This window comes from Manis pentadactyla, chromosome 10 (assembly GCF_030020395.1).
Source record: "Manis pentadactyla isolate mManPen7 chromosome 10, mManPen7.hap1, whole genome shotgun sequence".
Lineage (NCBI taxonomy): Eukaryota > Metazoa > Chordata > Mammalia > Pholidota > Manidae > Manis > Manis pentadactyla.
The window spans coordinates 109,442,945-109,514,386 of NC_080028.1; the positions used below are offsets into that span (position 1 = coordinate 109,442,945).

Here is a 71,442-nt window from a genome sequence, read left to right on the forward strand (position 1 = left end):
TTTATGATGCTAATGATTCGTAACCATGTGTAAGATTCACTCTCACATGCTAAAAGGCCCAGGCCTATGTGCTGTCTTTCCTCCTTCAGATCTGACAGGTGATTTTGCAAACTGAGCAACTAACTTAGCATGCAGACCCAGCTGTAGACGACATGGTTAAGGGCAGGAAGAATTCCATCTTAAAGATAAGATTACATTTTAACACCCAGGAAGTTCAAGAGGCAAGATTCTTTAGCAAATAGACAATACCTCAGCCCACCTTGGGGCTGGGCAGGCAGACTTTTGATGTGCTCCCAGACCAAGGTGCCGGTGTACCAGAGAAAACAAGGCAGGAAATTCCTTATGTTAATTTTTAATATTCAGGAACCACTTAACAAGTCCACACCCTAAACTCTTTCACGTTCCCAAATATCCCCCTAGATGATGCACCACTACAGACTCTCTTGTCCCTTCCTGGCATGAGCCGGGAGCTCCATTCTTTCACTTTATCTCTAAATAAAAGCCTGTACCTTGCTCTCCTACCTTGAGTGTGAAGCTCATTCTTCGGCTTCATGAACAAGAACCCCAGCATCAGTAGGATGGCTGGTCCAGGAGCTGCCAGGAAAGGTGTTCTGGCCCAGCCTGAGTGTGAGTATGAGTGTGTGTGTACATGTGTGTGCACTGGACAGGAACGGGAGGCTGGGACTTTCCATTAAAAACTTAATTTCTGTGAGTCTAGTTGGAATTTTTAGTATGAATGTGACATTTTTCTCCTTGCTTATGTCATTAATAAAAAAACTGTGACCTATTGTAGACCATGTCGTGCCTTTTATTTTTGTGGGCAGCAGAATTCTCTCATCATTATGAATATGACCCATGGAAGGGACCCAAAGGACAAAGAAATCCACACCTTTCCAGCTGGAGAAACAGGGTGGAAGTCTAGGGAAAGGAAATCCTGGGGCAAAATACCTCTAAAAACCGAAATCAGTCCAAGGGAGAAATAAAGTTTCAAATCCATTTATTGCTTACAAAACTGCAGTTCAGCCCATCTGTCTCCTGCTCAAGCAGCAGCAAAAACCCGCCCTCCCCTTCACCTCTCAGGTACAGATAAGCCCTCCCTTGCCCAGGTAATTACCCATTGATACCGAGATGAACTTCTCTCCACCCAGGAGGAATAACGCAAATGCACTAAAGCCATACTTCTTTCCACCTCTGAACACCTATTGATATGCAGATGTACCAAAGCCTGGTGGGATATTCTGGAAATATTACAATTTTACCCACATCGTCAATGCAACTCTATGAAGCGTGTATGTGAAAACTGAGCAATGGTTACAGAGGGCGGCAGACCTAAACTAGAGTTTCCTTCGGCTGGGAGATTCAGACACATCAGTCTTTAATTACAATAACAAAGTAACAATTGTAAAATATAATCCTGAAAATGGGAAAAAGCACCCCATCAACCAAACACACAAGTACTTTCATTTTGACATTGTCTCAACCCTAACACATGGCCACGTTTTGGGGCAATTGTAATCATGGTGCACACACTATTTTGCATGGGGCTTCCTTAATGTACTATCATTGGCCTTCCCTGTGTTTCCAACATCTTTATAATTAGGATTTTCAAACTACTACAAGAAATCCCTTCCTTGTGAACAGGGCCATGATTTGCTTAGCTAATTCTCTGTAGTGGAGTTTCGGTGCTTTCCATTTTTTCACTATTATAAACGACACGGCAGAGCATCTTTCTCCAAAGAGCTCTTGACTTCTGCTGAGTTCAATAGACAAATTCCTAGGGACCAGAGATTTCATGCTGACAGGCAATGTGGTAGAAAACTATGAAGCTATGGGTTACACTGAACTGGGCTGGAATTCTGGCTCCATTCCCCCGTGGGGGGTGCTCCTCCATTCTGTGTTCAACTGTGGATCAAGACTCAGTGGATCAATCATTTTAGTTAGCATTAAAAAGAAAGAAAAGTAGGAGAGAGTATATTACCTACAGAAGTGTTTTGTTAAAGGTCTCCTAAAATGTGTGTACTGGTTGTAATTTTTTTTTTCTTTCTTGGAGTTGCAGGCGAACAGACTGGGAGAATGTTCCTTTTATCTTTTCTGGGTCCCATTTTTCCCAATCTGTAAAATGAGGCAGTACCCTGGACTTCCCGAAGATTAGTGTGAACACGTATTCTCAGGCGATCCATCCACCCCATCTCCATGCCACCACCAGCCTGGCTTCAGGCACTGTTACTTTCCGCTGGTCAGCAGAGAGCAATGGCCCCTTCACTCTGTGCCACTACAATTCATTCTCAACCCAGGAAGAGTAATGGTCTTTAAAACCTAATTTAGATTGTGTCACTTTGCTTAAATTGCTGCAACAGCTTTCCATTTCCTTACCTACTGAGAGTTGGTAGAACAGTCCAAATATGGTAAGGGGTTACCATGGCCTGCAAGGCCCTTCACCACCTCTTCAAGCCCCTCTCGCCACCCTTTACTCGCTCACGCTCTCTCCAGTCACCCCCTCCTGGCAGGGTCTTTGCACCTGCTGCTCCTTCTGGAACCCCTTTCCTGCGGATCTTCCGGGGCCGTCTCCTTCTCATCCAGATCTCAGCTCAAAAGTCGTCTCCTTCGAGTCGCCCTCCGGGGCTGCCCGCCTCCTTGTCCCGACGTTCTGGCCCACGACTCGATTTCCCTTCTCGGCATCCGGCGTTCTGGAGCGATGTGGTCCCATTCCTCGAGGCCTGGCTCACGGTCTCCGACGGCTGTGGGAGCCCACCCGGCGGGGAGGCGTCCTGTTTGGCCGGCCGCCTCCTGACGCTCCGGGGGCTCTCCCACAGGTGGGCCCACGAGCCAGAGCCCCGCGGCTTCGCTGAACGCCAAGAACCGCAGCCCCGGGGCCTCCACGGCGTCCGCATTTACGTTCCGGGTCAGGGGGCGGAGCCGCGGCGGCGGCGCTCCACTTCCGGGACGGGGCTGCCGGCGGGGCAAGGCGTGCTGTCTCCCGGACTGTCTGGAGCTCCGCGGCGGCAGTGGCGGCAGTGGCGGCGCGCGGAGCAGGCACCGGCCCGGGGAGCGGCACCATGAGCGGTGAGTGGCGGCGGCGCCGCTGTGACCCGCCCCGGGCGCCTCGGCTCGGCCGCTCCAGCCGCGCGGTCCGGCTCCGGGGTCCCCGCGTCCCGCTCTCCGCAGACCCCCGTTGCAAAGCTCCCGGTTCCCTGATGCCAGGCACGCCCAGATCCTGGCCCCGGACACCCGCAGTTCTCAGGCGTCCACGCTCTAGTCCCTGACTCTTGTCCATCAACTTACAACCAGCTCCTAGACATCTGCCCCCCGTTTTCCTGCCTCTGCCAATGCTCCTACCTCTCTGCCCCGTTACCAGACTCCCAGTCCGCAGACCTCCAGTGTCTCAGTCCCTCTTAACTCCTAAAACTACTGAGACCCAGTTCTGGCCGCCCCCCCTGCTCCCCAGTCATTCCCACCACCAAGGCCTCTTGTACCCATTAACTCCAGTCTCCACACAGGCAGAGTGTCATCTCTGGAGACTTAGCCTGCTGATCCCTGAGCCCCGTGACCTCCTAGCTCTCAGTCCCCAGAGGTCTCTGAGTTCTCCAGCCTCTTTGTCTCCCCTGTCCCTTCTATTCTCTTGTATCCTGTCCCCCAGCACTTTACTGTTCCTGTCACCAGTTGTTCCCAGTCAGCCTGAGTTTCCCTTTCTGGTCCTTGCTTCTTACCTTTTGGTTATTTTTCATTCTCCAGCCCCTTCTAGTTCTTTTCCTAGCTTATTTGAGGTCTCCCTTGTCCATGCCTGCAAACCTTCCCTTCTTGTCCAATGCTGAGCCCATCTGGGGACCATCCTTTGGTTTTCCCAGTCCGCCCCTCTCCCTCCCATCAGTGAGGAATGAAGTTTTGGTGGGGAGGTTGGGAGGGACAGGGAAGTGCATGTGGACAGCTTGTCCTCAGTGTATTTGAAGTTTAGTTCCTGGACTTGATGGTATTCTCAGTCCTTTCCTCTGAAGAGGTCTCTTGGTGGTGTGGTGCTAAGTCATTCCTGGGTGTTGCATGTGGAGGTGGGAGTGACTCAGGGAAGCCTCTCAGCTTGCCCAACTGGGATCTGGATTTACTTAGGAGGACTCACCTACCCTCACCATCTGTTTTCCCCTCTCTGTGGAATCGCCTCTGAAGAGTCCTTGTGTCCAGCCCCCTTGGCCCTAGCCTTTAAGCCAGGAGTTTCTGGAGGTCAGAGGGATCTGTCTCTCTTCATTTTTCACTTTCTGGTTATCTCTGGATCATTTTTTACAAGTTGTGTGCCTTTTGTTTTGCTAGTCAAGAACAAGATTTGTCAAATTAATGGTCCTAATGGGGGAGCTGCCAAGGGGGTTTCCAGAGAGGTAGTCCAGCTTCTGTTGCCAGAGTGAATGATTTTTTGCCTAATTAAAGGTTTTGGTCCTTGAACATTATTGATACCACAAAAATGTGATAATTTGGTTAACCACCCGAGAGCTCATACAGCTTGGTTTAAGTGCAGGCCCTGGAGCCAGACAACCTGAGTTCACATCCTGCCTGTGACCCATAAAACTGTGGATTTAGAGCAAGTTACTTGACTTGAAAGTAACTTTCTGGAAGTCCCAGCAAAATGGGGATAAATAATAGTACCTGTCACCTAGGCTTGTTGCAGTGACTGAATAACTACAGGTAAAGTGATTGGTACTGTGCCTTTCACATGGTTTGTAGTCAGGAACTTGGAGTTGTTATTGTTTCAATAAGGACCCATGTGGGGTTCAGCTGGGGTGGTTTTCTAGCTCAGCTCTGGGACAAGGGCTGAAGCTAGGCACTCCTTGAAAATCTCTTCCTTTTAATATGACAGGGAGTCTCAAGTTCACAGTGCTAGGCCATTCTCTCTTCTGCCTTCTTATCAGGAACAAGTGAAATTGACAAGCCAAGGGAAACTGATCAATGTATTTTTCAAGGAGTAATTTTCAATCAAAGATAAAAATGTTTTAAAATTTAATGTAAAAATATCATTAGGTCTAAGGCCAAACAGATTACAAAAGGAAATCAACAAATGGCTATTTCAGGAAAGGCTTTAAGGATGAAAGCCTTCTTTTGGAAAGATTCTAATTAAGGTAGAAGAAGTGGCTGAGGATGGAAGGGGGGATGTCCTAGGTATTTTCAATCATTTTCTCTTTTTTCCTGTTTAATTGAGAAATAATTGACATACATCATAAGTTTAAGGCAAACGGCATGATAACTTGAATTAATTTGTTGTGAAATGATTACCACAATGGATTTAGCTAACATCTATCTTCTCACATACATACAATACAAAGAAATGATAGAAGAATAAAGGAAGATTTTCTCCTTGTGTTGAGAACTCAGGTTTTACTCTCTTAGCAGCTTTCTTGTATATCATACTGCAGTGTTAGCAATAGGCGTCATTTTGTTCATTATATTTCTAGTACTTATTTATCTTGAATGTGCAATTTGTACCTTTTGACCAGTTTGTACTTATAACTCCCCCTCATTTCTTGAAAATACAGTTGAAATGGGTTTTTCCTACCTGTGGGATTGATAGTTGGCACATAGTAAAGTACTGTGGCATGAAAATATCTCCTCTCTTTTGTCCTTTTTTAATAGAAAAATTTGAAAATCACCAAAGTGGAGAGAATAGTCTAGTGAACAATTACCAACTCATGACCACTTCACCTGTCTACCTGTCTACCTATTGCCCTTCTCTCCAGTTTACTTTGAAGCAAATCTCAAAACACTGTAACATTTCATCTGTAAATATTTTGATAAGTATCTAAAAAGTCTAGGGACACCATTTCAAAAATGTGACTCATTTCCAATATCATACCTATAAGAAATTAGTAATAATTCATTAATATCATCATATTGTTCACATTTCCATTGCCTTATAATTTTATAGTATATTTTTAAGTCTTAGGACCTAAATAAGGTTTAAGCAATACAGATTGGCTTGTCTTTGAAGTTTTTTAGATCTCTTTGTGTTTTTTAGTTTGTTATTGTTTTAGTGTTTAGTTTATTCAGAGTTGTGCAAACATTACCATAATCAATTTTAGAACATTTTCATCACTCCAAAAAGAAACTCGTACCCATTTGTACCCATTCCTCATTCTCCCTCCCCTCAGCCACAGGCAACCACAATTTTACTTTCTCTCAGTATGGATTTGGCTACTCTGGATATTTCATATAAGTTAATCATACAATATGCGGCCTTTTGTGTCTGGCTCTTTTACTAAGTATCATGTTTCCAGGGCTCATCATTTGGCCTGGATCTTTCTTCGGTCCTTTTTGTGGCTGAATGCTGTTTTGTTGTATGGATATTAAATATTTTGTTTATGCATTCTTCAGCTGATGAACAGTTGACTTGTTTCCACCTTTTGGCCACTGTGAATAATGCTGCTGTGAACATTCATGTGCACGTTTTCATTTTTCTTACGTAGATACCTGTGGGGTAGAATTGCTGGGTCCATTTCAGGAACTGTTAGACTGTTTTCCAAGGAGGCTGCTCCATGTTCCATTCCTCCCAGCCCTGTACGAAGGTTCTGGTTTATTCACATCCTTGTCAACAGTCATTTTGGTAATAGCTATTCTAGTGAGTGCGAAGTAGTATCTCTTTGAGGCTTTGGTTTGCATTTCTCTAATGATTAATGATGTTGAGCATCTTTCTATATGCTTGTTGGCCATCTGTATGTTTTCTTTGGAGAAATGTCTACTCAGATCCTTTGTCCCTTTTTTGAGTTGTTCTTATTGTTGAACTATAGGAATTGTGTATAATTTCTGGATACAAGTCTCTTATCAGATAAATTATTTACAAAAATTTTCTTCCATTCTGTTTTCTCACTCTCTTGATGGTGTTCTTTTTTTAAACTATATGCCTCCTTTCATCTCTTTTTTCCCTCTTGGAGTTTTTGTTGAAGGAAGCTGTTTATCCTGTAAGGTTTCTTGTGGGATTTTGCTGACTGCATCCTTTTGGGGAGGTTTGACGTGTTTCTCAGTTTCTTGTATATCCTATACATTGGAAGTTAGAGTCTGCTATATATTTAGTTGAAAATGTTTGAGCAGCGTCAAAAGTTAGATGGGTTAAAGGCCAATACATTAAGTGCAAATAACCAGGAAGTGGAACGGCTAGGTAGTTCATACACAGGACAAATGGGTATCATGAGGCCAGAAACAACTAAGATGACCGTCAAAAGAAGAGGAGTGGATAAATATATGTGGCAGGGTCACATGACAGAAAACCTCAAAGATGTTAAAGGGAATAAAAGGCATTTATAAACATCACCATGGCTATATCACAAACAGTAACATTCTCTGAAAAAATATTGGGGTGCAGAATTATACCTAAAATGTGTATATCTTGATGCACAGTAAAACATGCATATGAAACAATGTTTATAAATTCATGTAAATATGTAGATGTAAACAAATTGGCGGTCGCAAGCACACTTGCCACATGTGGTGGCTGTATTAGGGGGGTAGTGGTCAAGATTTATTTTCATTTTCTTAAAGAATTCAGTAGGTGGGAATCCTTGATTACCAGTGCTGCAAGATAAGGAATTCTGATTTTCAGATAATGATTTTGCTCTTACTGAAAAAGTAGACCTTGTAAGGCCAGAAAGTCATTGTGATTCTTAACACTGTCTTTTGTAAGGTCCTCAGTGCTCCTTCCATTAGTAATTATCCTGTCAAGAATCCTTCTTAAGTTGGAAAGACTCTGAAATCCCCATTTCAAGGATGGGGAAACCAGGCCCTGAGAAGTCAGAGAATTTGTGGAAAAGACAAGCTCTAAGGGTCTGATACACCAGAGTTTGGGGCTCTGTGGGTAATTTGCTGCTGTTTCTTGCTTGATGTTTATGTACATTTTGGCAATTTTTTTCTTATTTTTCTGGAATGTTGAAGGTCATGCTTTTCTCTTTGGCATTGACTGGGTCATCTCCAGCAGTGGTCTGTAGTTGGCATAAAGAATTGGTTGCAACGAGTGAATGGAAAAAAGAATATTTGTGGTTTTCATTCAAAGCAGGGAAAGTGATGATATCAAGTTTTTTCCCCCTAATGTAGGCACTGGGTTGATCTATTGTGACGACTGTACAAAGTAAGTGTTCCACTGTCTGCAAATATTTGACCACCTCCTGCGCAAGCAAGTGGCAATGGACTAAATCTCATTGACACTGACTCTCCTGCTTCCCTGTTGCGTGGCTCCACCTGGGTAACCAATGGGCGTCAAGTTCTTAGAGCTCTTAAAATGTACAACTAAAATCTAAAATTTTATGAACTGTCCAAATTCTGGCAATGTGAGCACAATTCCAGATAAAGCACCTTCCATTCTGATACCATCTTGTCTATACGTAGGCCGTGCATTCTCAGTGGGGGTGATACCACCCTCTTGGGGCCAAAAATTGGTTCTCAAGGGAGACAAAAATGTTACTGTTAGGCACAAAGCACAGATATGCATGTACTGCATGAACAGATGTACAATATATCTGTGGTATTAAAATTTCATGGAGGGGGTAATTTTAAGAAAAAAATGTCTTAAAAGGATCCTAAGGGGAAAGTAATGAAAGAAAGGTCAAGAAACACTGATACAGGTTTAAGTACTTTTACCATTATCATATACATTTTCATTTTACTTTAACCCTTAACATTTCAGGATAAAACTTCATATTGACCACTTTTTAAAAAATTGAAGTATCATTGATAGACAATCTTACGTTGGTCACAAATGTACAACACAGTGGTTCAACAGTTACCCATGTTATTAAATCCTTACTACCTCTAGTGTGGTTACTATCACTGTAGAAAGATGTTACAGAATCATTGACTATATTCTCCATGTGGTACAGCCATCCCTGTGACCAACTTACATTGTGATTGTGAATTATTGTGCCCCTTTATCCCTCACACCCTCTCCCCTGCACCCACCCCAACCACTCCCTCTTGGTAACCACTAGTCACTTCTCAGTGTCTATGATATTGAGCCCTTTTATGGATTTCATAATCCATCATTAGTCCATCCTTTTGCATGTAGCAGAATTTGTAAAGTGTTTGACTTTACTCATAGAAACAGCTTATTTTCCTCCCTTCTGTTCTTTTCTATTTGTTGTTCTTACTATAAATAATGATGCAGTTAACAGTTTTGTTCGAGGGAGTTTTCCTTCCTTGCAATTGATAGTGTGTAAAATAACGTCTTTAGGATGATTTCCCTGAAGGAGCATTAACATGTGTTGGTCCTTCTTAGTTGCCCTGCCTTTCAAAGTTGTAGTGGTTTAAAATACTTCCGGGAAGAATGAGGACTCTAGTGGAGCAGAGTCTGGCCAGAGATTCAGGGTTCAACGGTGAGCAGACATTTATTGGCTGACAGTTTGGTGCATCTTCTATCACTTAGCAGAGGCCTGTAGTGTTGGTCTCTGTTGAAGTGAATTAAACAAACCTACCAAAGAATGTCTTGTCGGGGTCATGGGTGTGTTAGCCAAGATTCTTTCCAATTGCGTGTGGCAGAAGCTGATTTCAGCACAATGGGAATTTAAAGTGTCTTGTAGTGGAAAAGCCTAGAGATAAGGCTGTCTTTCGGCTCAGTTGTATTCGAGTGCTAGAGTCATCAGGACTACCTTTCTGTCCCACTCATAACTCTTGTTTCCTTTCTTGGCTTCATGAAGGTGCCTCGTCCATGGAGGCGAGGTGGTTCCTACCGGCTCCTGGTCACATCCTGCAGTGTAGCAATGCCTGAGGGAAGAGCGGGCTTCAGAAGTCCTCAGGCTGACTCACCATCCTGGAACCCATCACTGTGACTCTGGTTGACCAGGTCTGGGTCACATGCCCAGTCCAGAGCCCGAGGGGGATGTCTGACCTACTTATTGTCTGGATAGAGGCTGAACTAAAGGTGAAGGGCTGTTGTGATTTTGAGTGGGGTGGTCAGGGAAGACCTCACAGAGAAGGTGGTACCTGAGCAGAGACCTGAGGGAGGGGAGAGTGACTTCTGGGTTTTGCTCCCGAGCAGCTGGAAGGGGTAAGAATGACCTTTTACTGAGGTGGGAAGGCAGTGGAGGAGCTGGTTTGGGTGTGGGGTGAAGAAGTTTGAAGCCTCCAGGGGAGTGAGGACTGTCCAAGGCAGCACCCTGTGGGGCCTGTGCTCCTGGGCTCCCTAAAAGGAGGAAACCTTGAGCGCTCACTTCTCATTATTCCTTGCCTGAGTCTGCACATCTTGTAATCTGCTCTTTCCTCCCCCATCATAGAAAAAAAAAACAACCAAGAACCCACAATGACATTAAAGACTATTGTGAAAACACAGAATGTACCTATTCATATTGCCTCTTTAGCACATTAAATATTTGGACTTTTAGGTGTTCCCCTTCTGTCCTTGTTGAAAGCGTATGTGTTTCATATAACTGCATGAGTCTACTCTGAGCTAGTGTTTCCACTTATAGTCGAGCACCCATCCATGTTCTTACTCATCACAGTTAGTGAAAAAGACTGAATGACATTCCACCAAGTGGACGTACCACAGTTATTTAACCTTTCCTCATTGTAGGAAAAAAATGTAAATTAATTTATAGTGTTCTAGGGTGGGACTGGCACTCGGTTTCTGTAAAAGGCCAGGTAGTAAATAGTTTCTGCTTTGCGGGCCATCTGGTCTCCATCCCAACTACTCAGCACTGTTGCTGTACTAAAAAAGCCATGAAGGCCGTAAGTAGATGGAAGGATGTGCTGTGTTCCCATTAAACTTATTTAAACTTTTAATTCCTTCATCAGAAGATGGAAATTAAAGCAAGTGATGAATGTACAGTCCCTTACTCAGCACCTGGAAGATAGAGGCACTGGTGAAATAGGTATTTGGGACTTTTCTCAGTTCCACCATTTCTCCTCCTTAGCTTAGTTTCTAAGGTGTCAAGCAGGTATTGTGATATTTCTGTAGATTTTGCTATGCACTGCCACGTGTCTTCCCAGAATTCACTGTGCCAAGGTGTGGTGTCCAGTGGCACATCCGTGCCTCCCGGTAGCTTTACCAGCATTGGGCAACTTCATTTTAAGTGTTTCTTGGTGAATTTGATGGTTATATAATGTAGTAAGTTTATAATTTGTATTTTCTTCAGCCATGGGGGGAGATACATTCTCTCTTCAAAGTGCTGGCACAGTGCCTTTTTAGTGTTTTTTGTTTTTCTAAAGCAGGGATTGGCAAACTGGGCTGGCCACCTGTTTTGTGAATAAAGTTTTATTGGAACACAGACCCATCTATTCATTGACTATTTAGGGCTGCTTTTGCTCTACAGTGGCAGAATTGAATAGCTGTGACAGAAGCCATCTGGCTTGTAAAGCCTAAAAGATTTAACATTTTGCTCTTTAAAGAAATGTTCACTGACCCCTGCTCCAGAGTAAATTCTTTGCCCATTTATGAACCTGCTGTCGACTCAGTCTTTGATCTTAGACATCACAGGGCCACTTGAACGGTTGGAGCCTTGAAGCAGAGCCTGTCTCTCTCCATTGTGCCGTGGTGGACAGTGTGTCCTTTTGTTCGTGGCCGGCTGTGCCACTTTTCCGCACAGTCCTGGGAGCCAGCACCCTGACTTTGGGGAAGAATGACGTCCATTTCATCTGTTTGTGTGCTAATGCCGGAGCAGACGGAACTGCCACTTCACTCTGTGTTACACACGCCAGCTGCCCCGCGGTCCTGGTGCGTTTTGGTTCTCTCTGTTCAAGGCAGCCACTTGGGGAACCACACAATGAGCCCTGGAGTCTTGGTTCAACGACTTGAGTTCCTTCTGGGAGCGGGGTTGCTTTAGGGCTCAGTTTCCTTCCCTGAGAAGGCTCATAACCCAGGGGAGATGCCAGGAGCCGGCTCATGGTTCCTGCAGTCCTTCCCGTCTTAGGGACTGTGTCAGGGCCATGGTGTGGCTGGAGGGCTGTGGGAACACCATTTAGAGGGCGGGAAGGCCACTCAGAGAAGGTGACGTCTGAGCCAGCCGTTGGGAGGTTGGTTTGTCTTTGGTCGTGCTTTGCAGTGGGATCCGTTTTTCTGTGCAGAAGCTGAGCTGCTCAAGAGGTTAGACTGGTCTTGTGGAGATTGGAAGGCATGGGCTTTGGGACAGTGTTGAGTCTGTCTCGGAGCCATTCCTTGGGCAAGTGATCAGTGTTGCCCAGTCTCAGTTCCTTAATCTGTTACAACAGGGCTGTCAGCACCCGCCTTGCAGGTGGATGTGAAGGTTTAGTGTATATCTCAGAAGGGAACATGGGGAGCAGATCTGGCCCCGAGGCATGTTGTGTTTGGTTCTTGCAGAGCTGGCTGAAACACTGCTCTACAAAGAGTGTCATTAGGTGTTACCTAATTACATGAAAATCTGAATTTTCAGCTTCTCTTGGGAAAAACAGGAGTCGGGGCAACCCTGTGCTGCTGTAGCTGTGAGGCTGTGAGGCGCCCTCTGCAACGGTCATCTCTAAGGGCATCCGCCTTGGTTCCCACAGGCTCTGCCTCACCCCTTTTCTGCCTCCCCTCCTCCCGCTGTTCTCCACCTGACACTGTGGGCGTTGGAAGGCTCTGGTCTTGGTCTTGCACATGCCTCTGGCCTGTATTGGGCTACCCTTTCTTCCCCTCTCCTCCTCCACTTACACTTTCTTTCCATTTCTTTATTCGGAATGGCAGTGGATTTTTTGGGGGGGGTGGAAATCAAGCAACAAAAATAGCACAAAACTCACCACTGGGCTGAGTGCACCAACCCTCCCAGATGCCTGCAGATGGGACTATGACTTCTCGTCCCTTGCAAGGCTCTGATGTAGGGTGTTGTTCTAGGATCAGGGAAGATGGGAAATGATTAAGATGTGGCCTGGTCTGCAGCCTGCTGGGGACCCTTGACATGTAACTGTCATACTGCTTACTGGGTGGCTGTGAAGTCTGGAAACATAGGCACTATTTAAATTTTTAAAGTCCTCCTCTGATTAATTCTGCTAGGGCAGTGGGTGGACAAACCATGGGCTGTGGGGTAAATCCAGCCCAAGCCTGTTTTTGTAAAAAGCTACCCTCATTTATTAATGTGTTGTCTGTGGCTGCTTTCGAGATGCAAGAACAGAGTCAAGTAGTTGTGACTGTATAACCCGCAAAGCCTAAAATATTTCTTGTTTGGCTTTTTACAGGAAAAGTTTGCTGACCCCCTGTTCTATGGTGTGTTAAAGGTGCAGGTTTATTCAGTGAAAACTGGAAACACGTCTTCTGAGACGGCACACCGTGTGTCTATGCGGGGCTTAAAAGAAGTGCAGTGCACCACGGGTCTATGTGGGGCTTGATAGGGATGCAGGGTGAATTGCAGTGTGCATTGAAGGGATCCAATAATATCATTGAGTATATCATGTGTTTGTTATATAGTATCAGTAAAGCATTTACAGTGTGTGGACCTGTGCTTCCAGATGTTACGGCCACTGTGTAGTTAATTCAGTGCAGGGTGAAGGAGATGGCAACAAAAGGGCCTGGGGCCAGAGCCCGGAGCAGCAGCCGTGGTGGTAGCTCTCAGGGAGGGCCTCGCTGCTCTTGTGATGGAAGAAGAGAGCTCAGAGCAGAGAAATGGGGCTGCAGCAGGAAGGCACGTGGGCAAAGGCATGGTTTTTATTAAATATGGGGGAGATATTACAACATCTTTGTATGCTGTAAGAATTGCTACATGAGAAGACAAAATTGATGATGTGGGAAGGAGAGGGACAGTCACTGGAGTATGTCCTTGAGCAAGTGAGAGGAGATGGGATTCAGAGCACAGGTGGAGGTTTGCACTAGCATCTTGGAGCCCCAGTCTCATCATCTGTGAAATGGGATAGTCATACTTACTCTGGAGCAGAATTTCTCAACTGAGGCACTGTTGACCTTTAGGGCTAGATACTTCTTTGTTGGGTCCCACCCTGTACACTGTAGGGTGTTTATCAGCACCCCTGGTCTCTACCCACTAGATGCCAACAGTACCCTCCCAGTAGTACCAAAATGTCTCCAGACATTGCCAAATGTCCTCTGGGAGGAAGTCACCCCGGTTGGGAATGGCTTATCTATACCCACTCCGTGGTAGAGCCCTTATCAGGAAAGTCAGAACTCTCCTTATTTGAGTGTGCCTGTTGGCCTGTTAGGAGCCTGACCCTTGCAGAGGTTCAGGACCACCTAGCATGAGTCAGACCCGCCCCTCAGTGAATCAGAAATATGAAAGAGAAGGAGCATGGGCTGGCTTTTCTCCTGTGACTCGGGTGGGGCCTGGGTGCATCAGGAGCAGGCTTGCCCACCCTTAGAGGAATCCTAGTGTAGTTGTGCCTTTGACTTGGAATGTGCTCTGGGCCAATAGCTACCCGCTGCAGACCTTCCCCTTTAAAATATTTGTTTATTGAGGTGAAATTCACAGAACAGAAAACCATTTGTGTTTTTAATACAGTTAAAACAGTGTACAATAGTTAAATTATAAATTTAACAAATATACAAGAATTAGCCATTTTAAAGTGTACAATTCAGTGGCACTTAGTGTATTCATAATGTCATGCAACCATCATCTCTATCGAGTTCCCCAAACATTTCGTTATCCCAAAAGGAAATCCTATATTCATTAAGCAGTTACATTCTGTCTATGTGGATTTACCTATTCTAGTCCTTCCCAGTTTTAAAGCACAGCTCAAGTTCCCACTTTTTCAGTAAGTGTCCCCTGGGCCCCAGTGAGTGGCAGCGTGGTGTGGAGGAAACAATGCTTCCGAGTCTGGCAGCTCAAAGTCTCAGCCTCAGTCCGTGCCTGCTTGCTGTGTGACCTTGGGCAGAATTCCTGGCGTGCAGTGGCACCCAAGAAACTTGGCCTTCCTTTTCTTTTCTCCCTTAGAACTGCACAGCGCTTTGCAAGGATTAGCCTTAGACCAGAGTAAAGCCTGGCCTGACTTCACTTCTGCCACTGTGTACCGAGGCAGGGAAATACCACTCTTTAAGTGTGTGTGCGGACTTCATCAAGTGACCTGATCTCTGTTTACCTTGACCTCCGGGGCTGTTGCCAGGATTAGAGAAGTAATATATGTTGAGTGCCTGGTGCATCTTGCCCATTTTCCCTTCCCCAGATGCCATCACTTTTATCCACCCAGGGCAGTGAACACAGAGGTCTGGAGTGGATTGCTTTGCCCAAGCTTTGGAGAGAATCTAGCCAGTTGAAATTCCTTAGAGCTGGGAGTCTCACACCTCTGGGATATGGAGTTGCCAGCAAGGGTAATCTGTATAAAGTGGTAACATGTGTAAAGTGCTTAGTATGGACTAGGTACTATTCTGGGGGCACGGCATACGTTCACTCTTTTAATAGACTAGTTGGTGCACAGATGTTAAGTAACTTGCTGGTGGTGTAAGATTTGAACCCCGTTCTCAATCCCTGATGTCCCCCCAGGAGGTCACTGAAGGCTAGAGGGTTGTGGTAAAAATTAACATAGGATCCTGAGGTTTTAAACATTAAAGACAACACTGGAGCCAGGTGATTAATTTTTGCAAGTCAGGTGATTTCTGAGTTAGAGTAGGGAAATCAGCCCTGCATTTCTTTGACAGGTCTGTAGACCTCTGTGGGTATCCCCTGGGTGCCTTTCTATTTTCTATTTTCATTTTTGGTGGTGATCTAACAAGAAATAAAAAGAAGCCTGTTCTTACACCTGAAGCCAATATAATATTGTATATCAACTGTACTTCAGTAGCACCACTGGTGCATCTGGTCAGTAGTGTGGATTCAGGACTGCCCTGCGAGGAGAAGGAAGGATGTGGGAAGGCTGGGGCTTCACAGAGAAGTCACTCCTGGACTGGCATTGGGGCTGGGACTGCAGGTTTGTTACCAGGGTTGAGAGTGCTGGGCTGAGCCAAGAGCTGGTGGACTTGAACTTTAATCCCACCTCAAGCACCTCACTTCCCATGGAACTAGCCGTGGGTGAAGGTCTTTTCCTCTCTGAGCCTGAGTAGTCTCGTGAGTGGAGCCACCTCTCCTTCTTTGCCAAGGGTTAATGGCAGTCACTTACTGGCTTAGCCCACAGTTGAGGCTTGGGGGGTGGGGTGGGGGGTGGGCGTCGGCTCCCTGCTCCTCCTAGGTGGCTGCAGTGCTTGAGACTAGAGGATTCTTCTTGGCTCTGGCAGGGGTGCTGTATTCTCCTCTTTGTCACTGGGAGAAGGCAAGAAAGACCCAGAGCCTTGATTGCTCTGCCTGTCTGCCTCCACAGAGGCCCCACGTTTGCAGACTGCAGAGCCAGGAGGGCATGATCTCATGTAGCAAGCAGTGCCCGGAGAAGGGAAGTGACTGTCCCAGTCACATGGCCAGCAAGCAGCCCAGCTGGAATGAGAACTCATGATGCCTTGTGACTTCCCACTAGAGCTCCTCATAGCCCTGAGCTTCCTGGCTGTCTCCTGTAGTTGATAAATGCTTCCAAGGCCACCCGTGCTTCCTCCACTCTGTGAGACCCCCTCCTCTTAATCCCCTTTAAGGGCTGGGATGGCCACAGGTGCTCCTTCCGAGGTCAGGATTGTCTCAGTTGGGTGCACTTCCAGCTTGCAGAGTGATTGCAGCCAGGGAGAGTGCATGGAGGCTGAGGCCTCAACAATCTCAGCCTGTTCCTCTGTACAAGACACGCTTTTCGTCCCACCATGAGGAGAGGCTTTGTAAGGCAGAGAAGGCTGATGACATCTCATCTAGAAAAAGCAGTGGAGCAAGATACCATAGGAAAGATCTAGAATCACTGTGTATATTAGGAAAAGTCGGTGCTAAATCCTTGCTAATCAAGTGTAGGTCAGGAACCAGTAGTGTCAGTATCTCTTGGGTGCTGGTAAGAAATACAGAATCCAAGCCCCACCCAGGCCATCTGGATCAGAACATGCCTTTTAACAAGACCCCAGGAGATTTGTGTGCACATGAAGGCTTGAGAATTATTGCTCTAAAATTTGTCAGTACTGAGAAGACGGAGATTTTAATTTTCTTTGTATGTTTTTTTTCCTGATTTGTTATTGTGTTTTTTCACATGACTTTTTCTTATTGTGGTAAAATATCCATAACATAAAATTTCCTATCTTAACCATTTTTAAATGCACATTCAGTGGTATTAAGTACATTCAAATTGTTGTAGAGCCAGCACCACCATCCATCTCCACAAGTCTTACTGTCTTGTAAAGCTGAAACTCTGTCCCTATTAAACACTAACTCCCCATTCTCTCCTACATCCGGCCCCTGGCAGCCATGATTATACTTTTTGTTTCTATGAGTTTGACTGTTCTAAGACCCTCATGTAGGGTGGAATGATAATGGTATTTGTCTTTTTGTGCCTAGCTTATTTCACTTAGCATAATGTCCTCAAGGTTCATCATGGATCAGAATGCCCTTCTTTTTTAAGGCTGAGTAATATTCCATTGTATGGCTATACCTCTTTTGCTTATATAATCATGTCTTGATGGACATTGGGTTGCTTCCACATTTTAGTTACTGTGAATAATGCTGCTATGAACATGGGTGTATAAATATCTCTTTGAAACCCTGCTTTCAATTCTTTTGCATATATGCTCAAAAGTGGAATTGGTAGGTCATATGGTAATTCAGTCACATGAATTACATTTATGATCAGAAAATAGCAAAGACATTTCAGGAGGGAAAACCTTATCAAGTTTCCAATTTTCATTGGCCAAAGTCAGGTGGAGTTGTTGGGTGCAGTACTTGGAAAAAGGAAGAAAGAAAGCCTGATTTCTCTGTTTTTGTGTTAGAGAAGAGTAGAAATTAAACCTTTTGCTGAGCAAAGAACAGGATTTATTGATAGACACAGGCATCAAGAGAGATGTTTGAGGGCCTTGGGCAGATGGTGTCTCCCATCATCCTTAATGATGTTTCAAGATGGCCTCTTGTCTAGTGGGAATGATGATGATGTGAGGCTATCCATTCTCAAGATCTCTTCCAGGAAAAAATAACAAGGGCAGCATTTGGGAAGTCAGTTGTATTACTGTGTGTCTGTAGACTGTTTACTGACCTTTTCTCTCCAGACCTGGAGTGAGGCAGGCACCCTATGTAGTGGTCTTGGCAGGCTTTTGAGGGGTGTAGTCTGGAGTCAGGATCCTAGTTTTGCTGATTAGTATTCAAATTAGAACAAAACCTAAACCAGTTGTCATGGTCCACAAGGCTCTTTGTGACTGGCCCCTGCCTGCTTGTCGGCTCTTTACTTCCTCTTTTTTTGTTTTTTTGCTTATTACAGCAGACTTCCTTCTGGTCCTACAGGACCGGAAGCCAAGCTTGTTCTTGCTTCCAGGCCTCTCCTGGCTGGCTGCCCTGCCTGAAATGCTGGTCTCCCAAATCTTTCCATGGTTGCTCCTTCTCTTTAGAAAGGGCTCAGCTCAGATGTATCTGTGAAGAGAGTTCTTCCACAACTGTCCTACTGTCCTGGCTAATGGGGATTCCTTGCCTCCTCCCCGCCTCATCTCATTTGTTTGTTTGTTTGTTTGTTTGTTTTTATGAGAGAGCATGGCAGAGGCTTTTATTTGGAGAGAAAGCGAAAAGACAGATCTCCTGGCTCAAGCCAGGAGTGACAAGAGAGCCCGGGGGTGGTGCCTTGTCTAGGGGTTTTATAGGCAGTTGAGAGACAAAGGGCTAGGAATGTACACCTGCTAAGTGGTCGCAAATACTTTTGAAGAAACACTAAGTTTCTTATCAGTCTTCCTGGTTATTTACAAGAATTTTACTGCTCTGATTTCCTCCCAGGATAGCAACTTCCTGGTCAGGGAGCATATCACTCAAGGCTGCCTGCTTTGCTCCCAAGGTGGGCTGAGTTATTGTCTTACTTTTTAACTAATTGGGTTTTAAGATGGAATCCTTCCTGTTTTTACTATGTTGTTTTGGGCTTGCAGTAGTTCTGGGCTTGCTTGCTACATTGCCCAAGTTGCAACAAATCATTTGTTTAGGGCTGGAAGAAGAAAAGCAGCACTTGGGTAAAGTTAGAAAAATAAGCTGGCCCCCCTCCTCAGTGGGCCAAAGCAAATCTCACAATGGATTGTCTTGCTTTGTTTTTTTCCAGAGGCCCTCACCCTACTCTGTCTAAGCCCATGGTCCCTGTCTCATCCCCCCCTCTACAGATGGAGACCCTAGCTGCTGCTAGGGGAAAGGGGGCGATGACTGCTCTGGCTGCTTCATGCTGAGAAGGGGTGCAGTTAGGGGTGCAGCTAGGTCTCCATCAGTGGTCGGTCAAGAGGGCCTCAGCAAATGGGCACTTCCATCCTGGGTTCTATTTCCATCACCATTTGTAGTTTTATGGCTTCTAGGCAAGATAGAACAAATTGTGTTTTAGGTTCAGTAGCAATATCTGGAGTTGGATTTTCCATTCTGGAAGAACAGACTTGACAAGGGGATTAAAGAATGTATGGCTGAATATGAGGATTAGAAATAGTAAAACTCTAATTGATAATCAGAGCCAGATACCTTGGGGAAACTAGAATTCTGGATCTAGTCTATGTCTGACTGATATTAGGATTCAATATAGATAGGGCTGCATTATTGAAACAACTATTTTCTCTAAAATCACCCTCATTTTTATTAGAAGTAACCAATTTAAGAAAATAATTAATACTTGGCTTGATTATTTGTGTAAGTGCAGTAAGAAGAGCAATTGATTACATAGACTCTTTTAAATGTGCTTTGCTGGAACTTTTTGTAAGGAATTTCAGATTGGACTTTTAAAGGCCTGTCAAGGCCAGAAAGCCAAGCCACACTTGCTATCAGGTTTTGCTTGCAGTACCTGTGGATTTGGGTGAATTCCTCTCTTCTTGAGGTCTCCAAGACATTTTGAGGTTCTTGCACTTGCCAGAAAGTGACTTTCTTTACTCACCTGGTAAGACTGCTGGGAACCCTGTAAGCAAGATACCAACCAGGCCAGTTCTTCTAATGGGCTTTGTTGGCTCTATAAAGTCAATCTTAGTTCTTTAAAGCTGTCTGTTCATATCTGAGTTTACACACGTGTCTCTCAGGTATGACATTCCCGTCAAAGCCTTGGTAATATAACCAGTGTTTTTAATTGGTCTTGTTACAAGGAAAGCAGATTCTTACTGAGCTTATGCAAATAAACATACTGCCATAAAATATAAAAATATTCACTGAGAGTTTTTAAATTCTGGAGGGATCAGTTAGAAAGACAAATGTTTCAGTTTTGTTTATAAAGTATTGTCATTTACTAAACTGTTAAGAGAAAAAACTTCTATTTCAGTTCAACTTAAATTAGCATTAATACTTAATATTTTTTTATTATAATTTTCTGGAAGTTTTAGAATGCCCAATTATCACAAGCGCTTGTCTTTAAATCAATTTTTATTAACACCATCTGGAGGTAGAAAAATCTTTCATTTGCACACTGTGACACACAAACATACAGATTGAGATGTAATGACTAGTTAGCAATACTTTTCATAAAAACATATACACTGACAAACTGATACAAAGATTTGAGTTACTAATATCCAATTGCCTTCTTTCTTTTTAGCTTATTTTATTAAAAGCATCTCAGTTTTCAAGAATACACTCTAAGGGTGAGCAGTTTATATAACTGGGTTAAGGTTTAGATGGCCGCAGATGAACTGGGCCGATGAAGGCTCTGTACTGATAGGGACTGTGTGAGTCCAGGGGGCTGGAAATGAAATGCAATTACAATTCTAGCACCAGTTATTTAAAGCCAGGCTGTATCGCAGAAGATAAATTTTCATCTAAGGGAGTCCAGTTTAAAAAAACTCCCAATTAAAAAAAAAATTTTATTTTGGTATCATTAATCTACAATTACATGAGGAACATTATGCTTACTAGACTCCCCCTATCACCAAGTCCCCCCTCACATACCCCATTACAGTCACTGTCCATCAGCATAGTAAGATGCTATAGAATCACTACTTGTCTTCTCTGTGTTGTACAGCCTTCCCTGTGCCCCCCCTACATTATGTGTGCTAATCATAATGCCCCTTATCCCCCTTGTCCCTCCCTTCACAGCCATCCTCCCCAGTCCCTTTCCCTTTGGTAACTGTTAGTCTACTCTTGGGTTCTGTGAGTCTGCTGCTGTTTTGTTCCTTCAGTTTTTTCTTTGTTCTTATACTCCACAGATGAGTGAAATCATTTGATAGTTGTCTTTCTCCGCCTGGCTTATTTCACTGAGCATAATACCCTCTAGCCCCATCCATGTTGTTGCAAATGGTAGGATTTGTTTTCCTCTTATGGCTGAATAATATTCCATTGTGTATATGTACCACATCTTCTTTATCCATTCATCTACTGATGGACACTTAGGTTGCTTCCATTTTTTGGCTATTTTAAATAGTGTGGCAATAAACATAGGGGTGCATATGCCTTTTTCAAACTGGGCTGCTGCATTCTTAGGGTAACTTCCTAGGAGCGGAATTCCTGGGTCAAATGGTATTTCTATTTTGAGTTTTTTGAGGAACCTCCATATTGCTTTCCACATGGTTGAACTAATTTACACTCCCACCAGCAGTGTAGGAGGGTTCCCCTTTCTTCACAACCTTGTCAACATTTGTTGTTGTGTTTTGGATGGTGGTGATCCTTACTGGTCTGAGGCGATATCTCAGTGTGATTTTAATTTGCATTTCCCTGGTGATTAGTGATGTGAAGCATCTTTTCATGTGTCTGTTGACCATCTGAATTTCTTCTTCGGAGAAGGGTCTATTCAGCTCCTCTGCCCATTTTTTAATTGGCTTATTTGCTTTTTGTTTGTTGTGGTGTGTGAGCTCTTTATATATTTTGGCAAAAACCTCCCAATTTTTGAGGATAATGATGAACCCAATAAGTAGAATAGATTTCAAATAAAAGGATTTAGAAAACCGGTTTTATATTGGTAGTAGTTCTTGGGACTTTTGACCATTTTTCTTCCTTTCCTGCCCAGAGGTGGGAGATCAAGGAGCGGCAGACACCGGGAAACTTTTCACTTGATACTTAACAATGGTAGCTGATGCTAATCATCCTTGAAGTGGCTAACAGGTGCCCAGACACATTTTTATGAGCTAAAAAGTACAGCATTTAGTCAAGAATAAGAGTGAAGCATAGATCTCCTACATTGCAGTGGTGAGCATTGGGTTCTGTGAAATTGATGAAGTTAGAAGCACACACAGAGCATGTAAAGAAAGTAAAGAGCGCCTCTGCCTCACCCAGAGGCCAGGATGGCCTGAAGAAGCAGGCTGGAAGTCGGAGACGGAGACAGAGACAGAGAGAGACACTCCTCATGGATACCCAGTCGGGCAGTCAGGGTTTGATTCTAGACATGTGGGCCTCCGAGAAGCCGCAGAAGTGCAGCCTCAGCCTAGACCCTCGCAGTTGCCCACAGCCTTCCTCAGTCCCTCGCATCCAAGGAGATGCCTCTGAAGGGGAATCCTGGCCTCCACTCAGGTGACATTCCCCGCTCCCAAGGGAGACGGGGGATCCACTGAGGGAGACACAGGGGAGCCTGTCACTCGAGACTTTGAGATTGGCAGCCGGGTTAGTCCCATTTAAGTGGCTGATGAGTGCCCGATTTTGAGTGCCATAGACGGCTTTCTTGTGTAAGGACAGTGAAAGAAAAAGCAGGCTTGGATGCCGATACTCACCTCCGAAGTTATCCTGGATGAGCCCCCAAAAATGATGTCGGGGTTCTTGTTCACGGAGCCGAAGAATGAGCTTTGCGAACAAGGTAGGAGAGCATGGCAGAGGCTTTTATTTAGAGACAGGACTATAATATCATCTCATTTATTAGTTTACTTAGGTACTGTTTGTTTCTTCCTAATAGAATTTTCTTTCCATGAGAAGATGGCTCTTTTATATCATTTAACTACTATGTCCCCAGCACTTTGAATGTTGCCTGGCACAGGGTAGAAGTGAAGTAAATACTGAATGGGTCAATGCACACCATTGCTTGCATTTACAGAGAGGTCTGAGCTTCAGTTTCCATGTGCAGTTTGGGGATCCTAATACCTGGCTTATACGGTGTGTGTGGAAATCGCAGATTGTAGTGTGTGCGCAATACTCAGCTTAGTGCCTGGCATGCAGGCAGTGCTCAATGCACAGTCACAGTTGTTACCAACCCAGTGGCCTTGGCATAACTTGAATGAGTGAGTCACTGACCATCTCTGAGCTGATGCCCTGGTGGTACTTCCGGGTGAAGCCCATGTTGAATTGCCCGAGAGAGCAGTGGCTTGGTGGCAAAACAAGGCTTGTGGTAAGGAGCATGTGCTCTTGTAACTCTGAATTTGAATCTCTTCAAATTGTATTCTCTGTCTGGTGCATCATAGTATGTCGCTGTTGATTGGAGTCCTGGGCCTCTTGCGGAGTCTCAGATGGGCTCAGACAGTGGTTTGCTTGGTGTTTTGAAGTGACCCTGCCCTAGGCCCTCTTAAATGGAAGTTTGGTATATGCCGTTCTGTGGTATGATTAATGACCCATGATCATTCAGATGGCCAGAATATATTTCTCAGCTATATTTGGTCTTCATCCACAGTTCTTGAAAATGGTTCAGAGCCATAAAGAAGAAGTGGGTTTCTGGTTATTAATGAAGGTAACTTTTCACCCCACCTAAGGGCTCTGGGAAAGCACCAGAGGTGGGGGGCTGGTTGCCAGGAGGACCAACCATGAGATTAGAGGGTTGGAACTCTCAGGCCCACCCCTGGACCTGCAGGGCGAGGAGAGTCAAGTGGCCAATGACTTAGTCAATCACGGTTATGTAATGAAGCCTTCATAAAAACCAGGAGGACAGCTTTTGGTTCTTTTCCTGAGAGCTTCCACGCTTGGGGAACCAGAACCCTTCTGAGCTGGGCTGCAAGCTCCATGAGGATGAAGCTCCTTTGTTTGCAACCTCACCCTGTGTATTCTCTTTTTCTGGCTGTTGGTCTGTATCCTTTATCACATCCTTCAGTAAACTGGTAAATGTAAGTAAGTGTTTCCATATCGTCTGTGAGCCACTCTAGCAAATTACTCAAACCCAAGGAGGAGGCCGTTGGAACCTGCGATCTGTGGCTATTGGTCAGAAGCATTGGTAGCAGCCTGGGGCTTGGGACCGGTGTCTGAAGTAGGGCATGGCTTGCAGGCTTTGTAGGACTGAGCCTTCAGCCTGTGGAACCTGATACTGTCTCCGGGTAGATAGTGTCAGAATTGAGTTGAAGTCTCAGACACCCACCCTGGCTGGTGTCTGAGAATCGCTTGGTAGTGAGGTGTGTGTATGGGAGCACCTCCCTCTTGCCTGCCTGCCCCTCATGTTGATATTGGGTCCAGAAACCCTAAAACACATGTTATCAGTTGGAAATGCTTTTGGCTGTAAATAACAGCCCAATATACAGTGGTTTGAACAAATGGGATTATTTGTTGTGTGAAAGGTAGGAGATTTCTAGCTTTGGCTCAGCAGCGAAATGACAGCAGGGCTGGTGTCTTTGATTCTCTTGGCCGGGACCTCCAGGCTTGTTGCTTCCTGTAACAAGATGCTGCCTCTGCTCCACCCAGTATGTTTATGATTGAGGCATGAAGGATGGAAGAGGAATGAAGACATTAACATCTGTTCTTTTATCAGGCTGGTATAATTTTCCTGGAACCCTCCCAGTTTCATTAAGTACTTCTGCTTACTTCTCATTAGCCAGAACTCCTTAAGGTCAGTCTCAGCAGAGAGGCTGAGAAGAGGAGTAATTGGGGCTTTCAGCTTGTGTTATGGAAGGTGGTGTGGGCAAACATGCTGGAGATGATGGTGAAGTCAGCCAGGCTGCCTGCCATACTAGGAAGCCTGCATTTTAAGTCAGCCTATTGGTTCTCTTCTGGGGGTAGTTGTGTCTCCTAGAGGACATTTGGCAGTATCTGGAGACATTTCTATTGCCACAACTAGAGGATGTGCACGTGTGCTGATGGCAAATAGTGGTTAGAGGCCAGGGAGGCTGCTCCACTTCCTGCACTTCACAGGGGCCTCTACCTCAGAAAATTATCTGGCTGGAATGTCAGTAGCACCAAGGTTGCAAAACTCTGAGTTAGACCATTCCAGGCACATTCTTCGAGTCTGGGGAAGAGTCCTTGTCACTGGCTTTTTTTCAGAGGGAGGCTGTTGCTTTTTGGGGAGTGCAATATACTATGTGGCAGAAAGTCTTAACAGAAAGCTAATGTCAAACAGAGCTAATCAAGTCTTGTTGCATTTTAGGATCACAGAACAATGACGTGAAAAGACAATTTCTGCTGGAGCGACTGCTGGACGCAGTGAAACAGGTAAGAGGACAAAGTGCACATTTGGCTTTGAGGTCCAGCGATAGTGGCACATAGTTAATTTAGAAGTCACTTCTGTGCTTCTGTATACACACACTTACTCCCACTTTGGATCTGAGAGCAGTGAGGCTAATAGTTTTCCCCAGGAAATGATACGGCAGGGAAGGCAATGAGAAGTAGGGACAGAGGAACTTCTGTGTCCTGACTTTCTAAAGCCCTCTGGAGGACCCTGTCTGCAGTGACGTTCCTTTGAGAAGGGCATTGCAGAGGGCTTCAAAGTTTTATTTCCAAGCAGTTGTGTTTTAGCGCAACTCTTACAGGTGCTGAGGTTGTGGTCGGAGTTAGGGCCCCTTGAGCATGAGAAGAGGGACGAGGAGGAGTGAGGCCATGGCCAGGATCATATGGCTCCTCCAACGTGGGGTCTGCTCTGATTGGCTGAAGCTTTTTGTGAAGCCTGGCTTTTCGTGGGCATGGAAGCGAGCTTTGACACAAGGCTGGCATCAGTTTTCTTGCCTGAATGTACCAGACATGCGTCGCTTTTTTTTAGAACCTGGAAGCTATTTATTTAAGATTCACAATTATGCCCCACTTGGGGCTGTGTTCCCGAAGCATTTGACCCATAGAACTTTGTATTCTCTATAAAATACTCTGTTTTATATATAAACACTCTGTTTACTATATAAAAATTACCCACCCAAAACACATTGATATGAAGATCAGGCTACTGATGGGATACCAATGAGAAGATGGTTCTCTCCTAAGAATTATTTATTCATTTCCACAACTAAAAATCTCAAGAAAACATTTTGTGCACTCGCCATCTGAACTCATGAGAATCATTAATTGTGTAATCCCTCTGGCATGTATAAATAAATAGACCTGTAATGTTATGCTTTTATTCACATTGTATACAAACATGCATTGCTTATTGCACATTCATCGTATCCTAGGCTCTGCTAAGAGCTTTACAGTTCATCCTTCCAGCCACCCTCTGAGATAGTTCCTGCAGTTATTTGCATCTTACAGATGAAGAAGCTGACGCTCAGGAAGGCCCAGTGACTTGCTCAAAGTGTTATAGTTAATAAGTAGCAGAACTGCCATGCAACCTTGGGAATTCTTCGTTGCTCACATTTTGGAAGGGGCAACTCACAACTGTATGCATGTACCCACCAATATAAGGAGAGAAATACTTGAACAGAGGTGTGTGTTAAGTATTGAAGCGAGCCCAGAGAATTTAGCATCTGCCTGAGCCTTGAGGTGTCCTGGTGTGCCAGAAGGACACAGGCTTAGATATAGCTGGGGTTGAATGCCACCTTCAGCTCTTCACCGCTGTGTGTGCTGGGGCAGCCCTGTTAGCCTCTCTGAGCATCTCTCTTCCCTGAAACCGGGTCACTGATCTCCATAGGGCTGTTAAGGGAATTGCATTTGTTAAAGTATGAAAAGGGCCTGGCTGGCACCTGGTTCACAGTAAATATGGAGCTCACATTAGTAGTTTCTTCTTTTCTCCAGAGATGGAAAATCTAACAAGAAGATAAATAGGCAAGTTAAACCACTTTAAGTGTAGCAGTTGAACGTAAATAAATAAAAGTAAATAGTCCAGAGCTGCTATTGTTATTACTTTAGTTGAATTGGGATTGTGAAAGTGTTGTATACATGCCTTAAAAAAATCAGCTTTGAGATACAATTTGCATATAAGAAAATAATAATAAGTTCTGGAATCTTGCAAGCCTGCTACTCCCAGTGGAGATTCTATACCTTTATCAGGGAGTAGTGGATAGGGGCGGTGGTTGCACAACATTGTGAATTGAATTGTATAACTAAAAATGGTAAAAATGGTAAATTTTATGTTATCTTTATTTTGTCACAATTTTAAAGAAGAATAGTTTGCTTTTGTTTGTACCCATCCTGGGCAAATTGTGCCCCACTACCAGATGACTTGTTTGAAGTTTGATTGATGCTGTCATAATTTTATAGCCAGTCATAACAACTTCGGGGCCCTGTCAAGAGGGACCCATCATCACAGATCTCAAAGATTTAATGATCGCCTATTAGGAGCAGTGTTCTAGACAGTCAGCTGCTGACAGATAGAGGACGCTTCCTGCAGATGATTCCTAGATAATCTGCAGAAGGCTGTGTGGTTCTGTTTTCCTCTTAGAATTTTCCCACAAGGCTCCCTTCCATGCAAGTGGGAAGTAAAGGCTTCCTTTAAGTGGCAGCTGGAAGACTGGGGTGTTCACTGTCTTACATCCTGGGTTGACACCCAGGGCATGGGGAGCCTTGACTCGGCACCAAGAGTTTCTGGCCCTTTGTCCTCTGTGACCCTGAAGGCCTTGTGACATTTGAGTGTCCCATCCCAGCAGCTGATCTCAGCGGCTTCTTTTTCCGTGCAGTGCCAGATGCGCTTTGGAGGGAGAAAGGAGATTGCCTCGGATTCCGACAGTAGCTAATATGTTGCTTCTAAAACCATTTAGTGTTAAGACCAAAAAGGTGGCCAGAGATGAACAGCTTCTATAACTGCCTCCTTAGCCAAGTGGTGCAGTGAGTAAATCTGGGTGATGTGCAGACCACCCATTAAGTGACTATTGTTGGAAGCATTTCCAGCTTCCCCTAATTCTCTGTCTAGTAATATAGTCTGAGGAAATTACTTGAAATATCTTTCTGCCTAAAGTTATTTTCAGGGTAATTTATAATGATGAATACTCAGAAATGTATATGCCCAACAATTGGGAGATGGTTAGAAAATGGAGTGCATCAGTAGGATGGAAAGTTATATAGCTATTAAATTGATGCCCATGCAGAATTTGTTTGAAGCAGGAAAATGCATCTGTTGTAAAAGTCCTAAAAATTGCTCTTGACCTTCATGACCCAGGAAAGGCCAACATAATTGCATAAGCTTATAATTTTGACTGGGAGGAGATGCAGATGTTCTGGCAAAGGTAGGAAACACACAGGCAGTTGCTGGGAATGCTTTTGTGAAGTCATTTGAGCTGATGTCATGCTGTGCGGCCCTGGAGAGGCTGGAGGAACATTCCTGGGCGGGGAGGGGAGGGGAGGGGAGGGGAGGGGAGGAGAGGAGAGGGGGAACATCCTGGAGACTGACTATGTTCCCCACCCTCTTGCTGCACCCACTCCACAGGGCCAGTTCCCTTCTCTGTACTTTGAGGCCCTTGTTCTTTTGTGACACTTAACCAGTCATGAGCAAAGCCTGTAGCACTTCATTTTATTTTATTTTATTTTGGTATCATTAATCTACATGAAGAACATTATGTTTACTAGGCTCCCTGCTTCACCAAGTCCCCCCCGGCAAACCCCATTACAGTCACTGTCCATCAGCGTAGTAAGATGCTACAGAATCCCTACTCATCTTCTCTGTGTTGTACAGCCCTCCCTGTGCCCGCCCCCGACTACACATGCTAATTGTAATGTCCCCTTCCTTTTTCCCCTCCCCTTATCCCTCACTTCCCAACCATCCTCCCCAGTCCCTTTCCCTTTGGTAACTGTTAGTCCATTCTTGGGTTCTGTGATTCTGCTGCTGTTTTGTTCCTTCAGTTTTTTTCTTTGTTCTTATACTCCACGTATGAGTGAAATCATTTGGTACTTGAAATCATTTTGACTGGGAGGAGATGCAGATGTTCTGGCAAAGGTAGGAGACACACAGGCAGTTGCTGGGAATGCTTGTGAAGTCATTTGAGCTGATGTCTCTCTCCACCTGTCATATTTCACTGAGCATAATACCCTCTAGCTCCATCCATGTTGTTGCAAATGGTAGGATTTGTCTTCTTATGGCTGAATAATATTCCATTGTGTATATGTACCGCATCATCTTTATCCATTCATCTACTGATGGACACTTAGGTTGCTTCCATTTCTTGGCTATTGTGACTAGTGCTGCAATAAACATAGGGGTGCATCTGTCTTTTTCAAACTGTGCTGCTGCATTCTTAGGGTAAGTTCCTAGAAGTGGAATTCCTGGGTTGAATGGTATTTCTATTTTAAGCATTTTGAGGAACCTCCATACTGCTTTCCACAGTGGCGACCTGGGTATTTTATGCCCTATTTGATTAATTGGCTGACCACAGGCCTGACTTTCTTAGCGTTTGTTAGTGATTCATATCCAGCAGCTCCTGTGGCCCAGGGGATTTGTTAGGCCCTTTGTGTTCATTATTCTGTTTTTGATTCCTGAAATGACTATGAGTAGTGAATGAGAGTTCCCTCATTTTACAGATGAAGAGAAGGCTCAAGAAAAGGCAATAACTTCCTCAATGTTCCAGGGCTAATACGTGGCAGAGCTGGGATTTCTACTCAGGTCTCCATGGTTGTGATGCAGAATCTCTTACTCCTATTCATAATGGCATATTATTTCCAGAAAGATGGTTCCCTGAAAGATCTTCGTCTCCCAATTTGAATTAATGTGTAAATTATGCAGCAAATATCAAGTAAGTTATGATCACTCAGAGCAGAGGTCAGCAAACTATGTCCTGCTACCATTTTTCTAATGAAATTTTATTGGAACACAGCCACAAGCATTCATCTACTTAGTGTCTGTGCTGCTTCCAGGCAGAATTGTGACTGAGATGATCCGGTCCATAAAGTAAAAAATGATTATTTACTTCATTTTATTTACTCTTTGGCTCTTAATGAAAAAGATTGCCATCCCCTGTCTTAGCGAACAAAGGATAGGGGATCCCACTTAATCATAGTGTCCCACCATATTCAGTTGTCTGTTGTCTATGTGCTCCACTAGATGAGAAGCTTTGGGAATGCAGGGCACTGTGTCTGATTTTCTTCCTCTTGATGCCCAGCCCCTAGCATAGTAACTGGAAATAGTTAAGTTCTCCAATAAAAATATGTTCAGTGAATACATTTTGTTTGGAAGGAAGGGCATTATTCAATGTGCACAGGACTGTATTTCTTTTTTATTTATTTATTTTATTTTTTATTAAGGTATTATGGATACACATTCTTATGAAGGTATCACATGAAAAAACAATGTGGTTACTACATTTACCCATATTATCAAGTCCCCACCCATACCCCAGTGCAGTCACTGTCCATCAGTATAGTAAGATGCCACAGATTCACTATGTGCCTTCTCTGTGCTACACTGTTTTGCCCACGATCCCCCACACCATGTGTACTAAACATAATACCCCTCAATCCCCTTCTCCCTCTCTCCCCACCTGCCCTCCCACACTCCTCCCCTTTGGTAACCACTAGTTCATTCTTGGAGTCGAGTCTTTGAGTCTGCTGCCATTTTGTTCCTTCAGTTTTGCTTCATTGTTATACTCCACAAATAAGGGAAATCATTTGGCAGTTGTGTTTCTCCGCTTGGCTTATTTCACGGACCATAATATCCTCCAGCTCCATCCACGTTGTTGCAAATGGTAGGATTTGTTTCTTTCTTATGGCTGAATAGTATTCCATTGTGTATATGTACCACTTCTTCTTTATCCATTCATCTACTGATGGACACTTAGGTTGCTTCCATATCTTGGCTATTGTAAAAAGTGCTGCAGTGAACATAGGGGTACATATGTCTTTTTGAATCTGATAAGTTATATTCTTTGGGTAAATTCCAAGGAGAGGGATTCCCGGGTCAAATGGTATTTCTATTTTGAGTTTTTTGAGGAACCTCCATACTGCTTTCCACAATGGTTGAACTAGCTTACATTCCACCAGCAGTGAAGGAGGGTTCGCCTTTCTCCACATCCTCGCCAGCATTTGTTGTTTTTAGTAGTTTTTTTGATGCTGGCCATCCTTACTGGTGTGAGGTGATATCTCATTGTGGTTTTAATTTGCATTTCCCTGAGGATTAGTGATGTGGAGCATCTTTTCATGTGTCTGCTGGCCATCTGAATTTCTCCTTTGGAGAACTGTCTCTTCATATTCTCTGCCCATTTTTCAATCGGGTTATTTGCTTTTTGGGTGTTGAGGTGTGAGTTCTTTATTTATTTTGGATGTTAACCCCTTGTCAGATATGTCATTTACAAATATATTCTCCCATACTGTAGGATGCCTTTTTGTTCTGTTGACGATCACAGGACAGTATTTCCTGATTCCTGAGGTGTCTTATTACCAGCATTACTTGAGCATGCTACAGAGGAAGTGATTCATTCTTGAGGAAAAGTGCAAAGGTTAAATTTTTTTTATTGAAGTATCGCTAATATACAATCTTATGTTGATTTCAAATGCACAACACAGTGGTTCAGCCATTATCCATATTATTAAATCCTTACTTCCTCTAGTGCGGTTACATATCTAAATGTAGAAAGATGTTGCAGAAGCAAAGATTAATTTTAAAATTAATCAAAAATGAATTGAAAGTGGCTGAGAGCTCTGCCTAGGTTTGGCTTGGAATTGGTGCATTTTGTAGCCATTGGAAGCCCTAATAGTCTATATAGGTTGTAGTGTGGAAAAATGAGTCATTTTGCATTTGCTGGAGGGAGAAGGAAGACTAATAAAGCTACTGGCTGTCTTAGTCTCTCTGGGTGGCTATAGCAAAGTACCAGACTAAGAAGCTGGTTTCCACACCGGCTGTTTCATTTTGCATTCCTACCAGCAGTGCAGAAGAGCTCCAATTTCTCCACATCCTTGCCAACATGTGTTAATATTATTATTATTTTGGATAATAACCATTCAAATGGGTGTGAAGTGGTTTTGATCGATTCTTTCTTGCAGTTGCAGATTTCTCTCAAAAAGTAATTCAAGAGCGCCCCACCCAGGTCAGCTGGACTGTGCCCTCCCATCAGTGTCCCACCTGTAGTTCTGAGTCTGTCTTTCAGCAAACACACATGTCGCACTCACTACCTGTTTTGTTTCCTTGACTGTCTCTCTCTCTGTGGCCGAGGACTGCATCGATTCTCACGTGTCCTTGTAGCTTCACTGTATTGAAAGATGCCTTGCCACCAAAAGTCTAAATTCAAAATGATGACTTGAGGACCCAGACTTCAGGAGGTGCTGCTGGTTTTCCCAGGAAGCCAAACCCCACCCTCTGCTGTCTGTACAGCTTCACAGTCAGTTGAAAGCAGGTGTTCTTAATGTATATACACCTCCAACTGAAATTAGAGAAACCAACCTCCACGATCCTCCGTGGGGCTTTTTGAAAACGGTTGATTGTATTTAACTCAAAGCAGAATTTATATTTGGTTCATTGAGTCACTTTGGGTACAACTTCATTTCTGTAGAAAGTTAATTTTGGAGGAAGCTGCATGTGACAGGAGAACCCTGGGCCCATCCTTTGGTTTGTGAGGGGAAGTCCACTTCCTCACCCATCTCTGTAGGGTTTCAGTTCCGCCTTTGTAGTTCTCTGTTGTATTCATGAACTTGCAAATCAGCTAGTTCTGGTTAGAGAGATCTTGGAAGGTATGTTTGTGGAAAGTGCAAAGAAAATGCTGGGTTCTGTCCAGGCTGGTGATATAAATGTCTAACAGCTGGTAGGCCACTGCTTGCCTTAGGGAGGGAGCCAGCAGCCAGAGTGCCAGCCCCTTGGGCAGGCTGTTAAGCTGTGAGTCACTAGATTCTGGAGACATCTGCAGGGTTCTGGGGAGGGTTCTTGACAGCTGGAGTGGCTGTGGACTGGAGCCAGAGGCTTTTTATTAAGGAGCACAGAACTGTCCCTGCATGTTAGGGTCTGGATGCCTCTAACATGGATGAACCTTGAAAACGTTATGCTAAGTGAAAGCAGCCAGATATAAAAGGTCCCTACTGTGTGATTCCCTTCATGAAGTGCACAGAATAGATCCTAGAGACAGAAAGTAGACTAGAGGTTACTAGGGGCTTGGGGAGGGGAGAATGGGGGCGTTTTTGTTACATCTGGAGGTGGATGTGGTGACAGTTGCTCAACATTGGGAATGTACTTCGTGTACATTGTACTGTGTACACTTAAAAATGGTTAAAGTGGTAAATTTTTAAAACTTTAAAATTTTTTGAAATTTTGGTATCATTAATCTACAATTACATGAAGGACATTATGTTTAATAGGCTCCCCCCTTCACCAAGTCCCCCCCACATCCCCGTTCACAGTGACTGTCCATCTGTGTAGTAAGATGCTGTAAAATCACTACTTGTCTTCTCTGTGTTGTACAGCCCTCCCCGTGCCCCCCACACACACTATACATGTTAATCATAAGGCCCTCTTTCTTTTTTTCCCACCCTTATCCCCCCCTTCCCACCCGTCCTCCCCAGTCCCTTTCCCTTTGGTAACTGTTAGTCCATTCTTGGGTTCTGTGCTTCTGCTGCTGTTTTGTTCTAAAGTGGTAAATTTTATTATGTGTATTTTACCACAATTTAAAATAGAGAAAAAAAAAAGCGTACATACTTTGTACAAGTCTTCGTGGTGTATGGTTCATATTTACACCCGAGTTCTGTGTTCTTGTCCAGGAGGCAGTCTTGTTGCTGGTTGGGGGCTGGCACACGTCCCAGCTACAGCGCCTATTGGAAACTGCTTTGCTAAGCCGTTCATGCCCTGTAGTCAGGCTCATCCAGATTGGAATGCAGCTGGGCTTTGGGAGTGACCATGCCCACCCAGGTCTCAGGCTGGAATATGGAAGCATGTGGTTTTCTGTCTGCTCCTGGAATGGCTGGTACCATGTCGGGCTGATTCTGTTCATTTCCGACTTCAAGGCACTCCCCTTTTCTTCTTTGGCTTAGTAGAATCCTGCTTTTGCTTGGGGTTGTGGGATGCTCTTCTCGAGGTACTGGATCATGAGTGGTTAAACTAGTCTTGACATTCTTTCTCTGCTCCCTGTGGTTTTTCAGGATTACTTAGCCTTGTGGAGAAAAGGGGTGATAATGCTGGCTTTATCTTGTCCTCTTTCTTTCTGCTCCGACTGTGAATGTGATGCCAGAGTGGGTGATGGTCCTCTGAGACAGTGAGGTGCAGGTGAGTATTGGGGTTCTACCCATGACAGAGCATTTGAACTAGCTTTCTACTTCCAGACTAAGTAGATGAGACGAATAAACCTTCTTTGTTTTTTAGGAGTGTAGCTCCTTGTGTTTGGGTTTTCTGTTTCTTGTTGAGCAGAGCTTTTCTTGTTTATTTTTTGGGATGCATCTACCTCTTCAGTGCATGCAGGCATTGCTCAGTGCCTGGCATGTTATCGGTCCTCTATAAATGCTTGTGAATGATTGAAAAATACACCCTATCTTCCTGCATTAGGGTTCTTCTGGTTGCAAGTGACAGCAAGCCATTTAGACTTCAGCAAAAAGGGGCACATGTTGACTCAAGTAAGAAAACTAGGGGTTGAGTTGGATCGAGGGGCTCAGCATCCCCCACATCTCTCTCAGCCCCCCTTCTGTCTGGGTTGGCATCTTTCCCAGGTAGGCTCACTCTACATGATTATGATTATTGGAGCTCCTATTTCTAAAATAGTGGTCAGAAAACTTCTTCCTTAAGGATCAGATAGGATTTTAGGCTTTGTGGGGTAGCATCTCCGTAGTAACTTCCCAGCTCTACCTTCTTAACAGAAAAGCAGCCAAAGACAGTATGTAAACAGATGGCTGTGACTGTGTTCCAAAAAAACTTTATTAACAAAACAGGTGGTGGGCCAAATGTGGCCCTCTGTTCATTGCTTGCTGACTTCCATTCTTGAAGGAGACAAGGCCTGTGTCCTAGTGGTTCAGGTAGAGGTTGCACGGAAGACCAAGTAGTCCTGGGCTGGGACTAGGATGAGGCCAGTGAGGTACTCACTTCAGCCTCAGAATTGATGGGAGCACCAAAAACTCAGCTTTCAAGATGAATAATATTTTCATGCAGTATTAAAAAAATCAAAATTAAAACATAAAAGTCATGATGCACAAAATATCAAACAAGGGCCAGGATGAGGGTGGGTATGAGGGAGGCCAGGCATGGCGCACACCCTGCTGTGGCCAGGTCATTGCCCAGCCTGAGTTGCCTGCCTGCCCATCCCCGTGGGAAGGAGAGATTGATAGTGCTGAAGGCAGTTTCCCAAGGAGCATGGTTCCCCTTTGGTTCCCGAAGACGGGCGGGATGCTGCTTGCCTACTGGCGTCCTTGGCACTAAGCACTTTCCATGTAAGCTCTATTTTCCTGTTTTTCCCTTTATACCAGACAGCATTTTACAGATGAGGAAAATGAAGGGCAAAATAAGTTACCCAAGGTCACACAATGCCTAAACTGATCTTTGAGCCCGAGTTTTTGTCCTCTTTGGCCTCCAATGTATGAATTCTTGCATTATTGACCTCGATTAAAGTTGAGCCTGTTAGGAACCTTACCAAAGGCCCTGTGCTGTCTATCGGTCACCCTCTATTAACAAGTGACTCCCGGTAGCTCGCTTCAACACTCCCTTCCTGGATCTTGTTCTTGTTGGCAGATGCCTTTCAGGAGTCCAGAGAAGAAGAAGCCCTTGCCCACTTTTGGAATTAGCCTCTTGTTTCAAAGCAGTGAGAGATTGGTATGTATTTCCAAATTAAAGTATGGACACTGCAAGTGTTAAGTGGCAGGTGAGCTGCACTTTAAATTGGCCACATTAATTCTGGCAGTGGAAGCGGAGCCCCCCTGGGATCATCCTTATCATCGTCAGCATCGCTCTGGCAAGCTTTAGAAGGATTCTGTAGCAGTAGGCAACTTGCAAAATTGAAAGGTGAAAACACACCTCTAAGTGTTTCATGTGTGTTCAAGGTCAGAGGGAGGTCACTGCAGTCCTCAGGAAAGGCAGGATGCAGGTGGGAGTCACTTGATTTGGGTTGTGATGGAGTTACAGATGGATTTACACACTGGTTGATGTGTTTCAGAACAAGGTATTGAATAACCCAGGTCCCCCGCCCTGGTTTCTGAGAGAGGCTTCCAGTGGAACCAAGGCAGTAACACTCTTGTACGGTGTGTGCTGATCTTATGGGTTTGGGGAGGGGATTAGTGTGTCATTTGGGGACTGACAGAGATGGCAGTCCTGTGTGAACTGCCCTGTTGGTGGTGTTTCCAGTCCCTCTTGAGATGTTTATTTGAAATGATCCTAGAGGTTGGCTTGACCTGCAGGTGTGTATGCTCATATGCATATACATTTAGATGCTGTTAACAGAAATGGGAAAAGAGGAAATGACACAAATGCTCTCGTATAAGAAAGTAATTATTAAACACATGGTGGTTGGTCGTCATGGGCTGGGCCTTGTGCTCAGTATTTCACCTCCTGTTCTCCATGGACCTCCAAACCCAGGTGTTTCTTTACTTGGGGGCTTATTTTAAGGAGGAGGAATTGAAGCTTAGCATGGTTGAGTGACCTGCCCAGGGTCATTCCTTGCCTGACCTCCCCCACCTGTCATCCTGTCTGCTAGATGGGATGCTTGTTAGGGACGTGTCCTTCTTGTCCCTCCTTGGCAGCCCACACCCTTGCCCAGATCGTGGCTCCTAGGAAGAATGCAGTCTCTGCTGATATAACTGAACTGAAATATCAGCATGAGCTTTTGTTGAGCTGGTGTTTGGTTTGTGGAGATGTGTGTATTTGTATCCTTCTGGAAGGAAGACCAAAGATCTTTTCATATTTTCAGAGGGGTCTATGAGCCTGTTTAGCTCCTGGATTAGAGTCCCCATCTGGCCGCAGAGACTCAGCATATTCTCTCTTGGGGTAGTAAGCAGTTGTGAACATGATAATTTCAAAGGAAGCAGAGCCTTCCTTCCCTTGTGTGTGGGAGGGCAGCGTGAGGTAGCAGTTTGCAGTCAGCTGTCTCCAGCCTCTTCTGCTGGGCCACTTGCTGACTGTGCATCACTGCACGAGTCACTTCACTTGTCTAGGCCTCGGACTTTGCCTTTGAGATGGAGACAGCCTTGGGGGTTGTGAGAACTGGGGTCAGGTGTAAAGTGTTCAGTGCAATGGCTGGTATGTAGTTAATGCTCAATAAATAGTAGTGGCTGTTGCTTTTGGTGTTATTATTATGAAAAATAACATGAAAAATAGCATGAAAAAGTGTTGATGAGCCAATGTTAAGTAAAGAAAATTGATCACAAAATTAGATATGCACAAGAATTATGACTAAGAAATGTGTGTGAATCAACAGGTGGGATGTGAGAAGATAGAATGACTGTTCTGTGGATAAAGACAAACTTACTTAGCTTTCCCTAAAGCCTTAAGTCTCTTCCTATTCTCAGATCTATGGCAGTCTCTCCTGGGGAGCTAGGAATGAGAACAATTAGTTATATACAGATGTTCAAAGCAGTATATAGTGAAAACTGGCAATATATCATGTTCCCAGCAGTAGAGAAATAAATTATATTTAACTGGAAAACCATCAAAAATCATGTTTTCAAAGGTCTTTGAATATTACAGGAAAAATGTTTATGATCTAGATAAGAAATAAACCAGGATACAAAACTATATATATATGTATGTGTATATATATATATATATATATGTACATCACACACACACACTCACTATGATGGCATATGAAATTCTGATGACTGTCTAACAAACCACACGCTTCGAGGCCTAAAGCCACGTGAACTAATTTTCTCACAGTTAGGGAGGGCAGAAGTCCACAGTCAGTCACGCTAGGCTAAAGTTACGACAATGATGGCAGGGCTGCTTCTTTCTGGAAGCCCTAGAGCAGAATCTCTTCTTGCCTCCTCTGACTTCTGGTGGCTTCTGGGATTCCTTGGCTGTGGCCCCATCATCCCCCTCTTGGCCTCCTCGGCCGTGTTGCCTTGTCCTCTTATACCTCAGATCCCCCTCTGCCTCCCTCTTTTAAAGACTGGAGATTACAGTGGGTCCACAGTGACTACCCAGCATAACCTCCCTTTCTCAAGACCCTCAATTTAATCACCTCCACAAAGTCCCTTTTGCCATGTAAGTTAACATTCACAGGTTCCAGGGATTAGGATGTGATTATATTTGGGGGCCATGATTCAGCCTATTGCAGATGTCAGTTTTGTATAAAACAGAAAAGTACAGGAGAAAAGACTGGAAGGAATACTTGACAATGTATTTTCATTTTCTAGGGACAGTGGTCATCCCTAGATAGTAGATTGGGGGGTCATTGTTATGTTTGGCATACTCTCTGGTGTCTTCCTTTTCTGTGTTAAGGAAGTAACTCTTAAAATCCTCAAAACTAAAGAAAAAAAAAATCCTCAAAACTGCCCAGAGACCATTACCCCAGTGCGTTGTCCGTCTCTGTTGGTGAGCCACAGCCTGTCCACTGTCTCCGCAGAGCCGGTGTTCTGGTTCTACGTGAAGGAGGTCCTCAACAAGCACGAATTGCAGCGCTTCTGCTCCCTGCGCCACATCACCTCCGACGTGGGCCGTGGCTGGGCCTGGCTGCGCTGCGCCCTCAACAAACAATCGCTGGAGCGCTACCTGCACATGCTCCTGCCCGACCGCGGCAGGCTCAGGTACCCAATGTGGGGCTGGGAGGGCGTGTAGCCAAGGGGTTAGAGTCGTGCAACCTGCAGTCAGCCTGCCTAGGTTTGCATCCTAGTCCCTCCCTGTGGGGCAAGTGGGTTCCCCTTCAAGAGCCCCAGTCGTTCAGCTGTGCTATGAGGCATTTGCTGGGAGGGTAACTGGAACTGCCTGTAAAGGGTTCAGCATGGCTCCTGTGTGTAGCGAGCATGCTTGACGCTGTTACTGGTAAAGCCACAGGTGTGCAGAAGTTGGCTGTCTTAGGACACAGTGAGCTTTTAGTTTGGGCTTCTTTCAGATTCAGAGCTTCTTTCTCTTTAGATGTGGGGTTTATTTAGGACTCGGTTTCATATTTGGTCTTTCCATGTGTGCTGGGTTCTTTACAACTTCTGGATTTTTGAAGTTACTCCATCCCAAACTGACTGAAAAAAATATAGAAGTTTTATGTTGGGGAGAGAAGTCATTTGTCATTTCAGAAGAATGAATTCTATTATGTTTTCTTTTTTTCTTGCTCATAAACAAAAAGTTCACTCTGTCACTTAGTATAGGGCAGGCCACGCTGCTATAACAAACATCACGAAACTCCCAGTGGCTGAGATAGCCACATGCATTTCCTCTCCCTGCTGCAAGTCTGTCATGGCTGTGTAGGGGTTTCTCATCTCAAGGACCCAGGCTGACTGGAGGCTCAGTTTCTGTAAATGCTTTCACAATTGCCAAGGCAGGAATAGGGAATGTGGTTGAACAAAGCGCTGACTTTTTAAGCTTTTGCCTGCAGGGTTACTTCACTTTCACTCACATTTCATTGGCAGCAAGTCACATGGCCAAAGGCACGCTCAGCTTTGGGGAGTATGGCTGCCCCCAGCGATGTGGCTGAAGCACTGAATATGCATCAACCATAGTGCGGCCGGCCACATTCCCGTCAGAAATGCCTGACTATTCTCTTTTTTCCTGTATTCATGATGTTTATGATATCTCTGTCTTTGTCTCTGTCTCTGTTATTTTCCTTCTGAGAATGGTGGACAAGACATGTCATTTTGTGTCACCAGAGGGACAGTACTCGACCCTGTCCTGGTCCCTTGAGTAACTTCCGCATCAGCAGTGCCCAGATCCTCAACTTTGAAATTTCATATAATTAAGTAATCTGGTGCTTCATTAGTGCCATGGTGCATTCCTGTGATGTCATATGTTGCTGTGTGTTTCCTGCTCAAGTCTCCTCTTGTGTTTCTTCTGCTGCTTGTGGTCATCCAGGAATGGTACCAGTCACTCATTAGGCATTCTGGAAGGGCACACTAAGGCTCTTACAAATACCCTCGAAGTTCTCCCGCGGATGTTGCCTGTGGCTCCTCGTCCAGTTGTGTGCCCAGATTGTGGGTCTGAAATGGGACGGATGGGGGCCAGGATGACTGGCACTGGCTGTACTTGTGTGCTGCTTGGGGTCTGAGGCGGGAGGCTGTGAACGTCTGTGTGTAAGCATTAACCAGCTTTAGTTATGGAGAACATACTCACGTTTCTTAACAATAAATTTTCTTGAAGCTCTTCCCAGCAGATCATTTGCAAGTAGTTCAAAGTTGTACACTCACTCTCAAGGCAGCCTTTAACTATGAACAATTGAAGTGAATCCAGCTGTTAAGGATCACACTTGATCTTACCTGAATCACTAGCCACTTACCCAACTCAGTGTGGGAAAACCAGATTAATTGACATACATGAAAACTGGCTCAGATTTTTAAAGAATTACAATTTTGGAAATCAGAGGTATGGTTGCAAAGTGTAGTTTGGGCTTCCACTGATATTCTGCTGGGTGACTATTGAAAGTGACGCATCTCTGTTCTCTTTTTGTTAGTTGTATTCAGTCACCAGAGCAGCTAACGTGTCCAGTTGCTGCTGAGTTGCAGGTCACTCATCCCTGACGGTGCTTTAGTGAAACTGAGCTTTCACTCCATTAACTTAGAGTTCTCGGGCCTGGCAGCGAAGGAAGTCAGGGGTTGAGGGTATTTGCTTGAATTACTTAGCAGGGGGTTGGAAAGAGAGCTGGGGAATTGCACTGGGAGACGTGCTTTGAGCCCCGGCTGTACCATTTATTGCCAGATGACCTTGGACAGACCCTGTAGGCCTCTCTGAGCACCCCCACCCACCTCACACATACACACTGCCATTTGGATTTGTGGGGTTCTTTTTAGCTTCACAGGCCTTGTGAGGGATGACTTGGACTTTTGGGTCTGCAGCCCAAGCAGATGTTACATACTGGTGCCCTGGCTGATGGAGCCATGGAACTCTAATTTCGTTCTGAAATTGTCTCTCCTTGTGTTAGCCCAGTGAGGGGTCTTTCCATCTCATGGAGACACTGCTTGAGTGCAAGTCACCCCTCTGTTTGTCCCCTTCTCCTTTGCTGCTTCAGAACTATCATGTTTACATCTCATGCCTATTTCAGCACTCTGAAGCTCGGGGGACCCTAGAGATCTCAGGGGACCAGTGAGGAAGTCGTAGGATATGTGTTCAACCCTTTGTTTATAAAGGAAGCTTCAGTCCAGCAGCCACCTCATATACCCACTCTGGGATGACCAGGCATGCATTTTCCAGGGAGCCATCTAATGGGATTGTCTGGCTAATGGATGCAGAGAACCACTATTCAGAGCTTTTTCCCTTTCTCTTTCAATTTGCAGCACTTTTTAGGAAGACTGGTCTTTTGTGATGGATGAAGAAAGATCTAGCATGCTTCCTACCATGGCAGCTGGTAAGCCTGGCCAAGGCAAGGGGTGATGGGCCCTGTGAGGCTTGGTGAGCAGAGGCTGCCTGGGAGTGAATTTATAACTCCAAGGGATGCTGTGGTTTTCCCCATCCCTGACCAACTTCATGAGTCACTTGCCACTGTCCTTCCTTTAGCATACTGAGCATTGAGTCCATTTCTCTAGAATTGATAGTCTGGCAGGGAGAGCATGGGATCGAGGGGGTTTGGGCTGTGGCTTTGCAAGTGTAACATAAAGATCTGGGGAATTGGAGGTGGGAGACCTGCCTTTGAAGCCTGGCTTTATCCCTTACTGGCTGGTGCAGACCCATCACCTTTGTTACCTTTACTTTCCTCCTGTGCACGGGGAAGGTGGGGATCCGGTAGCATAGCAGTCCCTGTAATGGGGCCGTGTGATACGGAGTCATGTACGTAATTTGCCAATGTGGAGACCCTGGACTGATGTCAGCTGGTGAATTGTTAAATTGCCTTATCAAAGGATGAACCCGACACAAGTGGGTAACCTGCTTCTTTTTTCCAAATCCTTTGTTGCCTCCTCTTTTTTTGTTCTCCTGAAAGTTTTTGCCAAGTCCCAAACATTGAAAGTTATGTTAGTTTTGTCCACTGAAGAGGAAAAGTCAGGGGGTGACCATGATTCCTTCTGTGGGCTATGGGATACCAGTTCAAGTTTTTATGTAAAGTAATAATAATGATAGTAATAATGATATTGGCACACAGTTTTTGATTGCCTCTGAGCCGAGTGTTTTTTGTGGGTGATGATCCTTAATAGTTACCCTGTGAAAGAGATATCGTTGTCTCCATTTCACAGGTAAGGAAACGAAAGCTCAGGGAGGTTATGAATGGCTTGACCAAGGCCTCATAGCTAGTAAGTGGCAGTGCTGGGATTCACCCCAGGCAGTCTGACTCCCAAACTTACGACTTATCCTCCCCTTGGTTGACTTATTTGCATTTGTCTTCCTGACAGAAAGGGAGAGAATTTGGAAAGATTCAACATCTGTGGTGGCTGGTGTCTTCTGACCCCGATTTTGCAGGAGGTCTTTATTAACATTTAAGATCAGCGTGTACTGTACCAACTGCAGCTTGTTTATCGTGTTGGGGTCACAACTGGGTTTTCAACAGCAGACACTCCAGACTTTCCTCTTTTCCTGGCAGGTTTGAACTCTATACTCTTTGCGATTAACATTGACAACAAGGACTTAAATGGTCAGAGTAAGTTTGCTCCTACTGTCTCAGACCTCCTGAAAGAGTCAACGCAGAATGTGACCTCCTTGCTGAAGGAATCCACGCAAGGAATGAGCAGCCTTTTTAGGGAGATCACGGCCTCCTCTGCAGTCTCTAGCCTCATCAGACCTGAGCAGGAGACCGACCCTCTGCCTGTTGTGTCCAAGCATGTGACTGCCGGTAAGTGAGAAGGGGTGTGCGAGGCAGAGCAGAGGGGGTTGGGTGAAAAGATGACAGACTGGGGCGAGGTGGGCACGACTCGCATCTGAAAGTGCCGAGGGGAATGAAATCTGATGCACCTGTCTGTCCAGGTCATGTTTGTGTTTATTCGTCTTGCCTTTAATTTGTTTGGAAGGGACCTGAGAGCCTTCCAGAAATGTGGTGATGATAAGGTAGGAGAGCAAACAGCTCAAATGAACAAAGTGAAGGTCGGGGTGGGGTAGTCACATGAAGCCAGGTGAGGCTGCTCTTCATTTATTCCCATCCATTCTTCTGTTGTTCATTTATTGCATGCTGAGTAAGACAATTACTAGCATTTAGCCTACAGTTTCCTTTGGGATGGGTGGGGGTAGACATTTAATGACAAATTATACAAATAATTTGTTATCCTTCTGGCAAATGGGATGGAAGCCAAGCGTAGGGAGCTATGGGAAATGCATGCTGTTAAGGGATGACATTTCAATGGAGGCTACAGGGAAGGGAGCAGTTGAGCAGCTTTGACTCTAGGCCACCAGGAGGCAAGAGAAAGTTGATTCCACTAAGATTAATTTTGAGAGAAGTTTATAATACCCATGAGCCTTCGGGGACACCCAGAATGTTCTTGCAGCAAAATTGGAAATTTGGGGCTAAGTTCTTAGTCCTAGTATTCTCAAGTCCCTTGAGCAAGGCAGTAATCATGGTCATCTCTCTGGAATTATTGATGGTGAAAATGCAGAATCTCATGCAGTGTTTGGTATATACTGGCTTTATCTGTCTTGCCTTCTTCTCCAGCAGAGACCCCATGAGAACGACCTAAGACTGAGGACTGTTGTGGACTTTGCATGGCAGAGACCCTGAAACTTGTATACCCAAAGATGTGTTCTTTCCATCCATTCTGGGGACTCTGCTTTGTTTGGGAACATTGCCTCAGGGTGTGATACTTGGGGAGCATCACCACATCACACCTTGGTTTAGATGGAATGGAGTCTTTTGAATCAGCTCACAGTATCTCACACCCATATTTGATGATTAACATGGGTGAATAAACTGGCTCATCTAAGTTCTGGTTACCACAGCAATCTTGATTTCAGTTTTAGTTAGCCTTTGCTGTGTAACAAAGAGCTCCAGAAGGTAGTGGCTTAAAACAACTGCAATTCAATATTTTTTAATGAGTTGGCAGGATGGTTCTTCTGTTGGTTTCACTTGGCTCCCTTCTGGGGCTGCATTGAGCTGGTGGCCAAGCTGGAAGGTCTGTGATGGCCCCACTCAAGTCTCTGGAATTAGTGTTCACTGTTGGCTGGGGTGGCTGTATATGGCCTCTCATCCTCAATAAACTAGGCTAGCTTCCTTCCATGGTAGTTGCAGGGTAGCATTCCAAGAGGGCACAACACGTCTCGATGCCTAGGCTGTAGAACTGTCACGCTGCATTATGTCTGCCACGTTCTGTTGGTAAAAGCAGAACACTAAGCCAGCTCACATTCAAGGGGGTAGAGAAATAGACAGCATCTGTGAGGGAGGAGCAGGAAGGTCCCATTGTCAGGGGCATTGGGTAGAAATAGGAGGAATTGTAGCCATTGAACAATTGATTTCCACCCTCAAACTGGTTTTCTTGGTCTCATCTGCCAGCCATGAGAGTATTTTCAAAGTGAACAATGAAAATCATTTCTGTAATGGTAGCATCCTTTGAATCAAAGTTTTAGAAGTATTGCTTAGAAGGAACAATTTTAATGTATTTTATTTAAATCGTATTTGTGTAAATCAGAACATCCATTTTGTTCCACCTCAAAGATTACAAAAAAATATGAATTTACCTTAAATTAATTTTTTCAGTAGAATAACAGAGGACTTTCCACAATCTAGAGGCAAAAATGGTTTGATCCTGTCTTTATCTTGCCTACTTTTTCTTATGTCTTATCCTTTCTTTTGCCAGATGCCAGATGTAAAAAGGAGCGGACGAAAAAAAAGAAGGTGACCAACATCTCATCTGATGACGAGGAAGATGAGCAGAACTCTGGGGAGGTTTTCAAAGATTCCTGGGGCAGGGGAGAGCTCGGAGGAGAACTCTGACCGCTCCTCGGTCAATGTCATGTCAGTCTTTGAAAGCCCCTTTGGGCCAAATTCCAACGGAAGTCAGAGCAGCAACTCATGGAAAATTGATTCTGTGTCTCTGAACGGGGAGTTTGGGTACCAGAAGCTCGATGTGAAAAGCGTCGATGACAAGGACGTGGACGAAAACGAGGACGATGTGTACAGGCACATGTCGGGCAGGAAGTGTGCGGGCCACTCGGAGTCCCCTGAGGAGTACGTTGCACTGGCACTTTTAGCAGAGGGGGTGGTACATTCATTAACTCATTGCTCTCTCTTTCTGCACTATTGGGTGAAATAAGGCCGCAAGTTTTTTTGTGCTTAGGGCCCCATTCATTTTTCAGATCTCCATTTAGGAGGAAGGAGTGTGCACTTGCTCTTCTCCTGATCTGGGGAAGGGTAGTGTATTTGAAGGCACTTCCCCCAAAGTTGGTGTCAAGAAGCATGCCTTGAAATTCTTGCTTTATACATACATCGTTTGTTTCCGTTGTTTGGGTTTTCCTCACATCTCTAACTTTCCACTACCCAGGGGAGCTCAGGAGAAAGGCAGGGTTATACTAGAGAATAGTTGTGGGCTGGTAACTTCTCTGTTTATCGATAAGGGTGTGAACCGCGCTCATTCACTGTGCCTGCTGCTTTAGCACTGGGCATGCAGTAGGTTTATACCTGCGGGAGGGGCTGGATGCACAGGAAGGCACAAAGCAGGAAAGGATAGTTAAGAGCTTGGATCTTGGAATCAAGACAAGCTGGGTTCTCATTTACTTGCTACGTGGCTTAGGCTGGCCAAAGTGGGCTAAGTTACTCCACCTGCTGAGCTTCAGGCCTCATCAGAGACCTGGGAGGGAAACAGCACCTGCTTTGTGGAGTTGTCAAGTTGACGGGCTACTTCCTGTGTCTGGGGCCTTTGGCACTGGGCCTGGTATGTTGAGGAAGGTGACACAGGTCAGCTGCTGTTATGCTGCTCTTGTGAGATTTCCTGTGCTTGGTTTTATCTTCATGCCAGATAAGCTAGTTACCTCTTCATATAGGCTTTACAGTGAACAGTGCCACCCTAATCATGGCCGACTTCCAGAGTGTGAAGTGAAGATGCTGAGACCCCCTGGTCTCGTCAAGGGGGACAGCATGTCTCCAGCCCTCAGCTTTTCATCTTCATGTTTTAGTATGATTTTTTTTCTTTCTCATGAGACTATGCCTGCTTTTGTTTTTCATTTTTACTTATGTCCTCATTCACATGGATACCTACATTATTGATCATCCGTGATATGCCAGGCGTGGCAAGCTACTTGCTAACTTTATCGTAATTATTAGAGCTGCCCTGGGAGGTTAGTGGGAGTCACTTCCACTTGATGGATGAAAGGACAGGATTCTGTAGAGAGCTCAGATTGGTTAGAGCAATTCCAAAAGCTGGGATTAAGGGTAAGTTATGTTGTGCTCCAAAGCTTATACTGTCAAATATTTTCCATGATTTTACATAATTGTGAATATCGATTGGTTGACATTCAGTCAGTTCAGTATGTCATGATTTGCTAAAGGTTCCCCCGTTGTTGAGTGTTTAAATTGTTGGCTTTTTTGTTTTGATTTTTGCTTTTTTATTTTCAGCCATTTGGAAATGAGTCGTTTCATGCACAAGTTTTTTTCCTACTCCTGAAGTGTTTGTTAGGGCAGTGTCCCAAAGCATTGCTTGAGCTCATGGGGTATGAATGTTTTATACCTGAGATCCAGGTCTTGTCACCTGCTGTGTTAGTCAGGTTCTCAGGGAAACAGATCCAGTAGGATATGTGTGTATGTCTGCACAGGTGCAGTACGTCCCCTTATACATGGTTTCAGTTACCCACAGTCATTGACAGTCCCGAAGAAGATGATCGTCTTCTTGACGTTTTTTCAGGTCAGTAGTAGCCTAACACTACGTCATAGTGCCTATGTCACTTCATTTCATCACATAGGCATCTTATTATCTCACATTATCATCAGAACAGTGAGTACAGTACAATAAGATGTTTTGAGAAAAGGAGAGACCACAGTCAAATTTTATTACACTACATTGTTATAACTTTGCTATTTTATTACTAAAATTAGTGATTTTTTTACCGTGCCTGATTTATAAATTAAACTTTGTCATAGCCATATATGTCTAGGAAAAAAATATGGCTTGGATAGTGTTCCATTCTCTGCTGTTTTAGGCATCCAGTGGGAATCTTGGAATGATCCCTCTGGAAAAGCATGGAACTGCTGTATACATGTATGTACCTGCCTACCTCCCTCCCTACTTCTCTCTATCTAGAGATACTTATTTTAAGGAATTGGCTCATGTGATTGTTGAAGCTTGACAAATCAAAATCTGCAGGTTAGGCTGGCAGGCTGGAGCCTAGGGAGGAGTTGTAGTTTGAGTCCAAGAGCAGTCCGATGGCAGGGTTTCTTCTCCTCTGAGGAATCTCGGGCTTTTTCTATCGAGACCTTCAACTGCTTGGGTGAAGCCCACCCAAAATATGGAGGGTGATCTGCTTTACTCACAATCTACTGATTTAAAATGTTAATCCCATCTAAAAAATACCTTCACAGAAATATCTAGAATAACTTTTAATCAAATACCTGGGTACTGTGGCCTGGCCAACTTGACACATAAAATTAACCATCACTGTTACATTTTGCTCTTAATCTGGTGACAGCTATTAAACCTTAGGAACACTTCCATCTATAGCAGGCCCTCCAAAATAGACTGTAGAGATTGTTGGAGGTAAATTCTCTCCAACAAGTTTCATACCTTTGTGGTCTGAACCACAGATGATGCTTATCTGGAAATTGTTTAATCCCGCCTTCAAATTTAAATGATAATCTTGCTGGATAAAGTAATCTTGGTTCCAGACCCTTCTGCTTCATTGCATTAAATGCATCATGCCACTCCTTTCTTGCCTGTAAGGTTTCTGCTGAGAAGTCTGATGTTAGCCTGTTGGGCTTTCCTTTGTATGTGATCTTATTTCTCTCTCTGGCTGCTTTTAATAGTCTGTCCTTATCCTTGATGTTTGCCATTTTAATTACTATGTGTCTTTGTGTTGTCTTCCTTGGGTCCCTTGTGTTGGGAGATCTGTGGATCCCCATGTCCTGAGAGACTATCTCCTTCCCCAGATTGGGGAAGTTTTCAGCAACTACCTCCTCAAAGACACTTTCTATCCCTTTCTCTCTTCTTCTTTTGGTACCCCTATCATGCAAATATTGGTCCATTTGTTTTGGTCACACAGTTCTCTCAATGTTCTTTCATTCTTAGAGATTCTTTTTTCTCTCCGTGCCTCAGATTTTTTGTATTCTCTTCTCTAGTTTCTTTTTCATTTATTGTCTCCTCCACCGTATCCAACCTGCTTTTAATACCTTTCATTGTGCTCTTCAAAGATTGGATATCCGACCAGAATTAATTCCTGAGTTCTTGAATATCTTTCCGTACCTCCATTAGCATGTTAACGTTTTTTATTTTGAACTCCCTTTCAGGAAGATTTATGAGGTCTATGTTATCTTTCTCAGGGGTTATATTAATTTTACTCTGAACCAGGTTCCTTTGGCGTTTCTTATTTGTATATGGCGCCCTCTAGTGTCCAGAAGCTCTACTCTCTGGAGCTGCTCAGCCCCTGAAGCAATGTCAGTGGTTGCAGGGGAGTGGTATTGGTGCCTGGAGGGAGGAAAGAGCTGTTTCCTTCTTCATGGCTGCTGTGCCTGTCCCCACTGCCTGAACCAGTGGGCCGACCACGCAGGTGTAAGTCTCTATGCTTTGCATTTGTAGTTGCTGTAGATAGAGCTTCCCTCTGGCTGGCCTAATGCCAGGGTAGGGTTTGCCGGTTTGCAACCCAGATGGGGCTGGCCGGGAGAAAGGCTCAGTAGGCTGCCTATCACAGAGGGCATCCTTGGAGCTGTGTAGCCAGCCAGGGAGCTGGAGTACGTGGAAATTGTGAAAGCTCCCAGCCTTCTGGCCAGAGTGCACCTGGACAATTTTGTCTACCTGTCCTTTCTCCTGAGCAGTAAGCTCTGTGCAATCCTTGCTCCTTTAGCAGCCTTCTTCTTAGGGCTTCCTTGTTAGGAAGTCTCTCAGACTGCCCACCTTTCTTTGGTCCCAGAGCAGCTGGATATGGATCCCTGCTTTCCACAAGCGGCTGGAATCTCAGTCTCTCCAGGAATTCTGCCTGTCTTAGTTTTCCAATTCCCTAGTTACGAGAGTCTCATGAAAGCACCATGAAATGTAGGTTTGTGCTCCCAGCGCAGATCTCCGCAGCTAGGAATTCAGCAGTCCCAGGCCTTCCACTCCCTCCCTGCTCCGTTTCTCTTCCTCCGGCCGTGAGCTGGGGTTGGGGAGGGGCTCGGGTCCCGCCGGGCCTCAGCTTTGGTACGTCACCCTGTTCTGTGATGTCTGCTGTTTTCTCCAGGTGTGTGCATGCTGGCGCAGTCCTTTCCTGTTGCTTTGTCAGGATCAGTTGTATTAATTACGTTTTCGTATTATATGCGGTTTTAGGAGAAGCCTCTGTCTCACCTCTCACGCCGCCATCTTTAATCCTGACGCTACACTTCTACTCCCGGCCCATGTCTCCTTCTGTTTTCAGCTCTGTCACGGCCTGGTTAGTTCCCAAGAGGCAACTTGTGGGAGGCCGGCAGATGCTCGTGGTGATCTGAGCCCTCAGGGGCTGTCCCCCCTGTCACACAGCTGTCTTCTTTCATCTTAGGCCACTGGATGGGCCCACCTGCCTCTCCGAGATACACACCTGGGCTCTGCTGCAGGTGCCCCATGGCGACATTGATGTCCTCTTTCCGGTCAGCGCAGTGGGCTCCTAGGCCCTGCAGGTGGGTGTTTCCTGCTTACTCTTTTCCTCCCATATGAGCTTTGGCTCCAAGAGCCTCAGGAGTGTCTGGGTTACCTGTGCAGGTAGGAGTGGGAGCAGGGAAGCTGGTTGAGATTAGAGATGACAGAGGATCTGGCTTCTCTTCCTGCTGAACCTGGGTGTTGTTAGATGCTCTTGTGAGTGAGTCACCCAGGAGGCCCAATCCTATTTTTTTTTCTCTCCAGTGATTTGTTGAACGTGGTCATTCATGTACAAGATGACCGCAAATGGTGACCATTGTTTTTCCTTCTTAGGAGAAGGGAGGTCACAGAACCCGTAGCTGTGACGGTCTTGGCACTCTCTGCAGCATAGGGCCTGGGGATCAGGGCTTAGCTTGCTTGAAACCTGCCTTTGGATGGGTAAGCATTTCTGTCCCATTCCATGGGATTGAGTATGCTTTGTGTGGTTCCTTACTGTTTTCTTTAGCTAGAGAAGGTCACAGGGGCAGCGAGGTTTGGGGTGGGGAGTGGTGGTGGGGATGTGGATGAGCCCGGCTCGCCCACAAGGGTGCGTGCGAGTGTAGCCTGTATGGTGAATGTCACTGTGGAGTGGGCCGTCGCACTGCACAGCACACTGTCACACAGCACCACCGGCTGAGTGAGGCCTTGGTGCTGACACCTCTTTATGTGGGCACCCTGCTCATCTTCCCAGGGCCAGTTTTAGGAAGCCGTCAGTGATGGGGGCCCACCAACTGCTCAGGAAGATGTTGACATTGTGAACCGGATGATGGACTATTGTTCTTGCTGCTGTGTGGGGAACAGAAACCCACTCAACCCAGCTCAAGCGGAGGGGCAGGGCGGGGACAAGGAGAGGCAGCAGTCTGCGGTGGGGGTCAGGTCAGACCCCCTCTGGCAGTTGCAGGAGCTGGGCTGGGAGACCTCTCAGAGCAGTGAGTATTCCTGGTGGAACCTGAGGCTGATGGGAAGGGTGGCTGAGTGGCGTTATCTAATAGGCTCATCTCTTTTGGAAGGTGCAGTCGGTGGTGAGAGTGACAGCCAACACTCATCAAACCCTCGAAGTAGGTCTAAGGCTGTAAGGTGGCCCGCGTGCACGCACCCACCCTGACCACAGCCCATGGGGCAGTGGTGGTTATCACTGTGTCCCCTTCCTCCCAGATGTGTGGTCACTGTTCCCCAGGTTAATGTGGGAAGAGATGAGGCACAGTGCAACATGACAGGGTATCTTGTGGGCGCCCGTGGGCTTGGGAGCTGGGAACTTGGAGTGGAGGGGCTCCTCACCTGGCCAGGTCACTCTGAGACCCCACACTCCCTCACGAGGCTGCCTGTACTCGGCTGAGGTGCAGACCTTCGCCGCAGCCACGGCCTTCCATAGCAGCCAGCAGGTGCTGGGTTCCGGCTGACTCTCCCAGAGGCGCCATCTGGTGGGCCCTGCTCGGGTCTGCAGGCCCCTCCTTCCACTCAGGTGGCGGCCTTGGTGCAGACGGCCCAGGACGGGGATGGTTATCTCGTCCCTTCAGTGGCAGTGTGCAAGCCGCGGGATGTCTGAGAAGGGGGCGGGGCTGCAGACAGCACGTGGTCCTGAGGTGTGTTTAGGGCCCCTGACATTCCCAGAGTTTATTCACGGCTTCCAGCTGAATCACCTAGTGTCAACCCCCGACCGAGGGTGTTTTTTTGTTGGCCTGTTCTGTTTCAAGTGGCTCCTTCATTTCTTAACTGGGTTCTTCCAAACTAGTAGTCCCTGGAGGCTGCTGGCTGGCTGCTCCTGGGACATGGCTATTTGTGGTTCACATTGGGGTTAGCCTTACCGAACCCAGCACTGTCTCTCCCTCGCTGGGCTCTCCACTGTCACCAGGGAAAGTGGCCTCTGGCGGGCCTCCAGAGTCATCGCAGGAAGGCGCCCCCGGCAGATTCCCAGGGTCCCATCTGTCTGTCAGCCTCACACACCCAGAAGCCCTATCTTGTCACTGCTGATGGGACTCTCAGTCCCAGCTTATCTTGGTTGTGTGCACCAGAGGTGGTGTGTGTGAGCTGGTCTGCCAGCTTTTCAATTTGCTACAGTAACAAAGCTGCCAGGTGTTTTGGAAGCCTGTGTCAGCCTGAGGGGCAAACCCGCCTGGGTGGGAACATCAGATGGGAAGGCACCGTGTTCTAGGGCCACACGAAGACACTGGAATCCGAGTGAGGGGAATCCGTTACCTGACTGGAGTGCCGTGTTGGGTTGATTCCCTTCTGGCCTGGTGCTCCGTCTCCAGGGGAGGCACGTGTGCCAGGTGGCGCTGGGCTGGCCTGCCTGCCCTGGGCCCTGCCAGCACTCCCCTCCCAGATGCCTTTTCTTTCACTCCGTTTCTGACCAGGGTCCCTTTGGCTGACACCCTCCTCCTTGAGCAGCAGTAGCCTGTTCTCCCCCATCCTGGCCTGGGAGCCATTGGGTGTCTGTACTGATGACTTTGCACACAGAGGACTCGTCCCTTAGGAGGCGCTCCCATCATCTTGGAAGATGTTGGTGCCTCTACTACCACTATCTGTGTGGGTTTTTGGAGAAAGACCGAGAGAGGAGGATAAAGAGGGAGGGGAGCACCTGGTGGGGAAGGATGGGTGGCTTGGGTAGCTAGGTCTTGGCAGGGAGAACGCAGCAGAGAAGGGGTGTCTGAATCTTAGAGGAGGGGGCTCTGCAGTTTAGTGGTCTGTACTTCAGAGCTACATTTTTAGGGCTCGGGGGCCTCACAGAAGGGAGACCCCATTCCAGCATCACACGAGACCTGACAGGCAGGTTGGAGGAAGGGAAACATCAGTTCCTCTGTGCCTGCATTTACTCACAATGAAGCCACACATGTTTACTAGCATCGTTTTGAAGCTGCAAGGGAGGGCAGTCCCCCAAAGTTTCTCTCAGCTGAGAATAACAGGAGGAGGTGAACAAGCACCCGTTTCTACCTACTGCATGTGTGACTGTTCCTGCTTGCCTCTTGGTGGAGGGGCCTGTGCTTAGTGTTGGGTTAGTAAATGCACAGTCAGTTTCTGAAGGCTAGCTTTGGTTCGTCTGTGACCTTGACCCCCTTCTCCTCCAGGCGGGTCTATCATTCGGGGGCTTCTCCTCGTCCTGTGGTGGGTCTCTGCAGATTCCCAGGGTCCCATCTGTCTGTCAGCTGGCTGAGGCCGAGGAGCCGCTGCTACAGTGCTGCTCTCATCTGAAGTGGCTGATTGCTCCCCCAGGGTAGTTTTACTGTTTGGACTCTTAGATGCTGTGGTGGTTGCAGGGCGTGCATTGTGTTCCTGCCCCACTGATGTGGCTCACGGGCCACTAGGGCGCACAGTTTACTCCATCCGTGGGCGATCCTGTTGTGCACTAGCACCATGCCAGCTCTGGGACCCAAAGGCGAATCCCTCCTGGAGTTTTGCATGGGGAAGAACCATCAATAGTTCTCTCTGCTTCAACCCTGTAGCTACCCTGTCCCTTCTTCTTTTAGCAAACAGAGTGGTTTTTTAAGAACTTGAATCAGAGTGCATCATTACCCTTCGTAAACTGTTCCACCCCACTTGGGATAAAACCCGGAACCCTCACTGTGGCCACCCCTGCTCCCGACCACCCCGCAGCCTCACCTCTTCTCATTTCCCTTTGCTTGGTGTCTCCGGCCACACTAGCCTGCATGCAGCTTCTGGAACCGAGTCTGCAGCCCCCTGTCCTGCATCTTCCCCCTCTGCCCATCCTTCAGGTCGTGGCCCAAGGGTCGCTGTCTTACAGAGGCTTCTCTGGCTCCTGGCAGGCAGGCCAGGCCTTGTTGGTCATAAACCTTGTGTATTTCCAGTTTTCCACTGCTCTGACCTTAGTTTGTAATTGTATATTTGTATAATTACTTGCTAATGCCTTTCCCCACTGCTAGTCTTGGAGGTCCATGAAGACAGGACCATGTCTGTTTTGATTCCAGTGTGACCCCGATCCTGGCCAGTGTCAGGCCCACAGTGGTGGCTCAGGAAGCGTTTGCTGGGTGGTGAGTGGGTGAGGGGACTGATGCAGTAGGTGGGGGTGGGGGCATGCAGGGAGTGGACATCTGGCAGATGGAAAAGAGATGTCCAGTTGGAGACACACTGTGGACAAATGAGTGGAGGTGGGAACTCCAGGGACATGTCGATAGAAAAGCACATATCTCAGATCAGCTGAATGAGACTATGATAAGGGCTCAGCTCTGCCATGGGGCAGAGCGGGGTTCAAATCCTCACATATTGGCACTGTGGTCTTGGACAAGTCACTTAAACGCATGAGGGCCTACTGCCCATCTGTTAGGTTAAGATAACAGTCGCACCCACCTCAGAGGGGGCCCTGAGGATGAGTGAGGTGGTCTGTCTTTGCGACTGCTCTGTGGCCCCAGTGCCTCAGGCCTGCTTCAGCTTCCTGGGCCATGGTTGTGCATTATCAAGGGAGGCCCACTTGGGCCAAGTGGGTGTAGTGTCTGTGGTGCTGGAGGGTGGTGGCCTCTATGCAGCCATGGGTTTCCGTTGTGTGTGTTGCGTCCCCATCTTTGCTTCAGGAAGCAGAATCAGGCAGCCTTGTGTGAGTTAGATTAGAGAGGGTGAGACGGAACTGGGGGCACCTCTGCAGCAGACCCCGAGAAGGTACTGAGCCTTCAACTAGGGCAGCCGTGGAAACGGCTTGGGAGCCAGGGTGGGAGATAATTGGGTGGAACTGGGAGGTTATGGATACCACGTAGCTCTGTGATGGCCAGCGGGGTGGTGTGGGCACTCTTCTGACGTCGCAGCTCGGGAGTGGTTACAGGAATGGTTTTGTAGGTGAGGGTCAGTTGGGAGGCCCCAGAGGGTACCCCAGGGGAGCTTTCTACCAGACAGAGATGTGGGAGTAGGACTGAGGCTGAGGCCCTCGGCTGCGGTGAGGGCTTGAGAGGCGTCAGCCGCACAGAGGCGAGCACTGGAGCCAAGCCCTGGGTTTGCAAAGGTGCAGAGGCCATGGGGCTGTGCCTCGGGGGCCTTCGTACTGGAATCAGAGAAAAAGAGGGTGGAGCGGGAGCGAAGAGTATGTTAGGAGGCCAGGAGAGGAGCTCCAGGAGGAGGGCTTGCTTGGCCTGTCGTCTGCCACCCCGGGGAGAGTCCTTTGGAACTATTTAAAAGAGGCAGGAGTGAGTGGATGGAATAGCTTAATGGAGGCAGCCGGGCAGAAGAAAAGGTGAGAAACCTTTCTTCCTAGGGTTCCCTCAGTTCAGCCTTGTAGGAGCTGGGGAGCCTTGGGCAGGACGAAACCAGGCGTTAAACGGGAGGGAGGGGGAGGCCGTGAGGGCTGAGGGCCGCGAGGCGCGTCTTCCGGCTCTGCGTTCCCTGTCCGCGGTGCAGGCCTCGTTCTGTACTGGGCATCGGCGAGCCAGAAGCTTCTCCAGTGAGCCTGTGTCCCGGGGGACACTGGCCTTCATGTCACCGTCCAGACCAAGGGGCATGAAGTTGCACTTTTTCCTGGAAAGAGATGTGAACAGCAGCTAATACATTTGTGGAAGTCTTCAGTGCCTTTTGCCTGTTGTTTCTGGAGATTATTTATGGCCTCACTTATCTTTTCTCACTTATGAATCCTTTCTCAGTTAATGGCACGTAATGCAGGGCAAGTGGCTTTTAGAAAGCAGCAGTCCCTCAGTTTGGACGTGAGCCGACTGTCAGCGGCTAGACCATGCCTGCCCCGTTGTGCCCATATCAAGCCACTACAGCAGTAGTTTGTCTAACAGCTGACTTACTATTTCCTGACTCTCAGGTTTGTGCTAAATATGAACTTCATGCAGGAATTCAGGTGGATCGAGATAAAAAAAAAAGGTTAAGTGGGATTATGGGCCCTCCTCTCAGTGACTGATGCCAAATCTGAGATTATGGTTGAAAAAATGCAACAGGCAGCAGATTAAAACCCAGTGTGCAGATGTAGAAACATTTGTAAATCAGCTGCTTCAGCCGATAAGCCAATGTCTGTACTGTGTCTTTGTCTCATGGAGAAAAATGAGATGAAAACAGAAACTTGACTTTTTCTCTGCGATTCCTCTCTGTGCAGAGATGCCCCCCTTGGAAGCCTGGAGAACGGGACAGAGCCGGAGGACCACATTCTCCCAGAGACAGACTCTCGGTGTATGTTAGTATTCAGAAACCAAGTTGCCAGAAACCAAGAATTGAATTGTCCTATTCACAGTTCTGCGTTTTATTCTCTCTTAAGGCTAGGGGGGCACCTGCTGAGATTAAAAGTCAAGGCTTTCCTTCACGTTCGTGTTTGGGGTAGTCTTACATCACATAATGTACAAAGTTGCCAAGGATCTCAGAGCTTGAGAAGCAGTGTTGGTCACACTTGACTTGCCTACCACTTTACTTTTTACACTTTTGGGCCATCTCTGGGTATCTCCTCTATAATTATTTGCTTGATTTTAATATGTGATAATATTGAACAATTTTAATATTGTGCACTATGTAAGCCATTTAGATACCATATATTTGTGAAGTGCTTAGTCTGGCATACAGCAGCAAACACTCTGTGGGTTGTTTCTTTTTTCAAATAAAAGTATCTCAAAGGGAAACCGAGTTGCCCCAAGTCATTGTGTTTTAGGTGGCAGGGCTGAGACGGACACTCAGGTCTCCCTGATGCCACCACGATCCCTGTTGCTCTTATAAATTTCTCCTCCTTTCTCTTTATGGTTTTAATTTGGTGTCCCAGGGATATGTCACATTTGCATTTTTAATGAGCCCTAGGGTGGGAGTCACTGCTTACCTTACAGTCCTTTTTGCTGTTTACTTTAGAACATTTGGAAAATGCAACAGTAAATGAAAAAATATTATTCTCAAGCCCCAGCTCCATTGATGGTCTGGCCCTTTTCTTCCTAGTTGTGTGTGTGTGTGTAGGACCCATAATATGACCCTACTATTTTCATGAAAGATGTTAAGTATTATTTTTCCATGTTGGAATTTCTTTATAAACATACAGTCAATCTTCATTGTTTGCAAGTCACCATGAAGACCGAATCATCGCTTTTAGGAGAAATACAGGGTTAGTCCCTGTGAACATCTGGTCACATTTTGGTCAACTGATTAACGCCTAACTTTGTTTTTGTCCATTCCTGTTTGAAGACATCTTATTTAACACGTTTTGTTGATTCACTGACATTGAACTCATGGCCCACAGCACTATAACTTAGGCTTTGAGTAAAGGTTACCTAACATACACATTTTCCACATAATGAATATCACAGTCTTCTTGTGCTTAGGAACACCAGACAGCACCTGACACTATGCTGGGGGGCCATGTCCAAGAGCAGAATCACTAACAGAAAGCACAAGGATGGCACTAAGTAGCCCACCCAAAGGACACGTTCATTCTCCCTGTGATCGTTAAAGGAGGCAGAACTCATCTTGTTTGATGTCAGGTGGGAGCATGAGCTTCGGTGACTCAGGTTTTTTGCTACCCAGCATATGTTCATGAACGACCAGGGAAGTGCCGTGAGTCTTGATCTTGGGTTACAAATAAACTTTATTGAGTAGGTGAATTTGCAAATATGGGATCTGCAAATAACGAGGACTCACTGTAACTTCAAAGGGCGGCCTCTGTTCCGTGTAGCAGTGCACCCGAGTAAACTTAGCACCTGCAACTTTTTGAATGGTGAGGTTGTATTTTAAGTTGCTGAGTGTAACTTCCTTCTGCCTGCCTTTTCCCAGTGTGGAAGCCAGTCCTCCAGACCAAGGAAGCCCTCTGAGCAGCCTGTTAACTTCTTCCTCGGTGCCAGAGTCGATGACAATTAGTAAGTACTTGCTGAGCCATCTCTGCCAACACCGGGGTGACTCTTGGGCCTGCACATCATGCCGGTGCCTTTGCGCTTGCTCCCACATGACTGTGAACTTTCCAGAGAGAAGTCGTGTGTGTGCACATCTGGTCATGACCTTGAAGTGTGGTGCTTGGTTGTAAGCTTCCTGAGCTGTGGTTAATGTGTGGTGCTTGGGCCCATGCCTGCACTAAAGGACACACTGCAGAGGTGGAGCGGCCTTGAGATAGACGGGGAGCTTGTGTGGTTCAAGGTTTTGGGGTTTGCCTCCTGTAAGGCTGTTGGCTACAGAATAACTGTTCTATGTGGGTTTCCTTAGTAGCTCTGGAGGAACCATTTTTCTAAGTCAGGGTTTGTTTCTCAAAGATGACTGAAGGTTGCTAAGGATCAGGTTCAAGCTGTTTGCAACCTCACCACTCAGGAAAAGTATTAGAGATATGGCAATTAAGATCAGGTTTGAGTGACTTTATATAAGCAAGAATAAACCTACTGTGGCCTAACGAGATAGAAACTCATCTCTCTGTTCAGAGGTAGACAGGCTGGGGCTGGTACGTGGCTCTGTGATCCTCAGAGACCAGGACTCCTCCTCCTTTGCCTCATAGGCCAAAGTGGCTATTTCACCTCCAGCCATCCCATTCTCATCCCAGGTATCAGGAAGCAGGAGGGGGAAAGAGGAGAGACTTCCTCCATTTCCGTAGGTAGGATTCAGGGATCTGAATTTGCATGGAGAAAGAAATTATAACTTTTTTCTCTAGCCTCTGACTGAACTTTAGCATTATCTTCAATTATAAAAGTAACAGCAAACCCTAGAAACCATAGTGGTGTTAGCAGGGGACCTGTCACTGACGGAAGTCACAGGCACCTGTCAAAGACATGAAAAGAATCTCAGAGTCATTTCTGCTTGAAGATAGAGTGGCTTTTTAATGTGATGATAAAGAATCCCATATATTACTACGTCACTTTTGTTTTTTTCATTTTGATAATTCTGTTTCAGTATAATCAATTTCCTTTGTAATCTCCTATGTTTTATTTTCTGTGTTTTAAAATACTTTTCCAAGAAGGGGCCCCTGGGCTTCACCAGGCTGCAGAATGGATCCATGGCATAGAAGAGGTGAATTTGGGGACTGCCCTCAGTCCCCAACGCTGTAAGGACCCTTCCTGGAGGGTGCACACAGCATCCCACTTATGTGGTCAATAACAGTCCTGCGGCCTCCCCTGACTGCTAAGGAGGCAGTGTACCCCCACAACCCCTTAAAAATTGGGATTTTCATTTGGGAGACAACCAGTGTCCTGTGATTCAAGGATGAATGAGGAAACGAGTGGGCACTGTGAGGCTGGCAGGGTGGGAATGACGGGCCTCGCTTTGTACAGCGGGAGTGTGTGGCCCAGCACGGTGCTTCCCAGCTGTGAATCCAGCTGTGCGGATATTTATAGGTCACCCGCTTTGGGGGACTCATGGGCTCAGAGAACCCTGAGGGTGCTGGTTTTCAAATTTCAGTTATCTATCACTGTACTATTACTATAATTTTAAAAAATGGTGCACTTAAAAAAATCTGAATTCCTTTATTTAGAAAGGGAACTTTATATGGCTACTGTAAATGGACAGCTACTTTTAGTGGACATAAATAGCAGGTAACTGTGCGATAAAGACAATGGAAAGGAAACAGTGTTTTTCAGTCGGCCTGGATGTTGCCGCCCATCACAGCTTCTGACTGAGACCTGCTCCCATTGTTAGAGAAGAGAGAGAGGGCAAGGGAGAAGCCTTGGGAGGGCTGAGGGTGTTCTGGCGCTAAACTCCCAGTGTTTCCTGGGGGGAAACAGGATTGGAGAAGCGTTGAGGAACGAGGTCCCGAGTCCCTGCTGGACGCCTTGCCCCTCGGCCTCTGCCGAGCCTTCTCTCTGTGCGGGCCACACCTTCATGCAGGGTGATGAGATTTGCTCTTAGGTGTATTGACCCTTAAGAACACCGGTGCAAATTTTGTCTTATTTACATTAATTTGATGAAGAACAATGACCCCGAGCCTGTGGCCATGAATACCATGCTTTGCAGGCCCCTCCTGTGTCCACGGGCGCCCTTGTGTGGTGTGGGTATCTTCGTTTCCCCCTCTGGCAGGTAGCTGGCATTGTGCGTCCATGCGGGTTTCCTGCGCCCCAGGATGGGGTCCCCATCTCAGGTAAACCTGGTTTGCTTTGTCAGCTGCCGTGGGGGTCTGCAGGGATCATGGCCCGGCCATGTCCCTCCACTATTTCCTGACACTGGGGAAGGTGCTGGCTCTGCTTGGGCATTTTCACTAAGGACATCCCTCTGAACAGCCTCGAGTGATGCTCATGGCAGAGATTTGCACTGGTTTTCTTGGCTGTACTCATGCACTTTCCCAGAAAATGTAAATCCAGTTTTATGACTTGGTGTCTTTGGCAAGCAGGGGTATATCCAGAGTTTATGCCTGGAACCTCTGAGGAAATGGGTCACTATGTGCACGTGGTGACCCTGGCTGCTTTGCAGTAACGTGGTTTGTTGGGGGTGGTTGTGTGCAGGGTGGGGGTGGCTGTAAATTTCAGGTAGACTTTGGGACAGCACTGTGGTCCACCCTGTTTGTGTTCTAGGTGAGAGATCAGGATTCGTAGACGCTTTGAATGGAGGGTAGTTTTGACTTGTGCCTCCCCTCATCCTGTACCATCTCCTGCATCATCACAGAAAAATGAGAAGAGCAAGTCTGTCTGGGTATCCAGGGTGCATTCGTTTGCTGGGACCATGGAACAAAATACCACAGACTGGGTTACTTAAGCAACAGACACTTAGTTCTCACCATTGTGGGGGCTGGAAGTTCAAGGTCAAGGTGCTGGCAGGGCTGGTTTCTGATGAGGCCTCCCTCCTGGGCTGCAGACGATCTTTCTCTCTGCTCACACATCCCTGTTCTTAAATGGGCACCAGTCCTATTGGATTAGCGCCCCACCCTTAGGACCTCCTTTAACCTCAGTTACCTCCTTAAAGGCCCTGTCTTCAAATGTAGTCATATTGGGGGTCAGGGCTTCAACATGAACTTGGGGGACACACACGCTTCAGTTCATAACATGGGGCATCTCAGGCATGGCATCCCAACGCCTACCCAGCTTCTGATTGAGAATTGCGTCTCAGCACGTGAAGCACACCAAGGGAGATGCTGTACCCTCAGAAACCCTGGAGGAGTCCAACAAGAGACTCCCGAGCCTGTGCTCCCCAGGGCTCCCTGACGGCTTCCTGGCTCATTTCACACCTGGTACAGGAGGCTGCCCTGGCACTGTAGTCGAGCTAGAGCGGTGCACTAAATCCCTGGTGTTCGGGGTAACTGACAAGTCCTCTGGCAAGCAGCTTTCCCCTCTGGGAGAGTCTGAGACATGGCAAAGGGATTTGTCCTGGCCTTTTGGGCATATGTGCTTGTCCTTATCTAGTGCCCAAGAGAAGGTGGTGCAGCCAGACCCATGTTACTGCCCTCTCTTTCCACAAGGCCCTTTGGTGCTAGAGAAAACACAAAGCCTGTGATGAAAAATGGATTTGTTTAGTGAAGTAGTAAAGACAGTTTCCAGCAGCCCAAACACCCATACTTCTGTCTCTGCAGGTAGGTTTGTAATTTGTGTTTGGGTGTGCAGAGCTGTCTGTGGCCGTCACTGCATCATGCCTGTTGCTTTGGGGGGCAGTCTGCTCGCCCAGCCTGGAGGGCACGCTTGGAAACCGTTCCAGCTGGTGGCCTCAAGCCTCTGTGGGCCTGTTTCCTGCTCTGAGCATGCGGATGTGATGAACCCCATCTCGTATGGTGGGTGTGGAGATGAACTGTGAGGCGCTTGGCAAAGTATTCAGATCAGAGTGAAGAGTCGATACATAGTAGCTATTATCAACGTGCCTATTTGTGTTCTGCTCCTGTAACTGTATTTCGTAGTCATCCTTTTCTTCATCTCCCAGGCCTCCTGTGGAATGACGGTGTACTCTCCCATCGCTCGGGTTATTATAATTTACTAGATTTTTTTTCTTTTTGTAGAGGGTGAGGGGGGCACCAGAAAGGTTTTTTGTTATCTTGTTTTCTGTTCCTGCAGTGAGTTTCTTCATTCTTTGTGAGCAACAAATGAGAAGTGCTGGGCCTGCCGGGAGCGCATTCTAAGAATATTGGCCACGATTACTGTTTACAGTTCCTTTGTGGTAACATTCCTCATTGTGGAGCTGGGGGCCGAGGTTGGGCCCGTCCCTACGGGCTTGTTGGGAGCAGCCATTTTGGTGCTGAGTCGGTGTGTGCCAGGAGTCTGACCCCTACAGCTTCTTTGCATGCCACAGCATTAACGAATGCATTTTCCTATGTTAAGAGCTGGAAGATGGCCCTTGTGGACAGGTGGCTGTGCCCTCCCGGGAGGTTGTGGGCCCGCTCCATGCTGTTTGACGTGCCCCCGTCCCGTGCAGTGAGGTGCTTGCCCATAGCCTCTGATCTGGGCTCTTTTGCCCTCTCTCGGGTGATCTGCCTGATGTGCAGAGGAAATGCGCACAGGTGGGATGGGACCAGTGCAGTGGCTCTTTGCTGCTCCTGGGGCTGTGTGGCTTGGGGAGGAGGCCCAAAGGGGTGCTGACAGCACCCTCATCTTCATGGGGGTCCCCCGGACTCTCTTGTCTGCCCTTTCATTTCCTTGGTCGTGAGAGCTGCTGGAAAAGAGTTCTCCACTTCGTGCGCCCCTCTGTTCTGCCACCTACAATCCTAGGGGCGGCTGAGTCTTCTGTCCCCACTGAGCTCACCCGGCCAGGTGGGGTGGGGGCCTCTGCCTTTTTCAGCTCTTCTCTGTGGGCTCTTACCACTAGTTCCTGACAAGCCCTGAAATGAAACTTCTGGAACTCAACTGGTGTATTTAGAAACAGCAGGTCTGAGGAGGTAGCACTGGATTTATTGCTGGGGAGAAACCCCCCATCTCACCTCCACCCTTTTTCTGTAGTCAGTGTGTTTACATTATCACTACAGTTTTGGCAATAACATTGGGTAAAAATATAACCAAGGAAAAGTAACAATTTGCTTTGCAGAGCTTACTATATGCCAAGTATTATGCCTAAGCTTTTAAATTTACATTTTTTCTATTTAATCCCCCAGTAACTTTTGAAGTACAGGTAATATTATTCTCCTTTTTGGTTTAAGAAAACAGAGGTTTAGTGGGGTTAGGTAATTGTCTAAGGTCTCTCAGAGAGGATATCATTCAATAAATATTTATTGAGCACCTACTATGTGCCTGTATGGTGCCTAGGTAGAGTAAGTGGCGAGGCTGGTGATGGACCTGGGTTTTCTGACTCCAAAGCCTTCACAATTCCTCATGCTAGATTAGCAGGGCATGCAGCGTTGTGCTAATAATGGTCGGCATCCAGGTTTGAGAGCCTTAAACTTATTACTATCTTTTTAATAAAGCGAGCAGTTCCTGAGTGAGGATACTGGGTGTTCAGGATGAGCATTCCAAACTTGTTTAATTATTTTCTGGGGCACTTTTGGTCTGACAGCTATGGTCTGGGTGTGTGTGTCCCCTCCCAAAATTCATATGTTGAATTCCTAATGCCGATGTGGTGGCATTAGCAGGTGGGGCTTCGGGAGGTGCTTAGCCTTGAGGCTACAAGTCCTTCTCAGACTGGCTTGGAATCAGTACAGAATAGCTGTCCACCTTGTCATCATTTGCTCTTTAAGCTGGTTTACTCCAAACACCAAGTTTTATAATGAATACAGTTTCATTTTCTAGTTTCATTTAACTATTGGATTTCTTTGAAACTGAATTTGTGGCAACAATGTTTCCACAAAGTTTTGGATTAAGTAGTCCTTTGGGTCCCAGTGTGGGGTCCAAGAGGGTCCAGATGGGAGTTGGGCTGCAAGAGAACTGATGTGGGCCTTTGTGGTGGGGGCCGACCCAGGCCCAGAGCTGTGAGGCCTTTTGGAATAGCCAGTGTGTCTGCCTTCGGCCGGGACTCTTCCCATCCGTGTAATCACCAAGCTTTAATGTCAAGCAAAGTAACTAAGGTTGAAGACCGGTAGACAAGTGTGGTTCATGGGGATGGCATAAGAGGGGCTCCTGGTGGTCAGCAATAATTATGACAGTGATTAGTACTCATTAAATGGTAAGGCAACAGGCACCGTGCTCGATGCCTCCCTGGAGTCCTCCCTGCTTTGCATTGACCTGCAAGGTGCAGGCACCACTGGCCCATTGCACAGATGGGAAAATCACTGAGTGCAGTGCTCAAGGCCATGCAGCCAAACTCCTGGGGCTGTGGCCCCATGTCCACCTCTGGCCTCTCTCCTCTTTTTCCTGGTGTTGATGTGGTTGGGAAGAAGGGGGTTTGCCTTTTACAGGCTCGCCTGGCAACTTGACTCTGGCCTCCCTGCTGCTGAGATGTGACTTTGGGGGAGGAGCTGTTGGGTATCGGTGGCGCAGGGCCCACCTCTCCTTGCTGCTGTGAACATGGCCTGTCTGGCTCTACTTTGCTTGCCTCTTGAGGCCGTGTGATTGGGAAGGGCGGGCGCCAGCCACGGGTCTGCTGTGGACGTCCTAGGCTGCAGGGCGTTGGCTCAGCGTCCTCAGCAGACTTAATAGTGTCACCTTTCAGTTCAGCCAGGAAGGTCGAGCTCGGAAGAGGCAGGAGCGTGTCTTGCAAGCCAGGAACGTGCGGGCAGAAGAGCCATAGCAGGGCATTGGTGGCAGGGTTTGCGGTCGCCGATCAGGGAAAGTGTTTGGTGAGTGTTTACATGTTGCCAGGGGGTGATGCCACGTTGTGGGGTACCACGTTGTGAGGCCCACAGTGTGCTTGGAGGACATGGGTGCTGCCCTGTGCTATTTGATAGTCACGGACGCTATCCCACATGTCTTACCCTAGAAAGGACTTCGGTGGTCAGCCTCTGTAGCCCCCTCATTTGTACGGGACGCTGCTCTCAGAACTGCAGGAACTGTGGCTGTGTGGTGCATGGTCACCCATGAGAGAGCAGCAGAGAGAGGGGTGGCATTTACAGTTCTCTGGGGAGTTCTTTTCTGTTCTTTTTTAAAAAAAATAAACACTCGATTGAGGTTTGGTTGACATACAAAAAGCTGCACTTATTTAATGTGTGTGACCTGATGGGTTTGGAGCTAAGTACCCCCATGAAGCTGTCACCACAGTCCATACTGAACACACCCATCACCTCTAAAATTTCCTCCCAATCTATTTATTGATGGGTGCTTTATAAGAACATGTAACATTCGGTCTACACTTGCAGCAAATTTTGGGGGAGTGCTTTTCTTGATGAAGAAAAAAGTACACTTTCATTCTTTTTATTCTCTTCTCCCCCATTCTTTCTTTCACTATTTGCCAGATCCTTTCTACTACTCAAAACTCTTGGTGCCCCGTGCTTACCTTGTGAGACACTGTGCTGACCCTGGCCTGTACACTGGTGACCCAGAAGCCAGAACCCTGCCTGAGGAGTTGCCAGGCCAGTGGAGAGGACCCAGCAGGGGTGTCAGCAGGCACATGGACCTGCCCCTGGAAGTCTCAGCAAGTGCCAGGCAGGGCGAAGCATGTGTTTGGGGGCCTGGTTTAAGGTGGTTGTCAGGAGGCCTCAGGTGACATCCCGCGTTGAGGCCTGTGGGATGAGGGGACAGGGTGGTTTGGTGGCTGTGGCAGTGTGGCTGGGTGGAGGGGAGAGGGGACAGCCAGGCAGGAGGATGGTGGAGCAGGCAGTCCATTTGGATTTTATCCTAAGAGTGGTGGGAAGCCCGCAGAGGGGCTTAAGCAGGAGGGATGTGACTTACCTGCATCATCTTGCAAGGACAGGGTGGGCTTCTCAGTCCCCCTGCCCTGATGGCCATTCCTCATGTCAGAGGTTCTCAAAGTCCCCCCTGTGCCCCTGAGGGTGGGGACGTCTGAGCTGACGTGGCGTCCACACCCTCAGGCTGCCGACAGTGTCCAGCTGGTGCCCTGAGCACAGTGCGCTGTCCCCGTGATTCAGTGACGTGCTGAGTGCCACCGGCCCCAGCAGAGCGAGGGAGGCCTCACGGGGGCGGCCTGGAGCCACCGTCCTGGGCTCCGGCCCCGGCTCCAGTTCTTCCTTGCTGGGCTTCTCTCATTCTTTTTCATTCCCCTCCCCCCCAGACTCTCTGGGGCTGGGTCCTCAGGGCTGTTCTGAGGGCTGAATGTACCAGCAGGTGAAGGTACAAGATACGGTACCGAGCCAGGCATCACAGCGGGTGCGTAGGGGCTTCCATGGTGGTGAGCATTAGCATTGCCACGCTTGGTTCCTGGTCAGGTCGATGCCGGGGAGGCTGAGGGCCAGGCCGAGGACAGTGAGAGAATCCACGCAGAGGTGCAGTGTCCTCATGTGTTTGGGTGTCAGGCGGTGGCGTCACTCTGAAGCCACCTCTCTCTGATGTCATTTCTGGAGACCCTCTTTGTGGTTCCGTTCTGAGCCCATTCAGTAGCTCCAGGGGCTCAAGCTCTACCCCCTAGTCCTGGTTATTTCCAGGTGATCACCGCCAGTCTTCAGGTATAACATCCATCCTTAAAGTTCGTACCTATTTCTAGAGCAATTCTGGATTTTCCTTCAAGGCGTGCCTGGAGAAGATGAATAATGTGGGTATCTCCTCCTTTATTTTGCTTCTGTGAACCGGCTTTATCTATATTGCCATTTAATCCTCCCGCCATCCTTGCAGAATGGGACTCTTGGCCCTTAGAGTTGACAGAACTGTTCCAGAGAGGCTGTGGAAGGCCAAGGGCTCGGACGTGCTGGGCCAGGCCGTCCTCCCCTTCCCCCTCCCCATGGTCCTTGGAGACCCCCAGCATCTGGGATGCCCCACCGTCAGCTGGAAGCACTCAGGTCTGTTGAATGCCCACCTTTGGAGGACTTCCTTCCGACGGCCCATTGAAAGGGCCTGCCCCTCACGCTCGTCATGTCACCCGCCGGGACCTCTCACATCCGTGGACTTCAGGGCTCTGAAGCCCCCACCACCGGGATAGACTGCGTTTACCTTCTGTACCTGCCCTGGGCTGTAAGCACCTTGAGGACAGGCACTCTTCCTGCCTGCTCACCGCCGCATCCCGGTGCCTGAACTCCCGCCTGCCACAGACTCGTTTCTCAAGAAACCCTAGTTGAAGGAATGAAGGAATGAAAGTGAACTAACGGTTATTCTAGTTCTGACAAATGTGAGAAATTAAAAAAGTGTTCTGTAGAGCCGAACTGAAAGCGGGTTCCCAAGGGTGGGCACACAACTGTTAATGAGCATTGCCTCTCTGGCTTGGCCCACAGCTTAAGCCTGGTGCCAGGAGTGGCACGGCGAGTGCGTGGACCCTCACTCTCCCCACCCATCATGGAGGGGGCAGCTGAGGGTGGTAGACGGGGCACTGGATGGGGCATCAGGAAAATTGGTTCTGATTTGTGGATAAAATGAATGTTCCTGTAGCCAGGATTCTCACCTGGCCCTGGTTGGCCAGCTCACTGCACACGTGTGGGCAATACATTACTATTGGCCCTATATAAAGAGTTCTGCCCAGTGGTCTGGGCGACACGGTGGCACAGCTGCAGGAGAGCAGAGGCTGGAGTGGTGACAGTGCTGAGGACAGAGGCCCAGAGGACGGCTGTGTGGGAGACTGTGAGGGCAGAGAGGCCCAGAGGCAGAGACAGGCTTGCTGCATGCAGACTTGCACTGAGTGGGCGAGATTTTAGTGATTGACCTGCCGCCGTGGAAATAAAGTTGAGTATAACCCTTTCACCTCAAGAATGTTCTAGTGTCATTTCTTTGGTCACAGTGAATCCATAGTGAACTTGCCTGGGCTGAAACCCATTGGCAAGACATGATTCCAGCTCTGATGGAGGGGGTCCTCTGACGTCTGTGTGCCTCAGTTTCCCCAACTGAAAAGCAAGGAGGCTGTCCTCAAGGGTTTGTTGTGCTTCGAGAAAGGAGTCATGATACTCACTTTGTTTGGCAACCATTAAAGAGCTAAGTTGTCTGGTGAGCATTTTGCAATATATGTAAATGTCGAACCACTATGCTGTACACATAAAGTACTGTATATCAAATGTCCTTCAGTTAAAAATACATTAATGAAAAGAGCCAAGTTGGGGAAGTCTGGGTGTTTCTAGTATCTTGCCTGGTTGATCTCATTAGTGTTCTGTCAAAGGCAGGTGTCTTCGTTTCCCCCTTGCTGACTGGCTCTTTGCAAATGTGTGGGCTGTGGAGTTGACCCTGAATGACCTTTGGCTAGGTGAGCTAGCAGCCATAAGCATCCTGACCATGATATTTGGCCCACAACTTTTTCTACCTTAGGCCAGGTGTTGGCCTATGTAGGAAGCGTGGCTGGTTGGAAAGAGGCAGGATGGCATTTGTGTGAACGCCCAGACTCCTGTGGGCTGCCGGGAAAAGATGCTGTCTTACAGAGTTTGTAAAGGTGAATCAACTTCCTTTGTGAAAAGCAAGTGTCACCTTCAGGTTTGATAGTGGCCAGCAGCCCTTTACTGTCACCACCAAGTTTCTCTCATCAGTGCTGCTAGGAGATTAGAAGTATAAATCCTGTCTGTACTTTATGCATCCTTTATTTCTTGAGTACCCTGGTGTGGATGGCCACGCATGGATTGAGTTGAGAGGGCAGCCTTTTGGGGTGGAAAGAACACTGGGGTTTGGCCCGTGACCTTGGGCAAGTGCCTTACCTTCTCTGAACTCAGCTTCCCAGTCCATGAAATGAGGTGAAATGTTACCTGCCTGCAGGATTCTCATGGTGTAACTGAAGGGCTTAGCACAGAGCCTAGGTGAATTGTGCCTGAGCTTTACTAGAGGCTCATAGACTCACAGCTTCAGAAGCCTCTTGCAATTCTGTGCAAAATTGTATTTGTGCTCATATGTGGATTCCTGGCCCTGCTGTCTGCTTTGCTCGTGAATTCCCCTCTGGACCCCCATTTCCTTATTTCTAAGAAGAGGCAATAACAGCCACCATTGAGAGGCCTGATCAGTAAGGGGTGGTGGGGTGGGGGCTTATGTTTCCCTTCCATTCCCCCTTTGCAACCTTCTCTGGATCCTAAATATTAACTTTAAAAATCACTGTTGAAGTTTTTGTTTTGTATATTAATGCCTTTATATGGGAAAAACTCAAGAGATACTGTTGAGACACAGTGAAGAGTTTCCCTTTCTCATCTCAGCCACTAGCTTCTCCCCCACAGGACTCCACCCTTTGGCGTTCACCCTCTGGAATAGCACAGCTTCCAGACTGAATAGGGGGCTGGACAAGCAGAGCACCTGCACTTGGACCCGGCCGCGCCGACACCCTCTGACAGGTCTGTCAGGTTGCATTTCAGCCACGCTAAGCCACTCCTGGTCTCTGTACACACCGGTTTCACCGTGCTGTCCCTGCCAGCCCTTCTGCCTAGAATGTCCTTCCCTCTCCCCCACCTGCCTGGGTAGCACTTAATCACCCTAGATGTCACCTCTTCCAGACAGAGACACAGATGAAAACGGTAGTGTTGTTACCCATAACGCTGACTGGAAAACAGAGCTTTAAATCCGCGGGCCAGCAGGCTTACAACAATGATGTCTCTGAGTTCGGTAGTCACGGGGACCCCACAGGGCCAGTTCCTGAGCGTAGTCATGGCCCTGAGAGAGAACCCTCGGGGAGCAGTACAAGCCTGCTCAGTTCCCGCTGGTCTCCCAGGTGGGGCGGTCACCCCTCCCTCCTGGGAGCAGCGAGTGAGGGGCAGAGGGTGTGGGGTGAGGAATCAGGGCGGGTGCAACCTGTTCCACGTGGAAATGGGAAGTTGGGGCCTTGGTGGTCTCCCTCCAGCATAGACCACCTCACTTGGAAAAGGACATTTAAATTTCAGGCTGTTTTTACATCTGTGACCATGGGTAGGTGACTTTGAGGCTCTGTTTTCTCTTCTATAAAATGGATTAATAATCCCTTCATGAAAGATTTGCTGGGGAAAATTGATGTAACAAAGCGTGTGAAGAATGGCCCCTGACCCTGGTGCCCAGCAGGGTTAATCTGTGACCCTTCCCATTGCCAGCTGGGTTCCATGTTTTCATGCCACCCTTCTCCCTGATCTTTCTCAAAACCATATCTCCTCCTTTTCTCCCTGCAGCCTGGAATCCGGAAGCATGGTGTTGAATGAGATGTGTATCTCGTGGGCTCGTTGGGCTCAGTTAAGGAAGGGCCAGTGGGTTAGTGCCCCCGTGTGGGGTTGTGGGAGGCATAGGCTGAGTAGGGGGTTGAGAATGCGCTGGCCTCGGCATCTTCTGACATCTTCCCCTCCCCACACTTGCACCCTGTCCCGCTGAGTTTTCTGAATTACTTAGCTGAGAATTCAGAACTTTGTGGACAGGAGGAGGCCCCGGGAACAGGAGCGGATGCGGCCTGTCTGTGGCAGCTTTCCCTTGCCTCTGGGTTCCTTCTGCAGCATCCTGCTGGCCTGGGCTCCCAGCGCAGGGCGAGTCCGCCAGCCTTGAGAAGAAAGCCCGTTCTGATGGTGCCACTGTGTCCTGCTCCCGGGCTCACACTACCCTGCTGCGCACCTGTGACCCGGAGCGCTCTCCAGCCAGCTGGGCTTTCCTGGGGGAGGAAGCAGCGTGCCACGTGAGCCTGTGTCTCCAGGGTGCTGGCATGCCTGGGCCCTGCATTTGCTCCCCATGAACAGATGCCCTCATGCCTGGTTTGTCTGATCCAGGCTTTGAGCTGAGGACCCTGGACACACATGATCTCTCTGGGGTGCACGATGCCCAGTGACCGCCAGTGTGAACAGTCAATCTCCTCGGAGTGAATGGAAATGCAAATGCCATGTGCTGTGCTTGCCAGGCATGTGCTGAGCCCGTCATGGTTCTTCCCCTCATCTGATCTCCACGACAGCTCCATGAGGCGGACCTGTGAAGCTGAGGCTCAGTGATTAAGGGGCATGCGTGTCACACACAGAGTGCTGGACAGGAACGTGTGGGACCTCATGGCCTGGTTCCTAAGCCTGGTGCTCTGTTGATGCTGGCTGTTCATTATTCATTCAGGCATTCATTCACCAAATACTGAGGACCTACAGTGCCAGGCACTGTGGTGGGCTCTGGGCAGGGTGTCTCAGCCTCAGCACCACAACCTTTGGGCTGGCTTATTCTCTGTTGGGGGCTGTCCTGTGTACCGTAGGACGTTTAGCAGCACCCCTGGCCTCCGCCCACTAGATGCCGGAAGCCCCCTCCACCCCAGTTTTGACAACCAGAAACATCTCCAGCCATTGCCATGTGTTCCGTGGGGGGCAAAATCTCCTTTGGGTGAACACCACTGCTCTGGGGATGTAGCAGGAAACACAGAGCTCTGTCCTCTGAAGTAGAATGACGTGGAACGAGAGCACAGATGGACAGTGGCAGAGGGGCTGCTGCACCTGCTGTCTGCAGAGGCCCATCTGACGAGGGGACTTTGGGTGGAAGGCTGAAGCAGTGTGGAAGGGAGCCATGAGGGTGTTAGAAGAGGAGTGTTCTCAGCAGAGGGGACAGCCAGCACCAAGGCCTTGGGGTTGGAGGGTGCTGGGTGTGGCTTAAGCAGGAGAGGTCAGGGGTGGGGCAGGTGGGAGTGGCTTTAGCTTTTACTCCCAGTGAGAAGGGAAAGAAGCGGAGACTTTGGGCAGACTAGTGACACAATCTGATCTTCCAAGTCTTAGAAGGGCCACTCTGGCTACCAGGTGGGGAGATGACTGGCGGACAAGGAGAGCAGCTGGTAGATGCCTGTCCCAGTCCAGGCAGCAGGTGCAGCCGCTTGGTGGAGGCGCTGGGGTGCTGCTGAAGGGGTTGACCTGGGCTTTTTTGAAATTAAACGATGAGTGCAGGACGTGCCAAGGTAAACAGACCTGGCCCCAGCCCGCCTCTTCTCTCGGCCAGCACTGTTCCTCCCGGGACGGAGAGCAGACTTCTGAATCTTTAAGCTGCTACTTCAGCAGCTCTGTGCTCTTCTTAAACCACCATTTCTTGAATCAGCACTTTTTAAATTAAGATATCATTGAAACACAGTCTTATGAAGGTTTCACATGAGCAATGTTATGGTTGCTACATTCCCCCCTATTATCAGTTCCCCACCACATACCCCATTACAGTCTCTGTGCATCAGC

General features: G+C 47.0%; 1 protein-coding gene across 1 annotated transcript; it reads left to right on the forward strand.

The window, feature by feature from the left end:
- Window positions 1-2,418: 2,418 nt before the first annotated feature.
- LOC130679401 (sorting nexin-29-like) lies at window positions 2,419-56,134 on the forward strand. The gene is given in 9 exon segments (XM_057488018.1): window positions 2,419-2,813; window positions 2,858-3,063; window positions 38,336-38,516; window positions 41,187-41,257; window positions 42,422-42,670; window positions 44,619-44,706; window positions 44,708-44,989; window positions 49,474-49,591; window positions 55,623-56,134. Coding segments are annotated over 8 exon segments (1,581 nt in total). The 3' UTR covers window positions 49,583-49,591; window positions 55,623-56,134.
- The last annotated feature ends 15,308 nt before the right edge of the window (window positions 56,135-71,442 follow it).